This window comes from Lathyrus oleraceus, chromosome 4 (genome assembly GCF_024323335.1).
Source record: "Lathyrus oleraceus cultivar Zhongwan6 chromosome 4, CAAS_Psat_ZW6_1.0, whole genome shotgun sequence".
Lineage (NCBI taxonomy): Eukaryota > Viridiplantae > Streptophyta > Magnoliopsida > Fabales > Fabaceae > Lathyrus > Lathyrus oleraceus.
In genome coordinates, this window is record NC_066582.1 from 156,034,314 (window position 1) to 156,106,402 (window position 72,089).

The following is a 72,089-nucleotide window of genomic DNA, read 5'->3' on the forward strand; positions in this document are numbered from 1 at the left end:
AACCCTGTAATGAGCAAGGTGGTGAAGAAGGAAGTCCTTAAATTACTAGAGGCTGGTATAATCTATCAGATCTCTGATAGTAAATGGGGAAGTCCTGTACATGTGGTACCCAAGAAGGGAGGCATCACAGTCGTGTAGAATGAGAAGGGAGAGCATGTCGCTAAACGCATACACTACGCCAAAAACTGGAATAGACAGCGCACCTTAGAGGGCGCTTTATTACAAAAGCGCACTCTAAAGTGAAGCGAAAAAATAAGGAGCGAACAACTGGAATAGACAGCGCACTTTAGAAGGCGCTTTTGTAATAAAGCGCCCTCTAAGGTGAAGCGAAAAAATAAGGAGGAGATAGAGGGACAACAATACAGGGCGCTTTTTAGAAAGCTCCCTCTAAGGTTACCCTTAGAGGGCGCTTTTAAAAAAGCGCTCTATAAGTCAATGTGCATTTCCAGTTTATAAAGCGCTTTTGGAAAGCCTTAGAGAGCGCTTTCATAAGCGCCCTCTTAGGCCCCCTTTAGAGGGCACTTTTTTTCCACAAGCGCCCTCTAAGGTCCCCTTTAGTAAACATTAAAATTATAACATACTGTGTGTTTTGTTATTTCACTTTGTTATTTTCGTTCTTTTTCACGTTAGGGTTCTCACTGCTACGACTTTCGCTACTTCTAAGGCGTTCTCCTTCCACCTCTGTTAGATCTACGACGTTTCCTCCTTCTATTAATTCGTTGTTAGCTATTCGATTTTGACACCATAGGTATTTTTCTAATCTTCATATTACTTGGTTTCTCTTCTGACGTTCGCTATTGTTCATTTTTGGTTTCATTTTTCTTGGTTCATACATTTATTGAGTATTCTCAACAATAATTATTGTGTTGCAATGCTAGCAATGGAGACTAGGCATTATGGGTTAAATTTCACCAACTGTTCCATTTGTTTCTCGATGTAGAAAAAGGAGGCAGCAATATCTAAAACACCTTCTACCAATCAAAGGTACACTATGCAGCTTGTGAGTGTATTTATTCTAGCATACATAGCGTAGCTAGTAACATAAGAAGTTTAGGTATGGATGTTATTTGATAGAGTAAATTAGAGTCGACTAGTCTTCTGTTAGCTTTCAGTTAGACCATTATACAATTTTACATATATATTTTCTAGTCAATGTTTATCTTTTGTAAAAACTATATGATGATATATAACTATGCTACAAATTAGTGCATACCACTAATGCTTAATGCATGGTTCATACATTCTCATGCTATTGAAGTCAGAGATATCTGAAAATGTTGAGAAACTAACTCAATAAACCAAAATTGTTTTGGTTTTGGGTTGTTGTTGGAGACATGAATGCCCTGCACAGAGACTAACTCAATAAAGCGAAATTGTTTTGTCTCATCCCATTTTTGGTTTCTCTTCTGAAATTGTTTTTTGTTTATTCTAATTAGTAATGGATAATACATGGATGTCTTCCAATCGATTGTCGAGAGAGTACGAGAATGGGGTATCAGAATTCGTTAAGTTTGCCGTTGCGCACGCCGAAGACCCCAGTAGAATGATATGTCCTTGCTTGGGTTGTTATTATGGGAAACGGGTTGACGCAGTTCAGTTGACATCGCATCTAATGAGGCATGGAATTGATCGAAGTTATACATGTTGGAATTTGCATGGTGAGAAAAGTAACGAGAATTGTTCTAAGTGAAGTTAAAGTTCCAGAAGGGTACTCTTCAGATATTAGAAGACTTGTGTCTATGAAAGACCTCAAGTTAAAGAGTTTAAAGACCCATGATTGCCATGTTATAATGGAACATTTTCTCCTAATAGGTATACGTTCTATTCTTCCAGAAAAAGTAAGAAGCTCTATAACTAAGTTGTGTTCTTTCTTCAAGTCAATTTGCAGTAAGGTGATCGATCCTGCGATCTTACCAATGTTGCAAAAAGAAATCGTTATTACTTTGTGTGAGCTTGAAATGTTTTTTCCTCCATCATTTTTTGACATAATGGTACATCTAGTTGTTCATCTTGTGAAAGAGACACAATTGTGTGGACCAGGTTATATGAGATGGATGTACCCTGTTGAACGTTATATGAAAATATTAAAAGGGTACGTGAAGAACCGAAGTCGACCAGAAGGTTGTATGGTTGAAAGATACATTGTTGAAGAAGCGATTGAGTTTTGTACTGAATATTTGTCTAATGTTCAGTCAATCGGACTCCTCAAGTCTCAGCTTCTCGAAAAGAAAGAAGGAAAAAATCTAATTGGAAATAAAATCGTGGCAGTATCAAGGGTCGAACGGGATCAAGTGCATTTGTATGTTCTACACAATGAGAATGAGGTTGAGCCGTATGTTGAAATTCACAAGGATGTTCTCCGAGGTTTAAATCCCAATAGAAATGAAAATTGGATAGTACGAGAGCACAATCGATGTTTTCTACCTTGGTTTAAGGATCATATTTATTCAAAGTATTATTCAGATCCCGCTTCAATAACAGAAAGGTTGAGATGCTTAGCATATGGTCCAAGTTTCCATGTTTTTTCTTATAGCGCATACGCAATTAATGGATACACATTTTATACCAAAGAACAAGATGATAAAAGTACTATGCAGAATAGTGGTGTCACCGTGGTAGCTGAAGCAATGCACATATCAAGTGTGAAGGACATAAACCCCAAATTTGCAAATCTGTCGTATTTTGGTGTTATCGAGCGCATTTGGGTGTTTGAATATGAGAAGTTTCAGATTCCTATATTTGGTTGCAAGTGGGTTGAAAATAATAACGGCATTCAAATGGATAAGTCAGGATTTTTGCAAGTGGATCTTAATAGGGTGGGATACAAAGATGAGTCTTTTATTCTAGCCTCTCAAGCTAGACAAGTGTTCTATGTCAATGATCCGAAAAGTACGAAATGGTCTATAGTTCTTTTTTCCAACAAAGTAATTGATGAAAACACTGGAGATCAAGGTGATATTGATGTTGAGATTGAATCGTTTACCAGAAATGATCAAGATGAGAATATTATATCAAATGATTCATATATTAGAAATGATCATAATGAGGGTATTTGGATCAATCCAACCGTCCGTGTTGTTAAGAGACATGTAGAACATATTCCAACCAAGAAAATAAAGAGAACTTAGTGAAAAAGGTACAGATCAAATGATTTTAATTGTTTTCTTTATTACAGGTAAAATGGCTTTTATTACAGCAAATCGAGTCAGTTGCATAAAAAAAAGGTATAAACACAATTATATGATATTTATGCATAGAAAATGTTAATTCTTGATCTTATACTTCACCTAACTAATTTTATGATATTTTAGGTTCATGCTATTGATATTGAACAAAAAGAGGTTGTTGCTAAGAAGACTGCGGCTAGCAAAAAAAACATACATCTCAGAGATGCTTTTGCTACTTAGTTTTATTTCTTTTTAAGTTATGAATTGGTTGTATATTTAGAATCTTTAGAAGTTAAACGATTATATATCAGTGGATTGTTGTATATGTATGGATTGTTGTATATAAGGCTTGTTGAATGCAATGTGTGAAAAAGGGCTTCAAATTATACAGTTTTAGGTGTACTGCTTCAATGTACAGGTTGTCTAAAACAAATAAAAAAATATAGCGCTTTTTAAAAAAAAAAAAATTTAAATAACCACCCACTTTAGAGGGCGCTTTCCAAAATAAGCGCCCTCTAAACCCTTTAAATTTCCACTTTAGAGGGCGCTTTCCAGTAAAAGCGCCCTCTAAACCCTTAAAAGTTCCACTTTAGAGGGCGTTTTCTTTAAAAAACGCCCTCTAAAGTGGCCCTTAAAGGGCTTAAAGAGCCACTTTAGAGAGCGCTTTCACCAGGAAAAAAAGCGCTGTCTTTACCTATGTCAGCGCCAGATTAAAGGGCGCTTTAAAGCGCTGTTATAGGCCAAAAAAAGCGCCATCTTTTCCCTTATTTGGCGTAGTGATAGAAGGCGGATGGGTATGTGCATAGATTATAGGAAGCTCAATAAGGCAACTAGGAAAGACCATTTCCCCCTTCTATTCATAGATCAAATGTTGGAGCGTCTTGCCGGACACTCTTACTTTTGTTATCTTGATGGATATTCTGGATTTTTCCAAATACCCATACACCCCGAGGATCAAGAGAAAAACAACCTTTACCTGCCCTTACGGAACATTTGCTTACAGACGAATGCCGTTTGGATATTATAATGCGCCAGCTACTTTCCAACGTTGTATGATGTCAATCTTCGCAGATTATCTCAACAGAATCATGGAAGTATTCATGGACGACTTCTCGGTGTGTGGATTAGACTTTGAAGACTTCCTTATTAACCTTGAGAAAATCCTAAAGAGATGCGTAGAAGTTAACCTTGTGTTAAACTGGGAGAAGTGCCACTTTATGGTTAAAGAAGGCATAGTGTTAGGACATATAATATCTGAAAGAGGCATTGAGGTCGATAAAGCAAAGATAGAAGTTATGGAAAACCTTAACCTCCTAAGATAGTCAGAGAAGTTCGTAGTTTCCTTGGACACACCGGTTTCTACCGACGCTTCATAAAAAACTTCTCTAAAATAACAAAACCCCTGACCGGCCTTCTGATGAAAGACATTAAATTCGTTTTCGATGAAAAATGCATCGAAGCCTTTAACCGTTTAAAACAAGCATTAATTTTCAGCACCCATTCTACAAACCCCGGATTGGACTAAACCCTTCGAAATAATGTGTGATGCTAGAGATTTCTCTATAGGAGCTGTTTTAGGGCAAAGAAAAGATAAGAAACTACACGTAATATATTACGCGAGTAAAACCCTAGATTCCGCTCAATTAAATTATACGGTTATAGAGAAGGAACTCGTAGCTATAGTTTTCGCAATCGATAAATTTAGGTCTTATCTTGTAGGATCTAAGATTATAGTCTATACAGACCATGCAACTATCTGTTACCTTCTGAGCAAGAAGGATGCAAAACCTAGATTACTCAGGTGGATCCTTTTGCTACAAGAATTCGATTTAGATATTAGAGATAAAAAAAGAACAGAAAACGTAGTTGCTGACCATCTTTCCATATTAGAGCATTTGAAGCCAGATCGTTTACCTATAAATGATGACTTCACCTATGACAGACTGATAGCTAAGATAGATATCGCTCCCCTTGAACTTGATAGAGACAACCTTGGGAAAATTTCAGAAATTAGCAGAGTACCATGGTATGCTGATTTTGTGAACTATCTAGCCGCTGATATCATACCACCTGACCTCAACTATCAACAGAAGAAGAAATTCTTTAAGGATATAAGACACTTCTATTGGGATGAACCACTCCTTTTCAAAAGAGGAACTGATAACATATTTCAACGTTGCATCCCGGAAGAAGAAGTCAGAAACATCATAGAGCATTGTCATTCTTCACCCTATAGTGGACATTCAAGCACATCCAAGACATACGCTAAGATCCTTCAAGCTGGTCTTAATTGGCCGACATTATGGCGTGATGTCCATGCCTATATTGTCCAATGTGACAGGTTCTACCGCGCTGGAAACATCTCAAGACGTGACAAGATGCCTTTGAAGAACATCCAAGAAGTAGAACTATTTGACATTTGGGGTATCGATTTCATGGGACCTTTTCCATCTTCGTTGGGAAACAAGTACATTTTAGTAGCCTTTGACTATGTGTCCAAGTGGATAGAAGCTATAGCCGCACCCACCAACGACACGAGAGTAGTCATTAAGATGTTCAAGAATAATATCTTTCCCAGGTTTGGAGTTCCACGACTTGTCATAAGTGATGGTGGATCACATTTTATATCCAGGATATTTAATAAACTCCTAAGGAAATATGGAGTGAAACATAGAGTAGCAACACCATATCACCCCCAGACTAATGGTCAAGTGGAAGTTTCTAACAGAGAGATTAAGCAGATCTTGGAGAAAATTGTATCAATATCTAGAAAAGATTGGTCTGAAAAGCTGACAGAAGCACTGTGGGCTTACAGAACTGCTTACAAAACCCCTATTGGAACTACACCATACTAGTTGGTCTACGGGAAGTCATGCCACTTACCTTTTAAACTCAAGCACAAGGCAAATTGGGCCATCAAGACCCTGAATTTGGATTACCTAGCGTCTGGCAATAAGCGAATCCTTGATATTCACAAATTGGAGGAACTCCGCCAGAACGCTTACGAGAATGTCGTTATATACAAAGAGAGAACCAAAGCTTGGCACGACAAAAGGATTGTAAAAAAGGAATTTAATATAGGCGACTTTGTTCTTCTCTTCCATTCGAGATTACGACTTTTTCCAGGTAAGCTGCGTTCGAGATGGACAGGCCCCTTTGAGGTTTCTAAATTCCTAAAATTTGGAGTAGTTGAAATCCGGAACAACTCCTGTAATCCGTTTGTGTTAAATGGAAAAAGACTGAAGCAATACCCAGGAAGTGATATCCCCACAGAATGTCATGACCAAACTCTGACCGACCCTCCCATTCCTACCTCTAATGTATAAAGTTCGAATCGTCAAGCTAACGACGTTGAACAAGCGCTGCATGGGAGGCAACCCATGATATTTTTTCCTTTACTTTTTACTATTTCAATTTACATTTTTATTTGTTTTATATATATGTATACCTATGTGGAGACTAACAGTTATAATATGTGCGATTTCAGGTGTCCTCTGTTTCTAATCTAACTTTTCAGGAATGAAGCATATCGACACCATGCCAGTAATCTTTCGTGACCCAGTTCAAGAGAAGCGTTGCGCCATGCTTTCATAACGCCCAATGTTGCCCACCAGATATCCCGACTCAAGTTGCATGGATGCATTAGGCATTGAGCCTAGTGTCATACACTTGTAAAATTAGTTATAGTGGGATGAATATACCGATGTTATGCACGTGACTTACAGAAACCTGACTTTGGAGTTCCTGAGCTCGCTTATCTACGAGCCTTATGTTGGTCACGCCAGTGATGGAGGATATATTAATTTCAGGTTGTTTGGAGTAGAATACACCTTCAACCACAAGCGTTTCAGCGACTTGCTTGGTTTTCATACGGCCTATGATGCTTCATCTGAGCTCCCCATAAGCTACTTTCTGAGCCGAGACGTCGAGAAGTTTTAGAGTGATATTACGTGTGGAGGTAGTCCTGACCCTTCCACCCAAATCTACAACAAGATTCACAACCCTGCTTTCCGATACTTCCAGATGATCATTGCCCACACCTTCCTGGCAAAGAGTGACCTGATACGCATGTGAGTGCTGAAGAGATCTTCTTCATGTACTGTACCACTCAGTCACGCCCAGTAGACTATGGAGCTTTCCTGATCGAGAGTCTATATCTTAATGCTCGCTTTGCTGTGAGCCCTATACATGTTGGAAGCACGTTGACTCATATAGCCTCAGCCCTTGGACTAGATAGAAGACTATCTCACCTAACGTCTTATTGCAGCTACACCTTGATGGATATTAATTTATGTCTGGACCGTGGCTCATGAGGAGATCTTCTTTCCAACCGAATCAATACAGGCTATTAATCGAGGGTGAGACCACTCACTACTTCACTTTACCTGATCCTCAAGTGACTTGTGTTATTGATCAGGCCAACTGGGCCTACGCCATAGAAGGGCAGGGAGAGATACTAGATGCACCGAAGATCGCACCTATCAAAATTAAAGTCCGCACCAACAATCTGAATCTCTAGAATCCGAGCATGCAATCTGAATTGGTTAAGCTTCGCATGGAGATAGTCGAGCTTTTCCAGGAGCATGCTGACGTTGCCTTGAACGTCGAAGTATCAGTTGCATAGTATGACACTGAGACTGATATACTGCATGATGAGATCGCCGACCTCCGACGCCAGATCACAGAGCTTCGAGGATATGAAGACGAAGAGCCTACCCCATACCCCGAGCATTGATGCCATCATGAACCGAGAAATACCGTTTTGAATTTCCCTATTTTCCCATTATTTATTATTTCATGCATATTTTTATTGTTTCATTTGACATTATGCTTGTTTTGCCTTTCCTAAGATCTCTGGACTCGTGAATTATTATTGACTCTTCATATATATATATATATATATATATATATATATATATATATATATATATATATATATATATATATATATATATATATATATATATATATATATATATATATATATATATATATATATATATATATATATATATATATATATATTATATATATATATATATATATATATATATATATATGTTTTTATGTCCATTTTGTTTCATTTTATTTTACTTCACTATGTTATTTTGTTTTATTTTATTTTATTTTATTTTATTTTATTTTGTTTTATTTTATTTTGTTTTATCTTATTTTTGTTTTATTTTATTTTGCTTTATTTTATTTCGTTTTATTTTATTTTATTTTTATCAAACTTAAATTAAAAAAAAAAACAGCATTCATAGCAACCTATGTGCACCCCCCATTATAAAAATGAAGACAAGAGGATTGAGACCCAAGTAGCAAACACCAAGCCAACCCAACCGAATTCGAAGACATGGTGGGTGCCATAGGCTTCATGGTGGGCGCCATGACGTAACAGACAGATTTCCCCTTTTCACCATTTATACCTTCTTCAACCTCTCCAAACCCATTTTCTTCTTCTACCAACTCCACCAAAGTTCATAAAAAAATCCCAAGCTTCTCATTTTTACTACAAGCCATTACCATTTCCCAACTTCACTTCTCCATTTCTCCACTAAAAACCCATTAAATTCCATTTTTTCATTTCTTTTCTATAAATACTCATTTTTCTCTACAATCACCATTAATGGCCGAAATAGAGTTTAACGATATCATTCTTTGTGGAGGAATGCCCGATCAGCAACAAAACAAGATTTTGCAAAAATTGCATACTCGGGAGATACTCGCTACCAGGTATGTCGACGAAGACTGTTTATACACTTTAGACACATACCATAGTGTTTTCCACATGCTTGATAATTTAGGATTATACAATATTTTTGCTAGTAAAGCACCCACCTACGATAGGCTCACAAGGGAATTTATAAGTTTCCTAATTTACACTATCCATCCTGGCACTGCTAGCACGGTAGGTACCGTTTATTTTAGAATGTTTAATGTGGAATACGAATACACTACCGATGCTTTAGCGGGTTTGCTAGGAATGCCTTATGGTGAGGGTGCTATCTGTGAGACGCCCTTGGATACTGAATGGGTAATTAAGGCATTTACTTTTTGGAATATATTATCTAATATGAATGTCACTTCCTTTGAAAGAATTTTGGCTTCTAATATCCATAACCCGACCATACGTATTTTTAGATACCTTTTGGCATGTACCATATTTGGTCAGGAAAACTCCAACAAAGTAAATGCCCGAGAATTGCTATTTTTACAGGGTTGCCTCACTAATCGCAGGAGCAATCCTGTTCCTTTCATGTTATCCCATATGTCTATCATCCTTAAGAAAGGAGGAACCATCTCTTTCGGTGGTTTGGTTACCTCCATTGCTAGAGCTTTGAATCTACACGCTGAGTTAGCCACCTTAGAACCACTCCCTCACCGCACCATTAACTTAAAGTATTTGAAAGATATGAAATTATGCAAGGTGCAGCGAGAATGTGGTTTTTACCTAATGATACATGGTGCCGCTGTACCCAGTGTTGTCCTACCTTGCTCTCAACGCACGGATGTGAGACATGCGAGGAACTGGACGTATGATCTAGACACTCCACCCTTTACCGGTCCTTTGCCACCTAACATTCCCATGGACGATGGGCAAGGGACCTATGATGAGTATGACCGGCGCGACCAGTCACTTGCTCATGATATTCCTGCTGTATCACTTACACACACTGCACCTTCTTCCTCTAACCCTTTTGTAGGTACCACTCCCGGCTTCTACATCATCGAGGAGATGTGGCGCGAGCACCTGGCTCGTGAGGAAAGGCGTGACACCCTCCTGAACACCATAAACCAACAATTGACAAACAACATGAGTTTTATGGTAGCTTCCCAGCAGCGTAGTGAGCAAGCCCATCGGACTGTCACTGAGTCCTTTCTTGCGAGGCCACCGAAGGATCTCTCCTAGGTCGCTCTCGGCAGCTGCAGGAAGGACTTAGTACTCGAACCAGACGTCGTTGACCTAGGCATCCTGACCAGGGCAGTGACGGTGACGGTACCGGTGCTCACCCCTAGTTCTCTCTCTCTCTCTGTCTCTCTCTCTCTCTCTCGTCCAGGTTACTCCTACCCTATCTCATCTCAAAACATTGAGGACAATGTTCGGTTTAAGTGTGGGAGGAGATTTTATCGCTTTTCATCTTTCCTTTAGTTTTATTGCTTTTTATCGCTTTCCTTTACTTTTATCGCTTTTTACCATTTTCCTTTAATTTTAGTATGTTTTGTTTATTTTAGTTGTTTGTTTTTCCTTTCAATAAAATAACATGTGTCTGACGAGTCATCTGTGTAGTGTATCCGTAATTTTTCCCATTTCCTTAACCTTACCAAAAAAAAATTAGCCAAGAAAACAGTACATCTTGAACATTCAGGCTATAAGACAGGTTTATAACAGGATGTAAAAGACCTGGGAAAACTTTTTCTAAAAATCGGTATTGTCTTAACACCTTAGGCTTCATGATTATAAGAGTCGATCCCGATACTCCATATGTTGTAGCCCCAATTTTTGCTCCAAATAAGTCCTTAAGTAGTTTATCATAGCAGTCAACTTCGGCTTTAGCATGCTCTACGTAGGGGACCGATGAAAATAAGTGAATGATCACAAAAGTTCCTGCTTTATTCTCAAGTCATATGAAAATCCGGGCAAGGTGACTCTCACATGGTCGTTTAACCCAGCAAAATAAAGACATATGCGAAACATGCAGAAGAAAAATAAAAATTATATACAAATAAACTTATTTGTTTGTTGGTTCAGAGGTATCTGGTGCTGAACTTAGTAGGATGGATTACGATCCAATCCCCCACAACTGCAAATTGGGTTAAATAAAGGGGTTACACCAACTTATGTACCGAAGCCCCATGCTTATAAAAATAAAATAATAAGCCTATATGTTTGTTGGTTCAGAGGTACCTGGTGCTGAACTCGGTAAGGTGGATTACGATCCAATCCCCCACAACTATAAACTGGGTTAAATAAAGGTGTTATACCAACTTATGTACCAGAGCCCCATGCTTAAGATTATAATCACTAACCGGTCACTTTACTATGAGTATGTACAGATAACGGGCTTAATATGATTGCACCTGAATGAAAAGGACTTTAAGAAAACGAAAAGAAGGCTTAGATATGGTGAGGTAATATGGACTGATTTGTATAGGAACGAAGCCTACGACCGCATTTGCGGGAAATGTCACTACAATATCCTTAGTTCGATTCATTAGTACCTATCGATACATCCTTTGAATGAACTTATAAGTATTTTGCCTTGAATTAACTCTAGTTGATACTATTCTTCTTGCATAAACTATAAAGAGTTTTGCTTGAGGAAAAGCAAAGGTTTAAGTGTGGAAGAATTTGATCACATTGTATTACACCGTGTTTTTTACACGGATTTCACATGTTTCTTAAGACTTTATTATCATTTTGTTTGTATTATGCTCTCTTTTATCTTGTTTTCAGATATTTAGCACTTTCGGACTCTTTTGGAAGAAACGAAGCAAAAAGACCTAAAATTAGGGTTTTTCGGCGAAATTACACACATGGCGTTGCACATGGCAGCCGCTATAGGAGAAACCATGAGTCACCAACCCTCAACCAGGAGGTAACCGCCATGTTCCCATTATCTTCCCCATTTACACACATGGCGGGCGCCATAAAGGAATGGCAGGCGCCACCTTTGGTAATCACGTTCCCACTAAGGAGAAGTTGGAGGGCACCATGGTCTTTGCAAGCTGCCGAAATCCTCTATAAATAGTTCGTTCCATTTCACTTTCAAATCATCCAACTTAGTTTTACAACACTAAGCATATATTTATCATTTGTAATAAAGGTAATCCGTCAGATCGGGGGCTTTCGCACCTTAGTGAGATTGAGTTGGGTCACTTCGAGTTGCTGTCGTCTTTAGATTCAGGAGTCGGAGGTTTATTTTTATACCAGAATCGAAGCCTCCGTTTGGAGAAGGTTCTTATTTATCGCTTTATTTATTTATTTCCCGCATCACTTTTACTTTATTTATTTTCCACACTCGCTTTTACTTTATTTATTTTCCGCACTCGCTTTTACTTTATTTATTTTCCGCACTCGCTTTTACTTTATTTATTTCCCGCACTCACTTTACTTTATTTATTTCCCCCACTCGCTTTACTTTATTTATTTCCCGCACTCGCTTTAATTTATTTATTTTCCGCACTCGCTTTACTTTATTTATTTTACGCACTTTACTCGCTCTTAACGCCTCACATTCTAAAACGAACTTTTCATCATGATTAATACCGTTGTGTTTGTTTGTGTTACCATGTCTGGCTAAATCTTTTAAAGGTTAGAATGTAAGGATCGCGGTTAAAGTAATGTTTAACATATTGAATCTGTAGAAATACTTTAAGGGTTGTTTTGATTTTTAACTTAAGTTTTCTAAAACAAACTTGGTTAGTTTTAATTATTCGAGGAGTGCGAAAGCACCCTGGCCTAGTAACTAGGAATTTTTATCACTTTAAGGAAAAACTATTTTTGAAACTGTTTTCGGACGCGTCAATAGATTTAAAAGCAGGAAATTCCTTGGGTAAACTTTCCAAGTCAAAATCACTTTTCAAATAAGTTTACGAGTCTCATTTCTTAAAAATAAGTTTACTACTTTAGCGTTCTGCACACCTTTTATAAGTGACAATAAAATGCCTTAATTTAAGGGTAAACTCGATTGTGAATACGCGAAAGCGACTGTTCCTGTTAAATGGATTCTTTTCAAGAGTAGAAAATATTGCCTCATAAGTAGTTCTATTTAGACAATCGAAACATCACTTAACTGACGTGAAATACATTCAACCTGTCTTTACCTGCATTTATTATTTACTATTGTTTTGCAAACCCAATATCTCTTTTATACCGTCTTAGATAAACACCGTAACGATAGTAATCGATAGATTGACGATTGGTCTTTGTGGGATCGTAATTCTTTTATATTACTTTGACGTAATTCGTGCACTTGCGAATCAAGCGATTACATCTCCTCCTCATTTCTTTAATTTCAAAATCTCTCCCCCCTTTTTAAAAATCTTCTTTGATTAAACTAGTCCCGTTCTAAATGTTGACCACTTTGCAAAAGATTAAAACTTTCGGGCCTTTGTGCCTTTCAAACTTAATTTTGTTAAAAGCAATGCATCCACTTTGAAATTTGTATCACGAACTACGAGGTTTTGATCCCTCATTTTTATGTTGGTACGTAGGCACAAGTCCGAAGGTCTTGTCAAACACAAAAATATAATTAATAAATTCTTTTCTCATCCCCTCACTCTATTTGTTTGCAAACATCATTTAGTAGAAAATATACATGCACACAAAAAAGGGCTCCCTAGGAGTACCTAGGACACTTTGGGTGTTAACACCTTCCCTCTGTGTAACCAACCCCCTTACCTATAATCTCTGGCATTTTATTAGTTTTGCTTTGAAAACTTCTCACTTTTGGGTTTTGTTCGTACTTTTCCTTTTTCCCTTGGAAACAATAAAAGCGCGGTGGCGACTCTTGTTATTTGATGTCTAGCTTATCCATAGCTTGATGATCATGAATTTACCGCTACAGGAGACACTTACAACTCACTTACTAGAATGTTAGGCCTTTTATGTCAAAATTTAGCGCTATGTTAAGCAATCGTAGATGGACTTATGTAGAAGTCACAACTATCTGAGGTCGAGAAATATAAATTTTAGTGTTAATGCATGTTATAGATATGGTATTATGAACCATACTCCTAAAACATACCACACTTAAAAGAAAATGGCAAATGGGTGGACCTAATGTCATCCATACTTATGTTGATTTTGCAATCAACTAGCCTTAGGATATAGAGATATCATTGTTCAATGAAATGGATGGGGATAGAATGGGATTAATATGAAGAGGCAGGGGAAATGAAATCAACACAAATTGGTCAATGGAGGACTTTTATCAAATCAAAATCATTCATTCATTTTGGGAGATGAAATGTATATTTCATCAATCCCCTAAATCCAATTATTTTAATCCAACAAAGTCAAATCAACCTTGACCAAGATCCGACAACAAAAGTCAAACTCAGCGAGTCCATAAAAATAGCTCAACACAATTTATTTGCAATTAATCAATTAAAAATCAATTAAAAAAGGCATTAAATTAAATTATGGTTGGTCAAAATCCTATAACCTCATCAAAACACCAAATAAATGGCCATGACATTTATCATAGGTCAAACAAGGTCAGAGGACCTTGGAGAAAAAATTTCATTATTTTTGGAAACTTAAAAGTATTTTTAAACAATTAAAAATATACACAAAAACAATTAAATCATGAAAAATAATAATATTGATCCAAAAAATAATTTTAATTTAGAAAATGAAAGAGAAAAATATTTTAGAATTTTTGGTGAAAGTCCCATATTTTTTGGATCAATATTAAAATTAATATGAATTAACGAAAATAAGTCAATTAAAATGAAAATCAGAAAATGCTAAAAAACGTGGACCACTTGATCTCCCTCATTAATTGAGGAGGCAGATCAAGTGGATCAGAGTGTGCGTTCCATGATGTTCCCTAGTCAATGTGACACATGCGTGGTAATCAATTTGTGTAAGACCCCAATTTTGACCCTAAGATCCCTCATGATATCTCATCATATGCATTGGCATTGGGTTCACATCTTGGCATCCCCTCACCCTTCATTCATTGGGTTTTCATTAGGAGAGATCACCAAGCAAATTTGATTGTATCATACTTCATTTTTCTTTGTTTACTAACCAGAATACCAAAAATATGTCTTTGTATACTCTAACTCTTTTGTAGGTAGGGCACATGCTCATCTTTGTTCTATGAAGCTCATATCTAGGGTTTAAGACCCTCAATGCAAGGAGTTCAATCAAGAATTGGGTTACTATGGATCTAAGTATCATATATTGATCCCCATGATCTTCACATGTTATTTTAATCAAGAAATCATTAAGAGTTTGGAGTTTGTTTGCCTTGGAAACCCTAATTCATCTGGGTATCTTGTGTAACTTCTTCAACAAGATTATTCAATCATCGATCAAATATTTCAAGGTATACTTCATATTTCATCATATTATTCATATATGATCCTCCATGATCCCCAAAAGTCAAGAGAATAGCAAGCTAACAAGTTGGTTCATGGTGGTTAACCAGAGGAATTCAACTAATCAAAATTGGGGTTCCCTAGACCCTATCTCCTACAATATTTATCATACGAAAATGATTCCAAGCTAAACGTTACTCTGAATAACATTCCAAACAACTTTCATTTTGAGGTCTAGAGCTAGTTTTGCTTGGAAAGTCATTTTTTATGGTGAAAGATTATAGGTCATTTTGTCTAAACCCTAATTTGAAAGTCAACTTCCCAAGACCATAACTTGCTCAATTTTTATGATATGAAATCCATTCAAGTTGCATGATCAAATCCAAGACATCTAATTCAACTTTGATGTTTTGAGGAAGAGCAAATTCAACTTTTAAATGCATGTGATATGAGGAGACATTATAGGTCATTTTGGACCAATGCCATTGAACAAGTGATTTTCGTCAACTTCTAAAATGCATAACTCCTTCATGCTAAATCTAAATGAGTTCAAATTTTTAACAAATTTTAAGTACATTGAAAGAGATACAACTTTGATGAAGGAACTTTTCTCATTTGAAGCCCATAGAAAAAGTTACTTAAGGTGGAAGAAGTGAACATATGGCTCAACACTTAGAATTTTTTTTGATATGTTTGATTTTCCAAACTTCCACCTCAAACTTCATCATGATCCATGCTTCAAATGAAAAAGTGTTCAACATGAAAGTTGTTCTTCTTGATCTAACCTTTCCAAAATGTCCGATTTCATCCCATTTGGACGAAGTATGAGTGACTTGCTCATGGCTTAAAGTTTGATCACCATTTGGCATAATTGAACTTGCATCTTCCATACACAAATGCATGGGTTTCTAACATGACTTCAACAATGTTTGTACACAATTTTGGACCTGATTGAATGATTACATGGGCCTATCACATGCCCATGCATCCATGCAAAGGCAATTGTTATTTTTGGAGTTTTTAAACAAGTATGAAAATATCAAATGCTTAAGCTATAAATAGAACCCGCCATGATCAGAAATGAGGAGAATTATGCACCAGCTTTGAATCCCCAACCCTAAACCCTCGTATTCAAAGGATAACCTTGAGGATTTCCATTGCAATTCGAGTTTGAATCTCCACTGTTTTGAGATTCAAATCTCCAAGAGTCACGCTTCCTTTTTTATTCAATTCTACTCTATCAAGCATCCATAGCAAGGCTAAGTGAAGTTGGAAGCAAGATCGTGTCCATCTAAACCTATAGTGTAGGTGATTTTCTCATTTTTTTCATTTCTTCGATTCTCACTCAATTCTCCATAGTTCTTCTTGATTTTTGGTTATCTGAAGTCCTACCAATGTAGGAAACAAGATTGGGTTGCTTTGAGGTCAAATAGAAGCAACTCAAATCATGATCCTCAAAATTCAACTCCCTGGATCTTTCAATATACCTGAAGTTAGATGAAATTGACGCCAGATTTGAGGTCCTGATCATTTTTACTTTAAATTCATGTCCTCCTTTTTCATTTTGGTGATGGTTAAAGGTGGACAATTTCGGTGAGGTCCATCGAAGAAGAAAAATCGGAGTTGTAGCTCTGGCGGTGCGTTGGCATGTCTAAGACCATAGGATCCTCTCATTTTGTTTTAATCTCACGCGTTGGTTCTAATTACCATCCCTACAGCGTATTGACTTAGGTCTATTATGGAAAGTGCGATGGGATCCACTTGATCTGCCACCTCAATTAATGAGGGAGATCAAGTGGTCCACGTATTTTAGCAATTTTTTTATTTTTAGTTTAATTGCTTTATTTTCATTAATTCATATTAATTTTAATATTGATCCAAAAAATATGAGACTTTCACCCAAAAAAAATTAATAAATTCCTATTTCATTTTCTGAATTAAAATTATTTTTTGGATCATTATTAATATTTTTCATGATTTAATTGTTTTTGTGGATATTTTGAATTGTTTAAAAATAGTTTTAAGTTTCCAAAATTGATGAAATTTTTTCTCCTAGGTCCTTTGATCTTGTTTGACCTATGATACATCTCATGGTCATTTATTTGGTGTTTTGATGATATTTTAGGATTTTGACCAACCATAGTTTAATTTAATGCATTTTTTAATTGATATTAATTGTTTAATTGCAAATAAATTGTGTTGACTTGTTGAGTTTGACTTGTCTTGTTGGGCTTTGGTCAAGATTGATTTGACTATGTTGAGTTAAAATCATTGGATTTAGGGGATTGATGAAATGTATATTTCATCTCCCAAAATGAATGAGTGATTTGAATTTGATAAAAATCCTCCTTTGACCAATTTGTGTTGATTCCATTTCCCCACCCTCTTCATCTCAATCCCATTCTATTCTCATTCATTTCATGGAACTATTATATCTCTATATCCTAAGGCTAGTTGATTGCAAAATCAACATAAGTATGGATGAGATTAGGTCCACCCCCTTTGCATTTTCTTTAAAGTGTGGTATGTTTTAGGAGTATGGTTCATAATATCATATCTCTAATATGCATTAACACTAAAACTTATATTGTCCGACCTCAAATAGTTGTGACTTCTACATAAGTCCAATTATGATTGCTTAACATAGCGATAACTTTTGACACAAAAAGGCACAACATCCTAGTAAGTGAGATTGTAAGTCTCCCATCTTTCATGGTATTGTATGGAAACTTGGCCTTTTTTCCTTCGCTTGGAAGATGTCTTGGTTGAAGGATCCATGCTTGTGAGTAGTGGGTTGAGTGTTCTCCAAAGAATAACTTAAACAAAACAAAAGAAAAAGCAATACTAACTTCTAATCAACTAAATACTAACATTTAATTTCAAGCCATTTACTTTTATGCACTTTAAATTCAAGTATTTATTCATTTGACATTATTCATACCATTTAACTTGTTTATTTTAATATCATTTTCACTTTGCTCATTTGAGCTTTACTTTGTGATTATATTATGATTGTATATACTTGTTTGTGTTTGTGGTCCTTTGACCTTAATGTACATAATAACAACTAAAACCCTAAAAGACATTTATGTGGACTGTTGGATTTGATCTGAGACATTGGACTTAGAATTAGGCAACATTCCCTATGCAAAAGGACTTGGCCAATGCCAACTTTCATGAAACCAAGTGCTTGTGAAGTGAACTTTCATCTGATGTAAGTATTGAGATCCCTTTTGATATCATCTCCTACATGGTCCTGATGTAAATGTTACTTTAAACCTGTGTCTAATGCCTTATTCCGACCCATTCAAGGAGTATGTCGTCTGATATATGGGAAAGATTATGAAGAAGATCATGAAGTTGCTAAGCTTGGATGTGGATATCTTTATTTGATGCCTTGCTCTTCATCTTGCTATTTGTGTGTTAACATTGCTTGATTCAAAAGTCCCAGGGAAATTTGGGTTTCTATATGACATTCTTGTCTATTGGATTGCAGCCCATTGGTCAAATCTTTTCAACTCTTAACTTTTAAATTTTTGCTTAGGATTAGTCTCTTCATCTTCTTCCCACTTCTTTAATTTCAAATCTCTCCCCACTTTTCAAAAATCTTCTTTGCTTGTGATTTCTAAATTTAGACTTTATTGCAAATTAGAAACTTTGGCCTTATTCCATTGCATTTTCAAACTCTTTTCTTAATCAACTAGTAAATGAATCTAATCATATTGGCTTAAAATTTCAGAATCCAAAAAGAACTAACACTCATTCAAACCTTTTAGGCCCCTTTGTGCCTCTTTCAAACTTAAAATCTTGTTAAAAGCAATTCATTCACTTTGAAATTGATACCACGAACTACGAGGTTTTGATCCCTCATTTTTATGTTGGTACATAGGCACAAGTCCGAAGGTCTTATCAAACACAAAAATATAATTAATGAATTCTTTTCTCATCCCCCACACACTATTTATTGCAAACATCATTTTATACCAAAAGACATGTACATACAAAAAAGGCTCCCTAGGAGTACCTATGACACTTTGGGTGCTAACACCTTCCCTCTGTGTAACCAACCCCCTTACCTGTAATCTCAGACATTTTATTAGTTTTGATTTTAAAACTTCTTATCTTTGGGTTTTGTTTGTATGAGTACCTAGGAGTACCTATGATGGAAGTCAACCTCAGTAAAGAAAGTTGAAATCCTCCTCGCATAATCTCTGTATGGGATGAGGCCAGGTTGATTCGTCTCCCATTCATCCTTTATCTAATTAACAACAAGGGACGAATCACCATAAACATTAAGATGTTTGATCCTAAGATCAATAAATTCTTCTAAACCCATAATACAGGCCTCATACTCCGTCATATTATTCGTGCATTTGAAAGTTAGCCTTGCTGTAAAAGGAAAATGTGTGCCCTGAGGAGTAATAATCACTGCCCCAATACCATTTCCATATTGATTTACAGCGCCATTAAATACCATGCTCCATCGAGAACTAGGCTTTGGCCCTTCATCGAGTGTAGCCTCATCGCAATCTTTCATCTTCAAATACAGAATCTTCTCATCTAGGAAGTCGTACTGAACAGACTGATAATCCTCGATTGGTTGATGTGCCAAATGGTCAGCCAAGATACTACCTTTAATAGCCTTTTGAGCTCGATACTCAATATCATACTCAGACAACAACATCTGCCAACGGGAAATCCTCCCAGTTAAAGAAGGCTTCTCAAAGATATACTTGATTGGATCCATTTTGGATATCAACCAAGTCGTATGATTCAACATATACTGGCGTAAGCGCTTAGCAGCCCAAGCCAAAGCACAACATGTCTTCTCAAGCATCGAGTATCGGGACTCACAATCAGCGAACTTCTTACTCAGGTAGTAGATGGCATACTCTTTCTTCCCTGATTCATCTTGCTACCCCAATACACAACTCATAGAGTCTTCAAGAACAGTCAAGTACATAATCAAGGGTCTCCCTTCCACAGTCGGAGACAGAATCGGAGGCTCGGACAGATACTCTTTGATACTATTAAAGGCCTCCTAGAAATCCTCGGTCCAATCATGACGCTGATCCTTCTGGAGGAGCTTGAATATTGGCGCACATGTGGCAGTCATGTGGGATATAAATCTGGAAATATAATTCAAGCGGCCAAGAAAACCTCGGACTTGGTTCTCAGTTTTGGGCGCAGACATCTCTTGTATTGCTTTGACCTTGGCAGGATCAACTTCAATGCCTCTTTCACTGACAATAAAGCCCAATAACTTGCCGAAACGGACTCCAAATGTACACTTGTTCGGATTCAGACGAAGTTTGTACTTCCTCAAACGCTGAAAAAGCTTCAAGAAATGCTCTACATGTTCAATTTCCATTCTCGACTTTGCAATCATATCATCAACATATACCTCGGTCTCCTTGTGCATCATGTCATGAAACAAGGTAGTCATAGCTCGTTGATATGTAGCTCCGGCGTTCTTCAAACCGAAGGGCATCACTCGATAACAAAATGTTTTTCAAGGTGTGATGAATGTTGTCTTCTCCATATCCTCGGGTTCCATTTTGATCTGATTATATCCGGAAAATCTGTCCATAATGAGAAGATATTGAATTTAGTTGTATTATCTACCAACATATTAATATGTGGTAGAGGAAAATCATCTTTCGGACTAGTTTTATTCAAGTCTCTATAGTCCACACACATTCAGACTTTTCCATCTTTCTTAGGCACGGGGACAATATTGGCCACCCATTGAGTATATGTAGAAGTCACCAGAAACCCCGCATCAATTTGCTTTTGAACTTCTTCTTTAATCTTCACTGCCATATCAGGATGAGTTCTTCTGAGCTTCTGCTTCACAGACACACACTCAGGCTTCAAAGGCAGGAAATGTTGCACGATATCAGTATCTAGACCAGGCATGCCTTTATACGACCAGGAAAAGACGTCGACATATTCTCGTAGGAACTCAATCAACCCCTTCTTTACAGACTCTTCTAGGAGTGCTCCTAATCTTCACTTCACGAACACAATCTTCAGACCCCAAGTTGACTGTTTCCAGATTCTCAAGATGTGGCTGAATGATCTTCTCCTCGTGCTCAAGTAGACGGGTAATCTCATCAGGAATCTCTTCAACATCATCTTCTTCGGCCTCAAATACAGGGAACTCAAAATTGGGAGATAGTGTTGGATCATTATGTTCAATGGGTTTGATCAACCTGCATAATGATTTTGGATATAAAAGAGATTTTAGAATTCAAGCAAAGAAAATCATTATGCAGATGAAAAGATTGATTTTATTCTCTTTTTAGGGTTTTATGTGATCACCAATTTCATGCAAAAAAAGAAAAAAGTGAAAATAATTTGGAAATAAAACATTTAACATGTAATTTTTGAATGAATATCATTGTATTTATGTGCCAACAATATCATCATTTCTCCTTTTGGCATGGGAGAAGGGTTTTTAAACAAAAAATGAACATTACGTGGACTTATGGACAAATGTTGGAACATCAACAGCGACCCAATTATTGCAGACTCCTCCAGGGATGACAAAGTTTCCAGAATCTTCCTCTGCATCCTCTTCCACTATAGCAGTTGCCTCCTGGTCTTCGACCGCATGGATGAAACCTCCACTATGGAACAGGCCGTGCTTGTTGCAAGTGCCTGAAGAATACCTTATGCCAGCCCGGGATTTATTGTCTTCAAGCTTAATCATTTTTCCTAAACCAGTAGTTGCGCCATGCTCAATGGCCAACTTCGCTTCATTGTAGGACGCAAATGAAGAAGTTCCTTTCTTAGAAGGCTCAACAATAGACAAGGCTTGGAACGGTGTTCCAACCTCATCCTCAGCATCAATATAAGAAAAGGAAGACAAATGGCTTACCAAGAGAGCCTTCTCCCCCCCTACCACCACCAACTTCTTGTTCTTCACGAACTTTAACTTTTGGTGTAAGGTGGATGTCATGGCGCCTGCCTCGTGAATCCATGGCCTGCCTAACAAACAACTATATGATGGGTAGATATCCATGACCTGGAAAGTGATCTGGAAATCACTAGGTCTTACCTTGATTGGGAGCTCAACCTCACCAATCACAGTCTTTCTGGATCCATCAAAAGCCTTGACGACCACTCCACTCTGCCTCATGGGAGGCCCCTGATAATAAAAGTTTAGCCCAAATGGATTTTGGCAACACATTCAGCGATGATCCCGTGTCTACCAACACATTATATAGGGCATCATCCTTGCACTTCATAGAGATGTGTAGTGCCAAATTGTGGTCTTTTCCCTCCTCAGGAAGATCAGCATCGCAAAAGCTCAAGTTGCTACAAGCAGTAATGTTTGCAACAATGCTATCAAACTGTTCTATGGTGACATCGTGATCCACGTGTGCCATGTCCAACATCCTCTACAAAGCTTCGTGGTGTGGCTCGGAGTTCATCAACAAAGACAACACAGAGATCTTTGATGGAGTTTGAAGCAGCTGATCTACAACATTATATTCGCTCCTCTTGAAGAGCTTCAACATCTCATCACAGTCCTCTTTCAACATGCCATTCTGGCTAACATGGACAGGAGCTCTAGCAACAGCGGCAGGTTTGTCAACAACAAGTGTCGGATTCGGAAGAGTAGAAGAAGTCCCCACAAGACGGACGACACTATCAGCTACATCAATTCTTCTGGTGTCAACCTGAGGTTTCGGCGGCGCCGAGAATACACGACCATTACGGGTCAAACCACTAACATCAGAAATACTCGTCACAAAAGTGGAGGGTAAAGGAACCTCCTTCCCATCTTCTAATGCAACCGCATTATATCGATAGGGAACAACCTTGTCTGAAGAGTATGGAATAGGGCCAGCTGGCTTGATGATAAGAGAGGGAGAAGCTTTCTGCTTGCTGCCATCGTATCTGACAATAACAGGCTCAGGTATTCTGAATACAGGAGATATAACATTAACTTTATCCTCATCAGGATTCTGAAGTATCTCGATCACACCCTGATCCAACATTTCTTGGATGTCTTTCCTAACTTGACGACACCCCCTCTCATTGACAGTGCATACACGACAACTGTCATGGTCATGCTCATAATGATTGTATCCATATAATAGTCTGTGCATCTCGACCAAAGACTGTCTGATATGGTTGACATATTTGACCTTGTACTTGCCAGGGCAACCCTGAACCATATTAACAGCAGATTTCCCATGCTCGCGCAATGGGTTCTTCTTCACATTAGGACCTACATCCTTAAAAAACAAAATACCGCTTCTAACAAGGTCTTGAACCTTAGTCTTGAGAGGGTAACAGTTCTCCACATCATGTCCGGGAGCACCGGAATGATAAACACAGTGAAGGTCGGGCTTGTACCACCACTTAGGGTTGGTCGGTACAGCGCGTGGGTCACGTGGAGTAATCAGCTTCCTTTCAATCAGTGAAGGATATAATTCAGCGTAGGTCATTGGAATAGGATAAAAAGTGACCCTCTTCCTATCATAGTTAGTGTTGGTTTGATTGTTGTTTCGAGGCTGGTAGGCCTGCTGTTTCGGACGATGTTGTAGATGTTGATACTGTTGATGTTGTTGTTGCTGGTTCTGTGCTGATAATGTTGATTTTCCCTGAAGGCATGTGCTATATGAGCCACCTGGTGCTGGGTACTGGCCGGGCGCACAGTCTTCCTCTTCACAGAGGGTCTTCTTTGTTTGACATTGGAGGATACAACATGTGCCTCTCCATCTTTCTTCTTGGCAAACGCCCCATAACATTTGGCAGAAGAGCCTTCTTCTCTGGTCAGGCGTCCTTCCCTGACTCCCTCCTCTAATTGCATCCCCATGTTCACCATCTCGGTGAAATCAGAGGGAGTGCTAACAATCATCCGCTCATAGTAGAAAAAGCTTAAAGTCTTGAGAAAGATCTTCGTCATTTCTTTCTCTTCGAGCGGGGGCACAATCTGTGCAGCCAATTCACGCCACCTCTGGGCGTACTCCTTGAATGTTTCCTTCTCCTTCTGGGACATGGCCCTCAGTTGGTCCCTTTCGGGAGCCATATCAACGTTGTACTTGTACTGCTTGATGAAAGCTTCGCCAAGGTCGTTGAAGGAGCAGATGTTCGCACTATCCAGACCCATATACCATCTCAATGCGGCACCAGACAGGATGTCCTAGAAGCAGTGGATCAGGAGTTGATCGTTGTCGGTTTGAGTCGATATCTTGCGTGTGCACCTCACAAGATGGCTGAGCGGGCAAGTGTTTCCTTTGTACTTTTCAAGGTCAGGCACTTTGAATTTGATAGGAATCTTGACATTAGTAATATGGTTAGCGGGTCCTGTCCCGTATGCATCCGATAAAGTTGTCCCGTACCAGTATAATGCAACTATGTTAGAGAATGTTCAAGAGGTTCCATTAACTACAACCAGTTTTATTGTGAGTATTGTTGATGTTATGAAGGTGACCCGTAATGGTCGTGTTTTTGGGCTTGTGTTACCGAAGAAGGTAAAAGATGTATTTGTCGGTAAGAAGGTGGATGTGCCTGTAGTAGATCCGGTTAGTGCTCCAAGATGTCATCTGGTGAATCCAGCGGTTTGAAGCCTAATGATGATGCTGAGGTACTCCAGTTAATCAAGAAGAGTGAATTTAATGTGGTGGAGCAGTTGCTCCAAACTCCCTCCAAGATTTCAGTGATGTCTCTGCGTATGAACTCTGAATAGCACAGAGGAGCATTGCAAATAGTATTGGAGCAAGCATATGTAGAGCACGATGTTACGGTGGATCAGTTTGATGATATTGTGGCTAACATCACTTCTTGCAATAATTTGACCTTTTGTGACGATGAACTTCCTAAGGAAGGCAAAAATCACAACTTGGCATTGCACATATCAATGAACTGCAAGGAGGATGCTCTGTCAAGTGTATTTGTTGACACCGACTCTTCATTGAATGTACTCCCAAAATTAACTCTTTCCAGATTGTCGTGTCAAGAAGCTTCAATGAGATATAGTGGTGTGATCGTCAAAGCTTTTGATGGTTCTCGCAAGATCGTGATTGGTGAGGTGGACTTTCTTGTGAAGATAGGTCCGAGTGATTTCCGAATTACTTTCAAGTAATGGATATCCACCCGTCCTATTGTTGCTTGTTAGGAAGGCCATGGATACATGAGGCAGGAGTTGTCACGTCAACGCTGTAGCGGGAAAATCATGATCATCAAGCTATTGACAAGCTAGAGATCAAATAACAAGAGTCTCCATCGCGCTTTTATTGTTTCCAAGGGAAAAGGGAAAAATTACGAACAAAACCCAAAAAGTAAAAAATTTTCAAATAAAAAATAATAAAAGTCAGAGATCACACGCAAAGGGGTTGGTTACACAGAGGGAAGGTGTTAGCATCCAAAGTGTCCTAAGTACTCCTAGGGAGCCCTTTTTGTGTGCATATGTATTTTGTACAAAGTGATGTTTACAAACAATTAGAATGGGGGGATGAGAAAAGAATTCATTAATTATATTTTTGTGTTTGACAAGACCTTCGGTCTTATGCATGCGTACCAACATAAAATTGAGGGATCAAAACCTCGTAGTTCGTGATACAAATTTCAAAATGTATGTATTGATTTTAAGAAAATTTAAGTTTGAAAGGCACAAAGGCCTAAAATGGTTTGAATGAGTTAGTTCTTTTTGGCTTTTTGAAAGTTTAAGTCAAGTATAGTTAAGTTTATTTACAAGTTTGATTTAAGAAAATAGGTTTGAAAAGGCAATGGCATAAGGCCAAAGTTTCTATCCTTTTGCAAAAAAAATGGTCAAAGTTTAGAACAAAAGTAGTTCACACAAAGATTTTGAAATGGAGGGAGAGATTTTGAAATTAAAGAAATGGGGAGAAGATGAAGACATTTACAAAAATTTAAAAGTTTAGAGTTGAACAGATCTAACCAAATGGGTAGCAATCTAATAGACAAAAATGTCAATAGAAACCCAAAATTCCCATGGACTTTTACAATCAAGCAACACACAAATGCACAATTATATTATCTTGAAGAGCAAGGCATCGAATAAAGATGGCCTCATCCAAGCTTATCCCTTCCACGATCTTCTTCAAAAAAAAGCCCATGTAACAGATGAATTCCATAAGTCACGGATTCAAAATAACAGCTTCACAATGATCATGTTGCAGATGAATCTTAGAGAGATCTTCAAAGATGAAGTTCAAATTGCAAGCACTTGGTTCTTCAGCAAGTTAGCATTGGCCAAGTCCATTAGCATAGGAAGGTTGCCTAGATTCTAAGTCCATTTGTCGAAGATCAAGCCAACAGTCCACACAAACATTTTTTAGGGTTTTTGTTATTATTATGTATATTAATGGTCAAAGACCACACAAACAAACAAAGTACACACAAACAAAATATATCACACAATATGGTCCAAATGGACAAAGTGAAAATTACATTAACATAAACAATTAGAATGATATGAACAATGGCAAATGAAATAAAGTGCTAAAAGTAAATTGCATTAAAGTAAAAGCTTGAAATTAAAAGTTAGTAGTTAGTAGGTTAGAGGTTTGTTTTGTTTTTCTTTGGCTTTTACTTTTCAAGACATTCTTTGGAGAACACTCAACCCACTTATCACAAGCATGGATCCTTGAACCAAAACATCTTCCAAAGGAAGGAAAGAAGGCCAAGTTTCCACACAATACCATGAAAGAGGGGAGACTTACAATCTCACTAACTTGAATGCTTATACCTTTCATGTCACAAATTTAACGCTATGTTAAGCAATCGTAATTGGACTTATGTAGAAGTCACAATTATTTGAGGTCGGGCAATAGAATTTTGGTGTTAATGCATGTTAGAGACATAGTGTACTGGACTATGCTCAAAAAACATACCATACACAAAAAAGAATATGCAAAAGGTGTGGCCTAATCTCATCCATACTCATGTCAATTTTTTAATCAACTAGCATTAGGACCTTGAGATGTCATAGGCCAAATGGAATGAATGAATTAAGGAGAGGAATGAGATGAAGTGGAAAGGGGATGAATGAGATCACAAATTGGTCAAAGGAGGACTTTTACCAAATTAATATCATTCATTCATTTTGGGAGATGGAATGTACATTCCATCAATACCCTAAATCCAATGATATTAACTTGACAAAGTCAAATCAACCTTGACCAAGGCCTAACAACAATAAGCAAACGCATACCAGTCAATGCGAATGTCAACAAAATTTAATTGGAATTTATTCAATTAAAAATAATAAAATAGTGTGTTTAAATCAAATATGTTTTGTCCAATTCCTAAAATCTCATTAAAACACCAAAGAAATGGCCATGAGATTTATCATCGGTCAAACAAGGTCAAAGGACCTTGGAGAAAAAATTTCATAGTTTTTGGATATTTAAAAATATTTTTAAACAAATAAAAACAAATGCAAAATCAATTAATTCATGAAAAATATTAATAATGATCCAAAAAATAATTTTAATTCAGAATATGAAAGAGAAAATATTTGAAATTTTTTGGTGAAAGTCCCATATTTTTTGGATCAATATTGAATGTAATATGAATTATTGAAAATAATGCAATTAAAATAAAAATTCAGATAATCAAAAATACGTGGACCACTTGATCTCCCTCATTAATTGAGGTGGCAGATCAAGTGGCCAAGAGCGCGCTATCTACCATAGACCTTAGTCAGCGGGTGGCAACTTTGGTAATCAAAACCAACGCTCAGGATTAGAACAAAACACATGGATCCTGTGGTTCAGATGCTAGCCAACTCATCGCCGGAGCAAGAGCTCCGGTCATCTTCTCCGGTGGACCTCACCGGACTGGGCCACCATGAACCATCACCAAAATGAAAAACAAGGACATGTTCTTAAAGAAAAAATGACACTGAGCTCGAATCTGACCTCCATTTACTCCAACTCCAAGTATATTGAGAGATACATGGAGTTGAAATTTGAGGTACATGAATTGAGTTGCTTTGATTTGACCTCAAAGAAACTCTAACTTCTTGCCTATATTTGGAGGACTTATGACAACCAAAGAATCAATAGAATTGAGCAAAAATTTGAGAGAATTGAAGAGTTCAAGATTTCTAAAAACTACCTTCAATGGAGGTCTTGATCTTGCTTGTGTTTGATCTCGCTCCACTTGCTTGCAGGAGAAGGGTTGAATGGTTTAAAAGTTATGGATTCCTGGAGAATTGAATTCCAAAACAATGGAGATTCAAGCTCAAATTCAAGAGAATTTTTCAGGCTTATCCTTTGAGAAGTGAGGGTTTGAAATGGGGGATCAAAGCTGGCGCGATTGTGTCCTCATTTCTGAGCAGTTGAAGCTCTATTTATAGCTGAAATGGTTAATAATTGCACACTCTAATTCACTTTCCAATTTTGGCAAATGGTGATGCAATGGTCTATGGGTGCGCATAGGCTCATGAAATAATTGTTTGAGGTCCACAAATGAATATCAGATGCTCTGAACTAAGCTTGGATTGCAAGGCAAATGCACATTGATGTTTGAAGTTTCATTCTTGCTAAGTGATGTAACCCTGTTTAAGCCATGTGCAGCCTATGCGTTTCTTATCCAAAATGAATGAATTTGAGCTCTTTGGAAAGGTGAGGTCAAGAGGAACAACTTTCATTCAAAACTTTTTCATTTGGAGCTTGGAACTTGGAGAAATTTGAGGTGGAAGTTTGGAAATTTTTGACATATCAAATTTTTCTAAGTGTCAAGCCATATGTCTCAATATTCCATCATGCTTCACTTTTTATAGGAGCTTGAAATGAGACATGTGTCTTCAACAAAGTTGTAGCTCTCTCAAAGGCCTTAAAAATGGTCACCAATTTCATGTCATTTGGATTTGAAATGATAGTGTTATGCATTTTTGAAGTTTGCAAAAATCACTTGAGCAATGGCATAGGTCAAAAGTGACCTATAATGTAACCTCATATCACATGCTTAAAAAAGTTTAATTATCTCCCACTCCAAACATCAAAGTTGAATTATACACATTGAATTTGATTGTGCGACTTGGAAATCTTTCATCTCATAAAAATTGAGCAAGTTATGGCCTTGGGAAGTTAACTTTCAAATTAGGGTTTAGACAAAATGACCTATGATATTTCAACATAGAAAATGATTTTCCAAGCAAAATTAGCTATAGGTCTCAACATGAAAGTTGTTTGGAATGTCATTTAGAGAAAGTTTTTTCTTGGAATCATTTTCATATGGTGAAAATTGTAGGAGATAGGGTCTAGGGAAACCCAGTTTTGATTAGATGAATTCATCTGGCAAACCATCATAAACCAACTTGCTAATTTCTAATTCTATTGACTTTATTGGCTCATGGTAGATCATATATGCATAAGATGATGAATTTTTAAGTGTCCCTTGAGAAATTTGATCAATTGGTGAGATAGCTTGTTGGAGAAGTTACTCAAGATACCCAGTCAAACTAGGGTTTCCAAGGCAACTCACCCTCAAACTCTTGAAGAAAACTTGATCAATATAACATGTAGAGAATGTTGGGATTCATATATGATGTTCATAACCATTCTTGAAGAAATTCTTGGTTGTTCTCTTTGTTCATGAGGGTCTCAAACCCTAGATGTGAACTTGATGGATCAATGAGATCATGCCCTTCCTACAAAAGAGTTAGGCAAATGCAAAGACATATTTTTGGTATTTTAGTTAGCAAAATGATAATATATAAGTATGATATTAATCACAAAGTGCTTGGTGATCTCTCCCGTAACAAACCCAATGAGAAAGGGGTAAGGAGGATGCCAAGACATGATCCCAATGCTAATGCTTATGATGTAATTGCATGAGGGATCTTGGGGTCAAAATTAGGGTCTTACAGCTGCCCCTATTTAAGGACATTTTAACTGAGGAGGTGAAGGTTAAAATCATCGGCTCAACTCAGTAGAATGGGCTAAAATAAAACATAGAGAAACAAATTTTGGTCCCTAAGAGACCTCATGAGGCATATGATGTGAATGGAAAAGCTAATGCTCTGTGGGGAAGTATTGCCACAAAGGAAAAAGAAATCAGAGACAGAGACTCTAGGGGATAAAAAAAAGAAGTTATGCGTAGGCCAGGCTACGACTTAAAACTAATGGGGGACTAGAGGGATTCCATAAAAAATGGAAAGACTCAGCCCGGGAAACAACAACATTTGTAGGGAATGCGAGTGAGTCAGGATAAAACTGAAGTACTTGACTCATACAGGGGAACAACGATTTCACTAAGGAAATGTGCACTCAAGTCAACTAGGGAAGAAATAAACTTCAACACAGGAGGAACATAAATCTATTATCTACTACCTGTTACTAGGTAAGGAGATAATAAAGATCTGACAGGGAGACCATCCGTCATCGGTTAGGATGAACATATCAAGGATGACTCGCTGAGGATTCTAGGAGGGGGAATTCATTACCGATTATAGTGGGAAATTCATGATCATCAAGCTATTGATAAGCTAGGGATCAATTAAAAAGAGTCGCCACCGCACTTTTATTGTTTCTAAGGGAAAAGAGAAAAAGTATGAACAAAACCAAAATAGTAAGAAGTTTGCAAATAAAAACTAATAAAAGTCAGAGATCACAGGTTAGGGGGTTGGTTACACAGAGGGAAGGTGTTAACACCCAAAGTGTCCTTGGTACTCCTAGGGAGCCCTTTTTGTGTGCATATGTATTTTGTACAAAGTGATGTTTACAAACAAATAGAATGGGGGGATGAGAAAAGAATTCATTGATTATTTTTTTGTGCTTGAAAAGACCTTCGGTCTTGTGCCTACGTACCAACATAAAAATGAGGGATCAAAACCTCGTAGTTCGTGCTATAAATTTCAAAATGAGTGTGTTGGTTTTTTAACAAAATTAGTTTTGAAAGGCACAAAGGCCAAAAATGTTTTTTAATCGGTTAGTTCTTTTTTGTCTTTTTGAAAGTTTAAGTCAAGTATAGTTAAGTTTATTTACATGTTTGATTTAAGAAAAGAAGTTTGAAAATGCAATGGCATAAGGCCAAAGTTTCTATCTTTTTGAAAATGGTCAAAGTTTAGAACAAAAGGAGTTCACACAAAGAAGGTTTTAAAAATGGAGGGAGAGATTTTGAAATTAAAGAAATGGGGAGAAGATGAAGAGACTACCCTATGTATAAAATTTAAAAGTTTAAAGTTGAAAAGATCTGACCAAATGGGTAGCAATCCAATAGACAAGTATGTCAATAGAAACCCATAATTCCCTTGGACTTTTTAGAATCAAGCAACACAAAAATGCACAATTATATCAATCTTGAAGAAAAAAGGCATCAAATAAAGATGGCCTAATCCAAGCTTATCCACTTCAGTGATCTTCTTCGAAATAGCCCATGCAACAGATGAATTCCACAAGTCACAACTTCAACATAACAGCTTCACAAATGATCAATGTGGCAGATGAATCTTAGAGAACTTGAATGATGTATCAGACGAATTCAAATTGCAAGCACTTGGTTCTTCACAAATTGGCATTGGCCAAGTCCACTAGTAAAGGAATGTTGCCTAAGTTCTATGTCCAATTGAGCCAAATCAAACCAGCAGTCCACTCAAAAGTCTTTTAGGGTTTTTGTTATTATTATGTACATTAATGGTCAAGGACCAAACAAGCAAACAAAGTAACACAAAACAAAATATATCACACAATATGGTCCAAATGGACAAAGTGAAAATTACATTAGCATAAACAATTAGAATGATATGTATAATGGAAAATGATAATAGAATACTAAAAGTAAATTGCATTAAAGTAAAAGCTTGAAATTGAAAGTTAGTAGTTAGTAGGTTAGAGGTTAGTTTTGTTTTTCTTTGGCTTTTACTTTTCAAGACATTTTTTGGAGAACACTCAACCCACTTATCACAAGCAGGGATCCTTGAACCAAAACATCTTCCAGAGAAAGGAAAGAAGGCCAAGTTTCCACATAATACCATGGAAGAGGGGAGACTTATAATCTTACTAACTAGAATGCTTATGCCTTTTATGTCACAAATTTAGCGCTATGTTAAGCAATCGTAATTGGACTTATGTAGAAGTCACAACTATTTGAGGTCGGGCAATAAACTTTTGGTGTTAATGCATGTTGGAGACATATTATTATGAACTATGCTCATTAAACATACCACACACAAAAATATGCAAAAAGGTGTGGCCTAATCTCATCCATACTCATGTTAATCTTTCAATCAACTAGCATTAGGACTTTGAGATGTCATTGGCCAAAAATGGAAATGAAGAAGGGGAATTAGATGAAGGGGAAGGGGATGAATGAGATCACAAATTGGTCAAATTAGGACTTTTACCAAATTAATATCATTCTTTTAATTTGGAAGATGGAATGTACATTCCATCAATCCCCTAAATCCAATGATATTAACTTAACAAAGTCAAATCAACCTTGACTAAGGCTCGACAACAAACAATCAAAGTCAATACAAATGGCCAACACAATTAAAATGGCATTGATTCAATTAAAAATAATAAAACAATGCATTAAATTCAAATATGTTTTGTCCAAATCCTAAAATCTCATCAAAACACGAAAGAAATGGCCATGAGATTTATCATAGGTCAAACAAGGTCAAAGGACCTTGGAGAAAAATTTTCAAAATTTTTGGACACCTAAAAATATTTTTAAACAATTAAAAACAAATTCAAAATCAATTAATCCGTCTACCAAATTTTCCATAGATTTTCCAAAGTTGAAAATGGTAATTTTCATGGAAAAGGTTACATTGAATACAACTGATCCTTAATCCGTCTACCAAATTTTGATATCCACTGTGCTCTTGACCGCTGCTGGGATGTTGAACTGATGTCAACCTTGGTGCTCAAACAAGTCTTCAAAATCACTGAAGATCAGCAGAATGCAGTTACTTGCCATAATCCCTAATTTTTGTATAAGTTTCCCCAGGGTGGGTACTCAACTTATCGGGATTTTTGTTTGTTTTTATGTCTCTAATTTTTTTCCTGGACCGCCCTTTCGGGTTTTCAATCCACCGAGACGCTCATTTTTGCCTAAGCCGCCCTTTCGGGTTTTCAACTTAGCGAGTTGTTCTTTTCTTTTTAGGCGAAGTATTTCTTGATTGCATTTGCGTTCACGGGACGAGTGAACTCTTCACCATCCATAGTCGTAAGAATCAATGCACCACCTAAAAAGGCTTTCTTAACAACATATGAGCCTTCCTAATTAGGAGTCCATTTTCCTCTGGAATCTGGTTTGAACGATAAAATCTTCTTGAGCACAAGGTCTCCTACTCTAAACACTCGAGGTTTGACCTTCTTATCAAAAGCTTTCTTCATTCTTTGTTGATATAACTGGCCATGACACATGACAGTCAATCTCTTCTCTTCAATCAAATTCAACTGGCCAAACATGGTCTGACAGCATTCATCTTCAGTCAACTTGGCTTCCATGAGCACACATAATGAAGGAATCTCAACCTCTATAGGGAGCATTGCTTCCATACAATACACAAGAGAGAAAGGGGTTGCCCCTGTTGAAGTGCGGACAAATGTACGATACCCATGTAAAGAAAATGGGAGCATCTCATGCCAATCCTTATACGTGACAACCATCTTCTGAATAATCTTCTTGATGTTCTTGTTTGCCGCTTCAACAACCCCATTCATCTTGGGTTTGTAGGGAGAAGAATTATGGTGTGCAATCTTGAGGTCTTTGCAAAGAGCTTCCACCATCTTGTTATTCAAGTTCGATCCATTATCAGTAATGATCTTACTTGGCACACCATAACGGCATATGATTTGATTCTTGATAAACCTTATAATAACATGCTTGGTTACATTTGAATACGATGCCGCTTCAACCCATTTTGTGAAGTAATCAATTGCCACCAAAATGAAACGATGTCCATTCTAAGCTTTAGGCTCAATCATCCCAATCATATCAATTCCCCACATGGAGAAGGGCTATGGGGACGAGATAACATTTAATAGTGTCGGAGGAACATGAATCTTATCAGCATAAATTTGACACTCGTGGCACTTCTTCACAAACGTGCAACAATCAGATTCCATTGTCAGCCAATAGTAACCTGCTCGCAACATCTTCTTCGCCATTGCATGTCCATTGGAATGAGTACCAAAGGAACCTTCATGCACTTCGGTCATCAACAAGTCTGCTTCGTGTCTATCCACGCATCTGAGCAAAACAATGTCGAAGTTTCTCTTGTACAGTACATCACCATTCAAGTAGAAATTACCGGCCAATCTTCTCAAAGTCTTTTTATCTTTCAAAGATGCTCCGGGTGGGTAAATCTGACTTTGGAGGAAACATTTGATGTCGTAATACCACGGCTTCTCGTCTTTGATTTCTTTAACAGCAAACACATGAGCTGGCCTATCAAGACGCATCATAGATAAATTACGAACTTCAGTCCAAAACTTCACTACAATCATTGATGCCAACGTTGCAAGAGCATCTGCCATTCGGTTCTCATCTCGAGGGATATGATGAAACTCAACCTTTGTAAAGAAAGTTGAAATCCTCCTCGCATAATCTCTATATGGTATTAAACCGGGTTGATTCCTCTCCCATTCTCCTTTGATTTGATTCAGAACCAAAGCCGAATCACCGAAGACATATGGTATTAAACCGGGTTGATTATGAGATTCATGGTCTCTTCAAGCCCCATAATGCAAGTTTCATATTCTGCCTTGTTGTTTGTACATTTGAAAGTTAATCTAGCTATAAATGGTAGATTCGTGCTTTGAGGAGTAATAATCACTGCCCCAATGCCATTTCCATATTGATTAACAGCTCCATCAAATACCATGCCCCAACGGGAACCAGGTTCTGGCCCTTCTTCAAGCAATGGTTCATCACAATCTTTCATTTTCAAGTACAAAATCTCTTCATCAGGAAAATCAAACTGCACTGACTGATAATCTTCAATTGGTTGGTGAGCCAAATGGTCAGCCAAGATACTACCTTTGATTTCTTTCTAAGATCGGTATTCTATATCATACTTTGATAACAACATCTGCCAACGGGCTATTCTCCCAATTAAAGCATGCTTCTAAAATATATACTTGATTGGATCCATTTTGGATATCAACCAAGTGGTATGATTCAACATATACTAAAGCAGACGCTTAGCAGCCCAAGCCAATGCGCAACAAGTCTTCTCAAGCATTGAATACTGAGTCTCACAGTCGATGAACTTCTTACTGAGGTAGTAAATTGCAAATTCCTTCTTCGCAGTCTCATCTTGCTGACCAAGAACACAACCCATACTATCTTCTAGCACAGTCAAATACATGATCAACAGACTTCCTTTAACAGGTGGAGACAAAATTAGAGGTGCAAGCAAATATTCCTTGATACTATCAAATGCTTTCTGGAAATCTTCGGTCTAATTACAAGACTGATCTTTCCGAAGAAGCTTGAATATAGGCGCACATGTGGCAGTCATGTGGGAAATTAATCTGGAAATATAATTCAAGCGGCCGAGAAAACCTCTAACTTGCTTCTAAGTTTTGGGCGCAGGCATCTCTTGTATTGCTTTGACCTTGGCAGGATCAACTTCAATACCCTTCTCGCTGATAATAAAGCCCAACAACTTACCAGAACGAACACCAAAAGTACACTTATTGGGATTCAAGCGGAGTTTAGCAAATGCTAGAAAAGCTTCAATAAATGCTCAACATGTCCCTCTTCATCAATCGATTTAGAAATCATGTCATCGACATACGCTTCAATCTCTTTGTGCATCATATCATGAAAAAGAGTAGTCATTACTCTCTGGTAAGTCGCACCAGCATTCTTTAGACCGAAAGGCATCACTCTATAACAGAATCTTCCCCAGGGTGTAATGAATATGGTCTTCTCCATATCCTCGGGTGCCATCTTGATTTGATTGTATCCGGAAAACCCATCCATAAATGAAAAGACTTTGAATTTGGCAGTATTGTCTACCAACATACCAATGTGTGGCATAGGGAAATCATCTTTCGGACTGGCTTTATTCAAATCTCTATAGTCGACACACATGCGAACTTTTCCATCTTCCTTCGGTACAGGCACAATATTGGCCACCAATTACGGATACTCAGCAGTCACAAGGAGGCCAACATCAATCTGCTTCTGAACTTCCTCTTTGATCTTCACAGCCATATCAGGATGCGTTCTTCTCAACTTCTGCTTGATTGGCGAGCATTCTGGCTTTAACGGCAATCTATGCTCCACAATCTCAGAATCCAACCCAGGCATGTCTTGATAGGACCAAGCAAACACATCTGAATACTCTCGAAGAAGATCAATCAACCACTTCTTAGCATCTGGACACAGTCGAGACCCAATCTTGATTTGCTTCACATCATCTTCGGAACCCAAGTTGACTAGCTCAATCTGCTCTTCAAACGGCTGAATAATCTTTTCTTCTTGCTCGAGAAGACGAGACAATTCCTCACTCACCTCTATATCACTTTCCTCCCCGGCCTCAAACACAGGAACTCAAAATTTAGAGAAGGAGAAGGATCATTGTATTCAATGGGGTTAGGAACCAACCTGCATAATGATTTGTTATTTTGATTTTAGAGAAGTGAATTTGTAACCAAATATTATGCAGATGGACAATTATATTGTTTATTTATGTTTCTTGTGATTACCACTTTCAGAATAAAAGCAAAAAGTAAAATAAACATCAAAGATGTGGATGAATAGAAGTAATTTTATTGATGATCAATTTAAAAATGCCCAAACAATGTTCACTTCTCCCTTAGCCATAGAAGAAGGATTTTAAAATATAAAAGCAATTACTTAGATCGATGCAAAATAACAGGAATATCAACAGTAATCCAATTGTTGCATGTCTTTCCATGCGTCACAAAGTTGGTGCAGTCTTCCTCTTTGCTATCCTCTAGCACAACAACTGAGTGTTATTCATTGCCATGAATGAACCCTCCGCTACGGAAGTTGAGTTGCATCTCTTCAGATCTAACGGTTGACGAGCCCTTATGGAACCCCAAACTAGTTCTTCCTCTATTGTCGGAGACCTCTACCATGCGCCCCCATGAATCAACAATACCTTCTTCAATGATCTTCTGTGCATCTTTTAGAGAGGACATAGGTGCCCCAACTCTCTTCTCAGCAGCAATAGATAAGGCTTGGAATGGAGTTCCAACCTCATCCTCAGCTTCTACATAGGAGAAAGATGACAGATGGCTAACCAACAATGCTTTCTCTCCTCCAACAATCACTAGCTTTCCATTCTTGACAAATTTGAGCTTCTGATGCAGAATGGAAGTAACAACCCCTGCCTCATGAATCCATGGCCTTCCCAATAAACAACTGTATGCCGGGTGAATATCCATTACCTAGAAAGTAATCTGAAAATCACTCGGACCTATCTTAACTGGAAGGTCCACTTCTCCAATAATGGTTTTGCGAGAGCCATCAAAGGCCTTAACAATTACTCCACTGTACCTCATGGGAGCTCCTTGATAAGATAGCTTTGCGAATGTTGACTTTGGAAGCACATTGAGTGAAGAAATGGTGTCAACAAGCACGTTTGGCAAAGCATATTCCTTGCAATTCATCGAAATATGCAAAGCCAGATAGTGATTTCTTCCCTCCTCTGGGAGTTCTTCATCGCAAAAGCTCAGATTATTGCATGAAGTGATATTAGCCACTATGTGGTCAAATTGATCCATAGTAACATCCTACTCCACATATGCCTATTCAAGAACTCTCTGGAGTGCTTCTCTGTGCGCTTCAGAATTCAGAAGCAGAGACAACAGGTAAATCTTTGAGGGGGTCTAGAGAAACTGCTCAACCATATTAAATTCGCTCCTTTTGATCAGTCGGAGCACCTCACCATCATCATTGGATTTCAAATTGCTGGATTCACCAGACTTATTCTTTGAAAAACCAATCGGATCTACATTAGGTATCTCTGCCTTCTTACCAACAATTGTTTCTTCTTTATTCTACGGGAACACCGGTCCAAAAACTCGACCACTACGGGTCACCTTCGTAACATCTGCAATGCTCACCACTGAATTGGTCGTAGGCAACGGGACCTCTTGACCATTCTCTGTCATCGTAGCATTTTATTGATACGGTACAACCTTATCAGATGCATACGGGACTAGGCCCGCTAACCATATTACCAACAGCGAAACTGATTTATTGCTGAGGTTCTTGTTACTGCTGCTATCTTACTGAACCACCAACCGCTCTGGTTGTTTGAAAATGGGTACTATGACATTAACATCGTCATCTTCATGACGGGATTGACAAATCTGAATCATGCCTTCATCCATCAGACGCTGGATGTCCCTTTTCACCATAACACACCCCCTTGGGTTCACGCTACAAATATCACAACCATTGTGATAATGTTCATAGTCACTCACCATACAAATATCCTTGTGTATCTGCACCAAGGATCCACGGATAAAACACACATCAAAAACTTTGTACTCCCCAGGACAACCGTCCACCATATTAACTAAAGAGTTCCCATAAGCGGGAAAAGGGTTAGCTTTCACATTAGGCGCGCGGTCTTCAAAAGACACCATGCCACTCTTCATAAGCTTTTGCACCTCATACTTCAACGGATAACAATTTTCAATATCATGCCCAGGTGCACACTGATGAAAAGCATAACGAAGCTCGGGTTTATACCACCAAGGAAGTGGTTCTGGGATCTGCGGTGGGTTCCTCGGTTGAATCAAGTTTTTGAGGACCAGTGATGGGTACAGTTCTGCGTATGACATAGGAATAGGGTCAAAAGAGACCTTTTTTCTTTCAAAATTCTGCTGTTGGTGATGATTGTGGTTGGAATTGTTGTTGTGTGTAGGTGTTTGTTCTTTGTTGCGGTTGTTTTTGACGTTGATTTTGATATTGATGTTGTTGTTGTTGAATTGGTATTGTTTGCTGATTAGAGAATACTGGAATGACGGAAGACACTTGATGATGATGATGTTGACGGGGTGGTGTATTTCTTCTTGCTTGAGGCCTCCTTTGCCTCCCACTGGAAATTGAATTCGTTTCAATATCCTTCCTCTTGCTGAAACTACTCCCATACTTCTTACTGGTTGACACCTCCTCTTTTGACAATCGTCCTTCACAGACCGCCTCTTCAAGTCTCATCCCCATGTTTACCATTTCGGTAAAATCACTGGGGGCACTGGCGATCATGCGTTCATAGTAAAATAAACTCAGGGTTTTCAGAAAGATTTTTTTCATTTCTTTCTCCTCCAAAGGAAAAATGATCTGGCCAGCCAACTCTCTCCATCGCTGCGCATACTCCTTGAATGTCTCCTTATCTTTCTGAGACATGGACCTCAGCTGGTCCTTATCTGGCGCCATACCCAAGTTGTACTTGTATTGCTTCATAAAAGCCTCACCTAGATCATTCAAAGTGCGGATGCTTTCACTATCTAGCCCCATATACCAATGGAGTGCAGCACCTGTCAGGCTATCCTGGAAGTAATGAATCAGCAAATGCTCATTATCTATTTGAGTTGACATCTTGCAGGCATACATCAAAAGATAACTAACTGGACAAGAATTCCCTTTATACTTCTCAAAGTCAGGCACTTTGAATTTTACTGGGATTTTCACATTGGGCACTAAGCACAGTTCACCATCACTCTTCCCAAACAGATCTTTGCCTCTCAGCGTTCTCAGTGCCTTGTGCAACTCAAGGAATTGGTCTTTCATCTCGTCCATCTTCTCATAGACGTCCGGGCCCTCAGATGGCTAAGAATAATAGATGGTGTCCTCTACACGAGGCAAAGTATGCGCAACGGGAGGTGGCACAGACATGACCAGGCTAGATGCCGGCATGGAAGCAAAAGTAGGAGTGAAACCCTCTAGAACAAAGTTGGGCAGCATTCCCCACGGGAATCCGGCAGGCAGGTTTCGTGCGAAGTGGGCGGTAGCAGCAGGCACGGTACAGGTAACCACTTCTGAAGTAACGGTCCTCACGGGAGGAGTTGCAGGCGTTGGAGAAGCTTGGCTTTGAGCAGCAAGAACTGACTCCATCATGGCAATCAGTCGGGTGATCTCGTCCTTCAGCTCTTTGTTGTCTTGCTCTAGATGCTCCATAATTCTCAGATGATTGGCTCTGATATTGTACTGGTGAGTCAGCTTGGCTTCAATACAGAAGAAACACCAATCAGACACTGGCAAAAACCTGTTTATGCAAATGATGCATGAAATGCAATGCTTGCTTATTTTTTTTTCAAGGAACTTACTATATCATTTGCAAATATATATATATATATATCTAAATGGCAATTGCAACAATTTGATATGACCAAAAATCTCCTTTTATTTATATAAATTGGAAGGATTACACTGAGTACAATTTCAGAAACCAAAATTAAAAGATACAAGAGAAAAGGAGACTAGTCATCTTAAGGATCCCTGACAACAATGTCGGAAGATCTGGCTGAAGGCGTGTACTTCCTTCGAATGTGACGTATCTCGGTCTCAAAAGAAGCCTTCATCTGAGTCTTCTCGAGGACAAGCTGGTCAACAATCTTCTTCCAAGCAACGGAAGCCCGAGGTATGCTAGAAGATGAAACCTTTGGCTCTCTCTGTTTCTTCGTCACTCGGTCTTCAAGTAGCTCGATAAATGCATCTTTGTCCTTAGACTCCAACTGCAACTCTTCATGCTTCTTGCACAAAGCGTGGAAACGCTCTTTCCACATATCCTTCTCTTGCTTCATCTTGACGAGTGCGTCTTCCAACTCCTCTACATCTTGGTTAGGGAGAGTTAATGGTTCAACCACAACCATAGACATAGGTCTTTCACAAGGATAAGGCATCTTCAAATCCAAAGGTCTCTTCTTTACCCAAAGAGTGTAAGCTTCCAAAGCTACACAATTGCACGGACCAAGCTCGGATCTTCCTTTCCTATGCACATTATGCCAAGCATGCACAATCTTCTGCTTCAAATGTTGGGGATCTTTACCCTCTTGATAGAAAAGACCTTCTAACAACATGTTATTAGGTTTGTCTCTCAAGGGGAACCCAAGTTGACGACGAGCAGAAGCAGGGTTGTAGCTAATTCCTCCTTGTGTACCAATGAGAGGCATATTAGAGAATTCACCACAACTATCAATAATCTCCAAACTGCTCAAAGATGGGTCATACCAAACTATATCATCATTAGTGAGAGACATAAGTCTCTGAGACCATCTTACACATTGTTTGTTCTCCACAAAAGCAGGGGTCTGAGGCATGTGCGAAATAAACCACTTGTACAGAAGAGGAATGCAACAGACAATCGTTCCACCACCTTTAGAATTCCTTAGATGCAAAGAGAAATACATATCACCCAACAAAGTAGGCACAGGATTCCCAACCAAGAAAAGTCTAATGGCGTTAACATCAACAAAATTGTCAATGTTAGGGAACAAAGCTAATCCATAGATGAGCGACACAAATATAGCTTCAAAAGCGTCCACACTACCAGCTTGAGCAAAGTTAGTGGCTTCCTTGATGAGGAAAACTGATGGCAACCCAAATAACCCTTCTTTCTTCACCCAATGGGCCTCTATCTCTTACTTCTTCAAGTGAAGAGCTTCAGCAATAATACTAGATTGGGAAATCTCCTCCAATCCACTAAAAGGCACTCTACTAGAAACAGGTATCCCCAAGAGATGAGAATACTCCTCCAAGGTAGGCACAAGCTGAAAATCTGGGAAAGTGAAACAATGGTAGATAGGATCATAGAAGCTTCCCATGACGTTGTTTGAAGTCCAAGGGATCTAATACAAAAGATGCTAGCTTCCTTAACTCTTTCAATTCGGGACATCTGAAACTGTACTTCTTAGTGTTCCTTCGTCCACATTCCATGGTCTAAAAATATTTGGAAATGATACCTTAGTTCCTTGAAAATTTTGTGTGATGAATGTTATGATGTGCATGAATGCAACAATCACAAATAAGGGATCACACATAAGGAAAACAAAGGTCAAGGGATGAATCAAGTCATTGTCAAGATCAATCATCCATTTTGGTGGATTATGGTTTACACCTTATCAACACCCAAGTTCCATTGATATTGACAAGACTTGATTGGATCAACCAAGAATCAAGGGTTTGTTGCAAGTCACGAGCATGGAGTCTGGGTATGAACCATCCCAAAGGAGTGAACTAAGGATAAAAACCTGTAGATCATGTTCTAGAAAGTTCCCAGAGTCTTAATTCCCTCTATCGGATATTACATGTTAAGATGACTGACTCATCGACCCATAATATTCTCAAGAGAAACTCGTCTGAGTGTAGTATCGGGTAACAACTTCTATCAAGTCTACACTTGAACAGTTTCCGCACTATGTCCGAAATAGGCCAAGATGGGTTAAATGTTCTAAGGTCCTCAGCTTCTCAGACCCAATTAGAGATAGTAATGTCTAACCACAAATACTTGTGTGACAATCCCAAATCCAAAGGAGTCTCCACTGAGCAGATGGATCTCAAGCCAACTTGTTAAGGACTACTCCATACAAGTCGAACATGACTATACCATCCTTCTATCTTAATTACACTCAAGTTCGGGTTAGAACTTATCTCACCACTCAGAGATCACCAAGCACAACAAGTATTTTATATCACACATACATATATACAAACATCACACATATACAAATATATTCACACAAAAAGTAGGCTAAACCCACTGGACACTACTCCCCAGCAGAGTCGCCACTTAATTTCTATAGCGGGAAAATCATGATCATCAAGCAATTGACAAACTAGAGATCAAATAACAAGAGTCGCCACCGCGCTTTTATTGTTTGCAAGGGAAAAGGGAAAAAGTACGAAGAAAACCCAAAAAGTAAGAAGTTTTCAAATAAAAACTAATAAAAGTCAAAGATCACAGGTAAGGGGGTTCGTTACACAAAGGGAAGGTGTTAGCACCCAAAGTGTCCTATGTACTCCTAGGGAGCCTTTTTTGTGTGCATATGTATTTTGTACAAAGTGATGTTTACAAACAATAGAATGGGGGGACGAGAAAAGAATTCATTAATTATATTTTAGTGTTTGACAAGACCTTCGGTCTTGTGCCTACGTACCAACATAAAAATGAGGGATCAAAACCTCGTAGTTCGTGATACAAAATTCAAAATGGATGTATTGATTTTAACAAAATTTAAGTTTGAAAGGCACAAAGGCCTAAAATGGTTCGAATGAGTTAGTTCTTTTTGGCTTTTTGAAAGTTTAAGTCAAGTATAGTTAAGTTTATTTACAAGTTTGATTTAAGAAAATAAGTTTGAAAAGGCAATGGCATAAGGCCAAAGTTTCTATCTTTTTGCAAAAAAAGAGGTCAAAGTTTAGAACAAAAGTAGTTCACACAAAGAAGATTTTGAAATGGAGGGAGAGATTTTGAAATTAAATAAACGGGGAGAAGATGAAGAGATTATCCTATGTACAAAAATTTAAAAGTTTAGAGTTGAACAGATCTGACCAAATGGGTAGCAATCCAATAGACAAAAATGTCAATAGAAACCCAGAATTCCCTTGGACTTTTATAATCAAGCAACACACAAATACACAATTATATTATCTTGAAGAGCAAGGCATCAAATAAAGATGGCCTCAGCCAAGCTTATCCCTTTAATGATCTTCTTCAAAAAAAAGCCCATGTAATAGACGAATTCCACAAGTCACACGTTCAAAATAACAGCTTTGTAATGATCATGTTGCAGATGAATCTTAGAGAGATCTTCAAAGATGAAGTTCAAATTGCAAGCACTTGGTTCTTCAACAAGTTGGCATTGGCCAAGTCCATTAGCATAAGAAGGTTGCCTAGATTCTAAGTCCATTTGTCCAAGATCAAGCAAACAGTCCACACAAATGTTTTTTACGGTTTTTGTTATTATTATGTACATTAATGGTCAAAGACCACACAAACAAACAAAGTACACACATACAAAATATATCACACAATATGGCCCAAATGAACAAAGTGAAAATTACATTAACATAAACAATTAGAATGATATGAACAATGGCAAATGAAATAAAATGCTAAAAGTAAATTGCATTAAAGTAAAAGCATGAAATCAAAAGATAATAGTTAGTAGGTTAGAGGTTAGTTTTGTTTTGCTTTGGCTTTTACTTTTCAAGACATTTTTTGGAGAACCCTCCACCCACTTATCACAAGCATGGATCCTTAAACCAAAACATATTCCAAAGGAAGGAAAGAAGGCCAAGTTTCCACACAATACCATGAAAGAGGGGAGACTTACAATCTCACTAACTAGAATGCTTATGCCTTTTATGTCACAAATTTAGAGCTATGTTAAGCAATCGTAATTGGACTTCTGTAGAAGTCACAACTATTTGAGGCCGAGCAATATAATTTTGGTGTTAATGCGTGTTAGAGACATAGTATAATGGAATATACTCATAAAACATATCACACACAAAAAAGAATATGCAAAAGGTGTGGCCTAATCTCATCCATACTCATGTCAATTTTTTAATCAACTAGCATTAGGACCTTGAGATGTCATAGGCCAAATGGAATAAATGAATTAAGAAGAGGAATGAGATGAAGTGGAAAGGGGATGAATGAGATCACAAAGTGGTCAATTGAGGACTTTTACCAAATTAATATCATTCATTCATTTTGGGAGATGGAACGTGCATTCTATCAATCCCCTAAATCCAATGATATTAACTTGACAAAGTCAAATCAACCTTGACCAAGGCCCAACAATAATAAGCAAACTCATACCAGTCGATGCAAATGGTCAACAAAATTTAATTGGAATTTATTCAATTAAAAATAATAAAATAGTGTATTTGAATCAAATGCAAAATCAAATGGCCATGAGATTTATCAAAGGACCTTGGAGAAAAAATTTCATAATTTTTAGACATTTAAAAATATTTTTAAACAATTAAAAATAAATGCAAAATCAATTAATTCATGAAAAATATTAATAATGATCCAAAAAATAATTTTAATTCAGAATATGAAAGAGAAAAATATTTGAAATTTTTTATTGAAAGTCCCATATTTTTTGGATTAATATTGAATTTAATATGAATTATTGAAAATAATGCAATTAAAATAAAAATTCAGATAATCAAAAATACGTGGACCACGTGATCTCCCTCATTAATTGGGGTGATAGATCAAGTGGCCAAGAGTGCGCTATCCACCATAGACCTTAGTCACCGCGTGGCAACTTTGGTAATCAAAACCAACACTCAGGTTTAGAACAAAACACATGGATCCTGTGGTTCAGATGCTAGCCAACTCATCGTCGGAGCCAAAGCTCCGGTCATCTTCTCCGGTGGACCTCACCGGACTGGTCAACCATGAACCATCACCAAAATGAAAAAAAAGGACATGTTCTTAAAGAAAAAATGACACTGAGCTCGAATCTGACCTCCATTTACTCCAACTCCAAGTATATTGAGAGATACATGGAGTTGAAATTTGAGGTACATGAACTGAGTTGCTTCGCTTTGACCTCAAAGCTTCTCACATTTATTGCCTACATTAGTAGGACTTCATACAACCAAAGAATCAATAAAATTGAGCAAGAATTTGAGAGGATCGAAGAGTTCAAAATTTCTGAAAAATACCGTCAATGGAGGTCTGGATTCATTTGATCTTACTCCACTTGCTTGCAGGAGAAGGACTGAATGGTTTAGAAGCTATAGATTCCTGGAGAATTGAACTCCAAAACAGTGGAGATTCAAGCTCAAATTCAAGAGAATTTTTCAGGCTTATCCTTTGAGAAGTGAGGATTTGAAATGGGGGATCAAAGCTGGCGCGATTGTGTTCTCATTTCTGAGCAAATAAAGCTCTATTTATAGCTGAAATGGTTGATAATTGCACACTCTAATTCACTTTCCAGTTTTGGCAAATGGTGATGCAATGGTGCATGGGCGTGCATAGGCCCATGAAATGATTGTGTGAGGTCCATAAATGAATATCAGATGCTCTGAACTAAGCTTAGATTGTAAGCCAAATGCACATTGATGTTTGAAGTTTGATTCTTGCTAAGTGATGTCACCCTGTTTAAGCCATGCGCAGCCTATGCATTTCTCATACAAAATGAATGAATTTGTGCTATTTGGGAAGGTGATATCAAGAGGAACAAATTTCATGTTCAACACTTTTTCATTTTGAGCTTGGAACTTGGAGAAATTTGAGGCGGAAGTTTGGAAATTTTTGACATATCAAAATGTTTCTATGTGTCAAGCCATATGTCTCATTATTCCACATTGCTCAACTTTTTATAGGAGCTTCAAATGAGAAAAGTGTCTTCATCAAAGTTGTATATCTCTCAAAGACCTTCAAAGTGGGAACCAATGTCATGTCATTTGGATTTGAAATGATAGAGTTATGCATTTTTGAGGTTTGGAAAAATCACTTGATCAATGGCATAGGTCAAAAGTGACCTATAATGTAACCTCATATCACATGCTCAAAAAAGTTGAATTAGCTCCCACTCCAAACATCAAAGTTGAAGTAGACACATTTAATTTGATTGTGAAACTTGGAAATCTTTCATCTCATAAAAATTGAGTAAGTTATGGCCTTGAGAAGTTGACTTTTAAATTAGGGTTTAGACAAAATAACCTATAATGTTTCAACAAAGAAAATGATTTTCCAAGCAAAATTATCTCTAGGTATCAACATGAAAGTTATTTGCAATGTCATTTGGAGAAAGGATTCTCTTGGAATCATTTTCATATGGTGAATATTGTAGGAGATAGGGTCTAGGGAGACCCAGTTTTGATCAGATGAATTCATCTGGCCAACCACCATCAACCAACCTGCTAATTTCCAATTCTCTTGACTTTCTTGGCTCATGGTAGATCATATATGCATAATATGATGAATTTTGAAGTGTCCCTTGATAAATTTGATCAATTGGTGAGATAGCTTGTTGGAGAAGTTACTCAAGATACCTAGTCAAACTAGGGTTTCCAAGGCAACTCACCCTCAAACTCTTGAAGAAAACTTTATCAATATAAGATGTAGAGAACATTGGGACTCATATATGATGTTCATAACCATTTTTGAATCAATTCTTGGTTGTGCTTTTTATTCGTGAGGGTCCCAAACCCTAGATGTGAACTTGATGAATCAATGAGATCATGCCCTTCCTACAAAAGAGTTAAGCAAATGCAAAGATATATTTTTGGTATTTTAATTAGTATAATGATAATATACAAGTATGATATTAATCATAAAGTGCTTGGTGATCTCTCCCAAAACAAACCCAATGAGAGAGGGGTAAGGAGGATGCCTAGACACGATCCCAATGCTAATGCTTATGATGTAATTGCATGAGGGATCTTGGGGTCAAAATTTGGGTCTTACAAACGCTACATCAGAAGTGGAGGTTTGTGAAGAATGGTAAGCTTGTTATCATCGGTGGGGAGAATGCTTTGTTGGTAAGCCACATGTCGTCTTTCTCTTATGTAGAAGCTGAGGATGAGGTTGGAACTCCGTTCTAAGCTCTATCTATTGCAAAAGAAAAGAGAGTTAGGGCAACCATGTCCTCCTTCAAAGACGCGCAGAAAATTGTTGAAGACGGTGATTCTGAACAGTGGGGCAGGATGGTAGAGGTCGCTAAGAACAAGAGCAGAGCCGGTTTGGGTTTCCAACGAGGACCGTCTGTGATTAAGGCTGCAAATGTGCAATTTCCGTAGCGGAGGGTTCATTCAAGGTAATGAACAACACTTAGCTGTAGTGATCGAGGATGATGAAGATGAAGACTGCACCAATTTTGTGACGCGTGGAAGAGCTTGCAACAATTGGACTGCTATTGTTGTTCCTATTATTGTTCATCATTCTAAGTAACTTCTTTTATTGTCTTTTAAAATCCTTCTCCTATAATTCTATTCATCCACATCTATGATGTTTTATTTTTACTTTTTGCTTTTGTGAAAATGGTAATCACAAAAAACATGAATAAATAAATATAATTGTCCATCTGCATAATATTTGGTTACAAATCACTTGTCTAAAGTCGAAATATCAAATTATTATGCAGGTTGGTATCTAAACCCATTGAATACAATGATCCTAATCCTTCTCCAAACTTTGAATTCCCTGTGTTTGAGGCCGAGGAAGGAAGTGATGAAGAGGTGTTTGATGAATTGTGTCGTCTACTTGAGCATGAGGAAAAATCCGTTCAACCGTTCGAAGAGCAGATTGAGTTAGTCAACTTGGGTTCTGAATATGATGTGAAGGAAGTCAAGATTGGGTCTCGATTGTGTCCTGAAGTCAAGAAGGGGTTGATTGATCATCTCCGAGAGTATTCAGATGTGTTTGCTTGGTCCTATCAAGTTATTCCTGGTTTGGATTCTGAGATTGTGGAGCATATATTGTCGTTGACGCCAGAATGCCCGCCAATCAAGCAGAAATTGAGAGGGACTCATCCTGATATGGCAGTAAAGATCAAAGAAGAAGTGTAAAAGTAGATTGATGTCAGTTTCCTTGTTACTGCTGAATATCTGTAGTGGGTGGCCAATATTTTGCCTGTTCCGAAGAAGGATGGAAAAGTTTGTATGTGCATTGGTTATAGAGATTTGAATAAAGCCAGTTCGAAAGAGGATTTCACTCTACCACACATTGATATGTTGGTAGATAATACAACTAAATTTAAAGTATTTTCATTTATGGATGGATTTTCTGGATATAATCAGATCAAGATGGCACCCAGAGATATGGAGAAGACCACATTCATTACACCTTAGGGAACATTCTGTTATAGAGTGATGCCTTTCGGTCTAAAGAATGCTGGTGCAACTTACCAAAGAGCAATGACTACTCTTTTTCATGATATGATGCATAAAGAGATTGAAGTCTATGTTGATGATATGATTGTTAAATCCATTGATGAAGCAGAAATGTTGTGCACTTGTTAAAGCTATTCCAACGTTTGAGAAAGTACAAACTCCACTGAAATCCCAATAAATGTACATTTGGTGTTCGTTCTGGTAAGTTATTGGGCTTTGTTGTCAGTGAGAAGGGTATTGAAGTTGATCCTGCCAAGGTCAAAGCAATACAAGAAATGCATGCGCCCAGAAAGCTTTTGACAGTATCAAAGAGTATACTTATGCCTCTGATTATGTCTCCGCCTGTTGAAGGAAGACCATTGATCATATATTTAACTGTGCTTGAAGAGAGTATGGGTTGTGTTTGTGGAGACATGACTGCTCAGATATTTTGATAACGACAAACCTTGCTTCATAGCTCAAGTCGGATTAACAGAAAGATTGATCAAGGTTTAAAGCTCGCGTATGAAGTTTCGATCAAATGATCAAGTCTCGGTAAATCACATGAAGATTCGGCTTTCACATGGATTAAGGTAACACTTGAACTCTATATAGTTATACAAGTGTTCACAATATGTTGCATTCATATCATAATCATTAAAAATAGTTGTATGCATCATCAAACCACCACACTTCATTTTTAAAGGTATTTTTCAAAACTGTGTTAGAGTAACTGGTTATCAATAAGTGAGTAACCGATTACTCTGTGTATTTTTCAAATCCTTTTTAATCGTTGGAACCATGTAACCGGTTATCCTATTTGAAGTAACCGGTTACCTCAAGCAAAATTCAAATTATTTTGTAACGTTGAATGCATGTAACCGGTTACCCTATTTAAGGTAACCGATTACCACTGATCCACAATGAAAAATACTTGCATCTTTTCATGAAAACTCCTATGGTCTCTTCATCATGAAACATGGCATCTTTTGGATTAATGCATTCATCTGAGGAGGTGTTTTAGACATTATGTAAACATAATTTTTCAGATTTCAAAATTACCTCCTTGCAAAATTTTAAATCATTTTACACACATTTTCTCAAACTTTCCAAGTGTTCATCCAAACTTTCTTAAAAGTGAAACCTTGCATAAACCATCATTTTCTGCATTATAGTTTCATTTCATACCAAGAACACTTGTATAATTATTGTGAGATTTGAGTGTTACACAGGTGAAGATCAATTATTTAATTGATATACTTCAATTCTCATCTATTTCATCTTATACAAATTATTAAGAATTACATTCTTTGATTACAACTTATTCTTAGGATTGTTAACGTTAAGTTTGTGAGGTTTATCCTTGTTATCCGGTGTGTGGATACAAGAGATCCATTTGTGAGAAATTGAGTCTCGTTTGGACTTTAAACAGTGTAAATCCAAGAGGATTGTTCTTGGTGTGTTAGAATAGATAGAAAGACCTTAAGGTGTCTTGTCTAGGAATCTAACATTTTAGTGAAATTCTCTTTCGGGTTGAAAGGGGAGTGGAGTACTCTCAATCTGTGAGGGGAACCACTATAAATCTCTGTGTCATTTACTTTCCGCACTTTACCGCTTTTACATTACTTAAGCAACTCAGAAAGTAAAAGTCATAAACTGTCAAAAATCCGGAAAATACTCTAAGTGCCTCATTCACCCCCCATCCCCCCTCTAAGGCACTCCTTAAACTTACAATTGGCATCAGAGTAGGTTATAGGTAACCTGTTCCTAAAAGATCTGCATGGCTTCCGCAAGCACGAATCCGATATTTAAAGACGGTGGAAGTATTAATAAACCACCACTATTCTCTCGAGAATATTTTGTTTTCGGAAGATCCGTATGAAGGCACATCTAGAAGCCCAAGGAGAAGGCATATGGGAAGCCGTTGAAAATGGTCCACATAATCCTACGAGTGTGATCAATGGCGTTGGTACTCCAAAGATAAAGAGTTCGTACGATGAAGATGATAAGAAAAAAATCTTAAATGAAAAGAAAGCAATAAACATTCTTCAAAGTGCTTTGAGCATGGATGAGTTCTTCCGCATATCTCAATGCAAGTCGGCAAAAGAAATATGGGACACCTTAGTGGAGACACATGAAGGCACGGCTGAAGTAAAGAGATCAAGGTTGAATACATTAAGTCAAGAATATGAGATGTTTAGAATGCTGCCCGGAGAATCCATCGTGGCGCTACAAAAGAGATTTGTTCACTTGACAAACCACTTGATTGCTCTCGGAAAAACATTTACAAATGACGATCTCAATCTGAAAGTACTAAGATCATTGACTCGAGAATGGCAACCAAAAGTGACGGCTATCTCCGAAAAGAAAAGTCTCTCAACAATGACGTCCGCATCTCTCTTTGGCAAACTTCAAGAACATGAGTTAGAACTTGGTAGGCTTGAGAAACATGAAAGCCAAGAAAAGAAATCTAAAGGGATTGCCTTGAAGGTAGAATCAAAAGAAGATAAAGATGATGACGCATTGAAGGAAGATGAGAATTCCATGCTCCTTGTTAAAAGGCATGGTATTTGATGGAGCTGTTAATCAGTATGGTAATGGTATTGGGGCAGTGATTATTACTCCTCAAGGCACGCATTTTCCATTTACAGCTAGATTGACTTTCAACTGTACAAAATTATGGCTGAGTATGAAGCTTGCATTATGGGACTTAAAGAGGCCATTGATCTCATATTCAATTATCTTGACGTCTATGGAGATTCAGCTTTGGTTGTGAATCAGATCAAAGGTGAATGGGAGACGAATCAACCTGGTTTGATACCATATAGAGATTATGTGAGGAGGATTTCGACTTTCTTCACAAAGGTTGAATTTCATCATATCCCTCGAGATGAAAACCGGATGGCAGATGCTCTTACAACTTTGGCTTCAATGATTGTGGTGAAGTATTTGAATGAAGTTCTCAATCTGATTGTGATGCGTTTTGATAGGCCAGCTCATGTGTTTTCTCTTGAAGAGGTCAAAGATGAGTAGTCGTGGTATTTTGATATCAAATGTTTCCTCAAAGTCAGATTTACCCGTCTAGGGCTTCTTTGAAAGATAAGAAGACTTTGAGGAGATTAGCTGACAATTTTTACCTGAATGGTGATGTGTTATACAAGAAAAACTTTGATATTGTTCTTCTCAGATGCGTGGATAGACACGAAGCAGACTTATTGATGATTGAAGTCCATGAAGGTTCCTTTGGTACTCATTCCAATGGACATGCTATGGCGAAGAAAATGTTGCGAGCAAATTACTATTGGCTGACAATGGAATCTGATTGTTGCAAGTTTGTGAAGAAATGCCACAAGTGTCAAATTTATGCAGATAAGATTCATGTTCCTCCGACACTGTTGAACATCATTTCCTCTCCATGATTGAGCCCAAAGCTTTGAACGAACATCGTTTCATTCTGGTGGCTATCGACTACTTCACAAAGTGGTTTGAAGCGGCATCATATGCAAATGTGACCAAGCAAGTTGTTGTATGGTTTATCAAGAATAAGATTATAGGTCGTTATGGTGTGCCAGGTAAGATCATTATTGATAATGGGTCGAACTTGAATAATAATATGGTAGAAGCTTTTTGAAAAGACTTCAAGATTGCATATTATAATTCTTCTCCCTACAAACCTAAGATGAATGGGGATGTTTAAGCTGCAAACAAGAACATCAAGAAGATCATCCAGAAGATGGATGTGACGTACAAAGATTGGCATGAGATGCTCCCATTTGCTTTGCACGGGTATCGTACATGCATCCACACTTCAACAGGGGAAACCCCTTTCTCACTTGTTTATGGCATGGAAGTTGTGCTCCCGGTAGAGGTTGAGATCCCATCATTGTGTGTCTTGATGGAAGCCAATTTGACTGAGGCTGAATGGTGTCAAACCAGGTATGACAGCTAAATTCGATCAAAGAGAAGAGGTTGACTGTCATGTGTCATGGTCAGTTATATCAACAAAGGATGAAAAAAGCATTTGATAAGAAGGTCATGCCTCGTGTATTCAGAGAAGGTGATCTTGTGCTCAAGAAGATTCTGTCTTTCAAGCCAGATTGTAGGGGAAATGGACTCCTAATTATGAAGACCCATATGTTGTTAAGAGAGCATTTTCAAGCGGTGCTTGGATTCTTACAAACTATGGATGGTGAAGTGTTCACTCGTCCTATGAATGCAAATGCAGTCAAGAAATACTTCGCCTAAAAAAGAAAAGAACAGCTCGCTAAGTTGAAAACCCGAAAGGGAGGCTTAGGCAAAAATATGCGTCTAGGTGGATTGAAAACCCGAAGGGCAATCCAAGCAAAAGTTAGAGACATAAAACAGAGAAATAATCCCGATAAATTGAATACCCCATATTGGGGAAATTTATGCAAAAATAAGGAATTATGGCAAGTAGCTGCATCCTGCTGATCTTCAGTTTTGAAGACATTCTCGAGCAAGTCGGTTAATTATGTTATATCATCCCCGTGGGGACGCCAAGAGCACAGCGGATATCAAAAGTTGGTAGAACGATTAGTGATCATTGTATTCAATGTCTCCCTTTTCCATATAAATTACCATTTTTCAATTTTTGTAAAGATCTATGGAGTCTTGTCATTTACAGACTATTATCCTATTAAATAAAGTTGAGTTTTTATCCAATTGTTTATACTCTTATTTATTATTCAGCCAAATAGATTTAAATTATATTATGATCATGTTTGAAATTAAATTTTAAATCAAAATCATGTTTTCTTAAATATATAAAAGCAATTACTTTAAGCATTCAATATCATTTAAAGGAATATCAACAGCGGTTTGAAAAACGGCGAGCCTTCAATGTGGAGCATTGTTGGTTCTCCCCCAATAGTGGGCGTGATCCCTATTTCATCCCCCGAAGCTTTTCAGCAAACGAGTTTTATTTGTTTCCCCAACCGAGTTTGTTGGCCTCCCTTGAGTTGTAGGCGCGTTATTCTGGCAGTTTGCATGGTTTTGGCAGGAGTTTGATTCCCCGCAAGTCATCATCAGATTCATACCTAATCTTTGTTAACCATATTTCAGAGAAGTTATTGTGGTTTTCCCCTGCAGGGTTGTCTCCCATTTGATATGGTGTTGACCTAAAATTCTCTGCAGAGTTGATAGTAGTTTCCTCAGTAAATCCTCTCCTTGTGCTTTCCCCAACCAGGATTGAGCCTTCGAGACACTTGATTCTCTCCAGCAGTTGTTTCCCTCCTGTGGGGATTGGCTAGGAGTTGTATCAATGATTCAAACCCGTGACATTTGTATCCTTTGCGATCGTTTTGTCGGCATAATCATCATATATACATATACATATACACTCATATAATTTCATTATTACGTTATTACACATGGGGATGCATTGTTTATTTTGATCCTCTACTATGGTGGTATAGCTTTCCCCACGCAAATTTGGTCTATCTGTCCTCTTTCAATTGTAGAGTGTTATCCCATTAAGCAGAAAGACTTTAACCTTTCTCTTTCCCCACTGAGTTATCTCCTCGTGGATGATCATTATTTCAGTTTCCTCCCTAGTTGATTATGGGGATGGAACCACTACCCTTGAGTTATGTCCATATTTGGTTGAGTCTTTTATTGACCGTTTCTTTATAAATATTACCTATATAGACACCCTTTGGTCCCCTGAGAGTCTATTACCCAGTAACTGGTAATATTCTTCTTAGTTTGCAAGTATGTCACTTTTGCTCAATACCCGTCAAGAGCAACCTTGTTTCACCAGCGGATTCATTTTTCACGTTTCCCCAGGAAGTATATCCTTGATATGTTAATCCTAATCGATGACATATATTCTCTTCCCTTGCTTTGAGTTTATCCTTGATATGTTCATCTTAATCGATGAAGGATATTCTCTTGGTGGTATTCTACCCAGTAAAAAGGTAGTTGTAATCCCTTTTATTCCCCAGAGAGTTAATCCTTGATATGTTCATCCTAACCGGTGACATGTTTCCTTATCTTTGCGGTCTTCTGCCCAGTAACCGGTAGTTGTAAATCCTGCTTTTTCCCCTTTTGCAGAGTCTATCCTTGATATGTTCATCCTAACCGATGACAAATATTCTCTTGTTGGTATTTTATCCTGTATCTGATAGATGTAATTCCTACTTTTTCAGGATGTTTATCCTTGATACCTTCATACTAGCCGATGATGGATATCCTCCCTAATGTCCCCAGTAAAGTCCATCCTTGATATGTTAATCCTAACCAATGATATATTTTCTTTCCTCTGAATCTATCCTTGATATGTTCACTTTAACTAGCGACATGTATTCTCTCTTTGGTCTTCTGCATAGTAACCAGTAGTTGTAAATCCTATTTTGGATTTTCCCCAGTAGGTCATTCTCGCCCAGTAACCGGTAATGAATACACCTCCTGGTTGTCCTCAACGAGCCATCCTTGGTATGTTTACCCTAACCGGTAACGGATGTCCTATCCGTCAGAATTTGTTATCCCCTTACCCAGTAACCAGTAGCGGATAATACAATTATGTTCCTACTGTGTTGAAGATCATTTCTTCCCCAGTTGAGCTTGTGTGTGTATTTCTTCAATGAAATCACCTTTCCCTGCTTGGTTCGAGTATTTTACCTTTGTTCTGATCTACCCGTTTCCCTTGCAAATGTTCCTTTTATTCCCCGACTGAGTCCTTCCATTGATTTATTTTCATGGAGTTCATCAAGTCCCTCAACAGTTTTAAAAGTCGTAACATGGCCTACGCACGACCCCTTTTATCCCCCTAGAGTGTCTGTCTCCCCAGTGACTTTCCCTATGGAATGCGTTATGCTCCTGCGGACTTTCAGTCTCTCCAGATTCTTTTCCTTTGTGGTAACATTTTCCCCATAAATATTATTTGTAACATTCATATCATATGCATCATGAGGTCTCTTAGTGACCAAAATTTTCTTCTATATGTTGTTATTTAAGTCCATTCTACTGAGCCAATGCGAATATTTTAACCTTCATCTCCTCATCTAGAACGTCCTTAAATAGGGGCAGCTGTAAGACCCCAATTTTGACCCTAAGATCCCTCATGATATCTCATCATATACATTGGCATTGGGATCATATCTTGGCATCCTCCTCACCCTTCATTCATTGGGTTTGCATTAGGAGAGATCACCAACCACATTAGATTGTATCATACTTCATTTTTCTTTGTTTACTAACCAAAAAACAAAATAGATGTCTTTGTATACTCTAACTCTTTTATACGTAGGGCACATGTTCATTTTTGTTCTATCAAGCTCATATCTAGGGTTTAAGACACTCAATGCAAGGAGTTCAATCAAGAATTGGTTTACTATGGCTCTAAGTATTATATATGGATCCACATGATCTTCACATGTTATTTTGATCAAGAAATCATCAAGAGTTTGGAGTTTGTTTGCCTTGGAAACCCTAATTCATTTAGGTATCTTTTGTAACTTCTTCAACAAGCTTCTTCAACCATTGTCAAATATTTCAAGGGATACATCATATTTCATCATCTTATGCATATATGATCCTCCATGATCCCCAAAAGTCAAGAGAATAGCAAGCTAGCAAGTTGGTTCATGGTGGTTGACCAGAGGAATTCAACTAATCAAAACTGGGGTTCCCTAGACCCTATCTCCTACAATTTTTATCATATGAAAATTATTCCCAGAGAAGAGTTACTCTAAATCCAAAATCCTTTGCATGGATGCATGGGTGTCTGATAGTCCAATATAATGATGCATTCAGGTCCCAAAATTAGTGTAAGCAATGCTGAAGTCATATGGAAAGGCCATGCAATCGTGTGTGGAAAGTGGAACTTCCAATCTTCCAAATGGTCCTTCAACTTTAAGCCATGCGCAAGTCATTCATTCTTTTTCCAAATGAGATGAATTTGGCCTTTTGGGAAATGTTAGATCAAGGGGAACAACTTTCATGTTGAACACTTTTTCATTTGAATCTCGGATCATGACTAACTTTGAGGTGGAAGTTTGGAAAATCAAACATATCAAAAAAAATTCTAAGTATCAAGCCATATGTTCACTTCTTCCACCTTGAATAACATTTTCTATGGACTTCAAATGAGAAATGTTCCTTCATCAAAGTTGTAGCTCTCTCAAATTATTTCAAATTGGTCACAAATTTGACCTTATTTGGATTTAGAATAAAGGAGTTATGCATTTTAGAAGTCGAGGAATATCACTTGTTCAATGGTATTGGCCCAAAATGACCTATAATGTTTCCTAATATCACATGCATTTTAAAGTTGAATTTGCACTTCCTCCATACATAAAAGTTGAAGTAGACATATTGAATTTGATTGTACAACTTGAATGGATTTCATCTTATAAAAATTGAGCAAGTTATGGTCTTGAGAAGTTTACGTCCAAATTAGGGTTTAGACAAAATGACGTATAATCTTTCACCATAAAAAATGACTTTCCAAGAAGAACTAGATCTAGACCTAAACATGAAAGTTGTTTGGAGTGTCATTTAGAGTAACTTTTATCTTGGAAGAATTTTCATATGACAAATATTGTAGGCGATAGGGTCTAGGGAACCCGAGTTTTGATCAGTTGACTTTCTCTAGTCAAGCACCATGAACCATCTTCCTAGCTTGATATTCTTTTGACTTTTGGGACTCATGGAGGATCATATATGTATAATATGATGTAATGTGAAGTATCACTTGAAACATTTGATCAAATGTTGAAGAAACTTGTTGAAGAAGTCACACAAGATACCCAGATGAATTAGGGTTTCCAAGGCAAACCAACTCCAAACTCTTGATGATTTCTTGATCAAAATAACATGTGAAGATCATGGGGATTCATATATGATACTTAGAGCCAGAGTAAACCAAATCTTGATTGAGCTCATTGCAATGAGGGTCTTAAACCCTAGATATGAACTTGATAGAGCATAGGTGAGCATGTGCACTACCTACAAAAGAGTTGAACTATACAATGACATATTTTTGGTATTTTGGTTAGTAAATAAAGAAAAATGAAGTATGATGCAATCAAATGATGCTTGGTGATCTCTCCCAATGCAAACCCAATGAAAGAGGGGTATGGAGGATGCCAAGGTGTGATCCTAATGCTAATGTATATGATGAGAAGAGCATGAGGGATTTTAGGGTCAAAATTGGGGTCTTACAGCTGCCCCTATTTAAAGACATTCTAGCTGAGGAGGTGAAGGTTAAAATCTTCGTATCGACTCAGTAGAATCGACTTAAATAACAACATATAGATACAAATTTTGATCCCTTAGAGACCTCATGATGCATATGATATGAATGTTAAAATAATCTTTGTGGGGAGAATATTTCCACAAAGGAAAATAATCCGAAGAAACTAAAAGTCCGCAGGAGTATGGTGTATTCCGTAAGGAAAACTCACTGGGGAGACAGAGACTCTGGGGGGAATAAATAGGTTGTGCGTTGGCCAGGCTACGACTTAAAATTGCTGGGGGACACAAGGGATTCCATGAAAATAAATCAAATGGAAAGACTTAGTCGGGGAATAAAAGGAATATCTGCAGGGGAAACGGGTAGATCAGCATAAAACTGAAATACTCGACCCAAGCAGGGAATGGAGATTTCATTGAGGAAATACGCACTCAAACTCAATTGGGGAAGAAATGATCTTCTCACAGGAGGAACAAAATTATATTATCCGCTACCAGTTACTTGGTAAGGGGATAACACATTTTGATAGAGAGGACATCCGTTACCGATTAGGGTAAACATATCAAGGATGACTCGCTGGGGGCAACATAAGGTGTATTCATTACCAGTTACTGGGTAAGAATAACCTGCCGAGGAAAGCTAAATAAGATTTACACCTATCGGTTACTGGGCAGAAGACCACAAAGAAAGAGAATATATATTACTGGTTAAAGTGAACATATCAAGGATAGACTCAAAGGGGGAGAAAATCTGTCATCGGTTAGGATGAACATATCAAGGATAGGATATCTATCACCGATTAAGATGAAATATCAAGGATAAATTTCCTGAAAAAGTAGGAGTTATATCTATTGGATACTAGATAGAATACCAAAAGAGAATATCCGTCATCGGTTAGGATGAGCATATCAAGGATAAATTTTGCGGGGGAAAGTTATTTGGAATGTCATTTAGAGTAACTTTTCTCTTGGAATCATTTTCATATTACAAAATTTTTAGGAGATAGGGTGTAGGGAACCCCAGTTTTGATCAATTGAATTCCTCTGGTCAACCACCATGAACCAACTTGCTAGCTTGAAATTCTCTTAACTTTTTGAAATTCTGGTATCAGATATGAGATGTCGAAGGTAATGTCATGACACTAATATCTGAACAATATAAACAGGATAAAAGATAAAGAATAGTAATAAAAGTGACACAAGCAATTGTTAACCCAATTCGGTGCAAACTCACCTACGTTTGGGGGCTACTAAGCCAGGAAGGAAATCCACTAAACAGAATTAGTTCAAAGACTTTCAGTAAACAACTTCAAGTTACAGTCCTTTCACCTAATCTCTACCCGTGTGACTTCTATCTAAGAACTCTTAGATATGAGATCCTACTCACTCCCCCTCAATCACAACAGTGATGTAAAAACAAATATTACAATGAAAGAAGACACTCTTCAAGAACACATACTTGATCTTGCTTAAAAGCTTCAACCAAGTAAACACACACTCATGCTTCAAAGCTTAGAGTGGACAAAATACAACTCAAAAGTCAGTCCAATTCAATCATCTATGGATGAATGAATGGCTCACAATACACACGACCACACAAAACTAAAACCCTTATTCTCTCTCAATATTTCATTCTTTAATTCTTGTGTGTTAAAACCAGGTTTTGCATGCCCTTTTTATAGAGGTGTTTGGCTGGGCTTGGACATCATAAAACCCTAAAACTATTTTCCATTTGTATCTTCTTATGACAGTTGATTATATCTTGTTGGAAAATAAGTCAATCTGGTTTTAATTACTGATTGAATGGTGCGTTCAATCATCTCAGCAATCACACATAGATTAGCATAAAAAGCGCAATCACACAATACATAACATTCAGATTGAATGTTCTGTATACAGATGTCTTGACTTCGGGTTTGACATCTTAGCAAAATCCTGCACATCTACATTTTAAACACCCTGCAGGAACCTGTTATCTTATGTCAAGACAACACTTGTGACGACTTGTGAACACTCTAGGTTTTACCAAAATTGATGCCAACACATAGAACCAACAAACTCCCCCTTTGCAAAATTTTGGCTAACACATACATCAGACCATTTGTTCACAAGAGAATAATCACATCATCAGTTTAGTAGCAGAAGTAATAAAATACATATTACTAGCTAAAATAGCAACTAGTAACCACATATTAAACACACATGCGCTTGTGCTCCTCCTCTCCCTCAATCTGCTCAACACAGGCATCACCTTCAACATCCCCTGTAACATACACCTCCCCATCTAACATCTCCTTTAACAACACCTGTACTAAACAGATTATCTCCAACATACATCATCTTCAACATCATCTGTCATCTGTTTATAAAATAGCATAGCTACTTAGCTATTTCTCCCCCTTTTTAGCCAAAAGAGACCAAACAGACAAAATAAATGTCTATTAGTCAAATAGAATGTCACACAGAATGTCAAAGCATATTGTTAAGTGTTACAGATCCCAGAACACACACAGGTATACAAGCTGAGATAAAAATCCAGAAAAACCAAAAAGAACCCAAAAAAAGATACATCAAGTCATCAGAAGATGACTGTCAAAAGAACCACCAGAACATCTATCACAACACACCATCAGAAAAGTGTGGGACAACTTCAACAAAACTAGTCAGAGGAGCTTGCATCTTCATCAGCATCAGAACCAGAACTGCCACTTGTTTCATCTTTAGATTTAGACCTCTCACTAGAGGTATGGGCTTCTGTTTCCTTGGCATGTCCCACAATATCTCTATTAGCTTTCTCCAAGCTTTCAATTAGAGCCTCCAAAGCTTCCTTCCTGGCTTTAGCTACCCTTATCCTTGTATCCAATTCTCTACCAGTTTCTTTCAATTCAGCAATAAGACCACCTTTTGAGGTTGGATTCATCGCAGAAGATGTCATGACAATGTCTTCGACATGACTGCCTTCAAACAACTTGTAATGAATTGATAGAGGAGGTTTTCTTCTACTAGGAAGATCATTTGTGCTCAGAATTCCAGGTTGCTGGCTCAGGATAATCCCACAAATCATTGAGGGAAAAGCTATGGGCAGCTTAACTGCATTTGTAGAAGCATGTTTGACAATTTGTTCAAACATAAATCTACCATAATCAAATTTTAGCCTGGTTCCAACAGCAAATATGAACCTTCCAAGGGCATTGGAAATTGTAGAGATATGATTGGTTGACACCCAATTTGCTGACCCTATCTTGTGCAGAATAGCATATTTCACAGTAAGCTTCCCAGAAGGGAGATGCTCCTTACTAGGCCACTCCTTGACCTGTCTTGTAGTTATTTCCCTACAGACCTCATTGACTGTGGCTTCCAGTTCACATGCACCTTCTGTTCCCATTCCTAGAAACTTATTAATCACAGTTGGAGAAAAAGTGATACACTTCCCTCTTACAAACACTTTACAAAACTCCTTGTTGTTTTTATCAACAATGTCTTCAGGGATGTTGACCACAAATTCTTTCACCAGTCTTTCATAACACTGAGATAACCCAACAACAGTTTTCATTAATCCAGCAGTTTTAATAAGGTCCATGACCTCTTTGACCTCCACAACATCCTTGCCCAATTCTCTCTCCACCGCCACCCTTCTTTGGATTACAAACTTCCATTTTGCTGCTCCATCTTCAAGGTGGAAAGAAATATTGTCCAGGCGTACAACAATAACTTTTGTAGGGGATTTCCTAACAGTTGTCCTCTTGACAGGGGAGATGTCAGGGACATCTTCTTCAACATCTTCATCTGAGTCAGAAATTTCTCTCACTTTCCCCTTATTTACCTCAACTTTGCTCCAAGACTTTGAGGGGCCTACACCAGTAGCCTTCTTAGCAGTTTTGGCTGACATCATTTCAGCCATAGACCTACCCTTTCTAGTCTTTATTCTCTTAACTATACTAGGTTTCAAGTGATGAAGCAAGCTATCATCTTGATCATCCGAACTATCAACTTCTAAGTCAATCACCTTCTTTGCAGAATCATGCTTCTTAGACTGTGAAGCATTGGCAGTAGGTGATGCCACAGATTTCTTACCAGACAAAGTTTGCCCTAAAGAGCACAAACCTTCAGCAGGTATATCTTTTTCAGACCTAGAGGAGTCATCATCCTTCTCATCGTGAGGTCCAACCTCAGGAGAGGGTCCCCTCTTGATAGAGGAGTAGAAACTCCCTTTACAGAGTGTCCTTCATTGAGAATTCTAGTGACTAGGTTTCTTATGACACGATCAGTGTGATGCATGTCGTCCTTAGAACTAGGAGTATAAGTAGAGCTAGAGGGGATATTAGAATTGTTACCTTGAGTAGGCCATGCAGTGGCGGATGAGCCAGGAGCTTCGCCTGGAATGACAGACAGGGGAATCACGTCCAAAATATCTTCATCAAGAAAGTCCATAGAAGGCGTTCTATCTTTGTGAGCAGGTTTGGTAGTTTTAGAACCAGATGGTGAAGGATGTTGTGACATCTTGTTATTCTTGTGGAAAGGTTTATGTTGCCCTATTAGAGAAGGTTGATGAAGTCGAAGGAAGGTGCAAATGTTTGAGTAGAGGTTGCATGTAAAAAGGCAATAGATGGAAGTTCCAATACTAGGTAATGATTTACCATAAATGAGGCACTTTGTTTTAAGTGGGCAAACAATATTTTTATTACCTTTTCCACTCCAAATTAATTGCTTCAAATTCTCATAGATACAAATCCCTAATTTCCCTCTTAGACATTCAAATTGATTAGCATCCAAAGCCTTTGTAAATATATTAGCTAACTGTATTTCAGTAGTAACATGCTCCAGGGCTATGATTTCATCTTCCACTAGTTCTCTAATAAAATGATGACGAATATCAATATGTTTTGTCCTGTTGTGCTGAATAGGATTCTTAGAAATATTTATAGCACTCAGGTTGTCACAGTACAATGTCATGACATCTTGCGTGACATTGTATTCAGTCAGCATTTGTTTCATCCAAACCAGTTGAGAATAACTACTTCCAGCTGCTATATATTCAGCTGGAAGTAGTGGACAGAGACAGACAATTTTATTTCTTACTAAACCATGATATTAAGTTGTTCCCCAAGAAGAAACATCCTCCTGATGTGCTTTTCCTATCATCAGCACTTCCAACCCAGTCAAAATCACAGTATCCAGTCAGCATAGATCCAGATCCATGAGTGTTCAGCATCCTATAGTCACTGGTGCTATTGACATATTTGAGTATCCTTTTCACTTGGTTTATGTGACTGACTTTTGGTTCAGCTTGATATCTAGCACAAACACCTACAACAAAAGCAATGTCAGGTTTGTTTGGTGTGAGATATAGAAGACTCCATATTATGCTTCTGTAGAGACTTTGATCTACACTAACACCATTTTTATCTTTAGAGACTTTCAGATGAGTAGGAGCAGGTGTCCTTTTATGACTTGCATTCTTAATGCTGAACTTCTTAACAACGTGTTTGGCATATTTGTTTTGAGATAGAAAGATAGAATCTTCCATCTGCTTGACTTGTAGCCCAAGAAAATGGGTCAGCTCTCCAACAAGGCTCATTTCAAATTCAGACTGCATTTGTTTAACAAAATGTTCGACCATCTTATCTGACATCCCACCAAACACAATATCATCCACATATATTTGAGCCACCATGAGTTTTCCTCCTTCATTCTTAACAAATAAGGTCTTATCAATGCCTCCCTTCCTGTATCCATTGTCAATGAGAAAAACTGTGAGTCTATCATACCAAGCCCTAGGAGCTTGTTTCAAACCATATAGGGCTTTCCTCAACTTATACATATGCTTTGGAAGATTTGGATCTGTAAACCCTTTAGGTTGTTCAACATACACTTCCTCATTTAAGTAACCATTCAAGAAGGCACTTTTTACATCCATTTGGAACAATTTAAACTTCAGAATACATGCCACTCAAAGCAATAGTCTAATGGACTCAAGGCGAGCTACAGGGGCAAATGTTTCATCAAAGTCAACTCCTTCAACTTGAGTGTATCTTTGTGCTACTAATCTTGCTTTATTTTTAGTAACCACCCCTTGTTCATCAGATTTATTCTTGTAAACCCACTTTGTTCCAATAACATTTATTCCTTCAGGTCTTGGAACCAGTTCCCATACTTCATTTCTCTTGAATTGGCCTAATTTTTCCTACATGGCATTGATTCAGAATTCACCAGTTAAGGCTTCCTTGAAATTCCTAGGCTCAACCTTGGACACAAAATAGCCATCTGAGATCACTTCCCTTGATCTACTTGTGACCCCTTTATTTGGGTCTCCTATAATGAGATCTTTAGGATGATCCTTCTGAATTCTGATAGAGGGTCCCTTATTAATTTTGTCAGCTTCAGGTTCAGCTTGAGTGAGTTCACTCTCATTACTTTTGTCTGGGAAATCAGCTGGGGCATCATTTAGAGATGTCTAAACATCGCCTGTGACATCAGTCTGTTGATCATCAACCACAACATTGATAGATTCCATCATTACTTTTGTTCTGGAATTAAAGACTCTAAATCCTCTATTGTTTGTTGAGTAGCCCAGAAATATTCCTTCATCACTCTTGGGATCCATCTCCCATCTTTGTTCACGATTAGTCAAGATATAACATTTACTACCAAACACATGGAAGTATTTGACAGTAGGTCTTCTTCCTCTCCAGACTTCATATAAAGTAGTAGGAGTCCCTTTCTTCAAGGTTACTCTGTTGTGAACATAGTAGGTTGTGTTTATAGCTTCATCCCAGAAGTGGTAGGGCAATTTCATAGCATGAGTCATAGCTCTGGCAGATTCTTGGAGAGTTCTATTTTTCCTTTCTACCACACCATTTTGTTGAGGGGTAATGGGAGAGGAGAACTCATGACTAATTCCTTCAGATGCACAGAATCCAGCAAATTTGTTGTTCTCAAATTCTTTCCCATGATCACTTCTGATTCTGATAACCTGACTTTCTTTTTCTCTTTGAAGTCTTAGGCAAAGATCTTTGAATACTTCAAATACATCAGATTTTTCCCTTATAAAATTGACCCAGGTGTATCTGAAGAAGTCATCCACCATCACAGAAGCATACTTTTTCCCACCAAGACTTTCCACCTGCATAGGTCTTATCAAGTCCAAGTGGAGAAGTTCCAGCACTCTGGAAGTGGTGTCATGTCTGAGCTTCTGATGTGACATTTTTGTCTGTTTTCCAATCTAACACTCCCCGCAAACTCTTCCTTCATCAATCTTTAAGTTTGGAATTCCTCTGACAACTTCAACAGATATAATCCTCTTCATTCCTTTAAGATGCAGATGGCCCAGTTTTTGATGCCATATCTTCACTTCTTCTTCTTTGGCTAGAGTACCCATTGATGAATAACCAGTTTCTTGAGAACTCCACATATAGAAGTTGTCCTTAGACTTGACTCCTTTCATGATCACTTCATTTTCTTTATTAGTAATCAGACATTCAGTTTTTGTGAAGTTTACATTTAGACCTTGGTCACATAGTTGACTGATGCTGATTAGGTTTGCAGTCAGTCCTTTAACAAGTGGCACATTGTCAAGGTTAGGGACTCCAGGGCAGTTTAGCTTTACAATCCCCTTGATATCACCCTTTGCTCCATCACCAAAGGTTACATAGCTGGTGGCATGAGGATGAAGGTCAATTAGCAGGTTTTTGCTTCCAGCATGTGTTTGGAGCATCCATTGTCAAAATACTAGTCTTCTTTGGCTGAAACTCTGAAGGAAGTGTGAGCTATCAGGTTAGTAGCACCAGTCCTAGGAACCCATTATTTTCTGTTGACAGGGATGTGGTGTTTGGGTCTAGGTTGATGATGAGAAGGACTAGGATAGCCATACAACTTAAAGCAGAATGGTTTTATATGGCCAAACTTTCCACAATAATGACATCTCCATCTTTTGTGTTTTCCTTTATATTGTCTTTCCTTATGATATTGTGACACATGATGTTATATCTTTGGTTTGTTACTAATGTGACCACAATCCGGTTTGGATTCATTGAACCCAAGTCCAGACTTGTCTCCTTCCATTTTGCCAGTCTGGAGAATTTTGTCTAAGGTGTCAGATCCATTGTTTAGCATTCTGACATACTTTGTCATCTCATCCAGTTTGGAGTTCAAGAACACTGCTTCAGTCTTCAACTTAGAGATGGTTTCCAAGTGTTCTGTCTTCTCATCCTCTAGTTGTGTTATCAATTTCTTCTGACTTTCCACTTGTTGACACACTTCTTCACTTATGTGACACAACTTTCTGTAGGTAGTGGCTAAATCATCAAAGGTTACTTCATCATCACTTGAGTCTTCATCAGAACCCCATCTTCCAATCAAGGCAGTTACAAGATTTGCAGACTCTCCTTCTGTTTCACTTTCATCAGATCAAGTAGCAGCAAGACTCTTCTTCTGTTTCTTGAGGTAGGTCCCACATTTAGCTCTAATGTGTCCATACCCATCACATTCATGGCACTGAACTCCTTTTCCATGTTTGGACTTTTCATCAAATCTTGTTCTTCTTCCAGCATCATTGGACCTAATGATATCAGATGAGATGTTCTTGACATTAGACTTAGACCTTACATCCATCTTTTTCAGAAGTTTGTTGAACTGTCTCCCCAGTAATGCTACATCTTTTCCAGATCTTCATTAGTATTTTGACCTCTTTCTTCCTCTTTCTCTTCAATGTTTGACATGAAGGCTGTGCTTTTGACTTTCTTTTCAGATCCATCACACATTCCCAACTCAAATGTTTGGAGGGATCCAATTAGCTCATCCACTCTCATATTACAAATGTCTTGAGATTCTTCTATGGCTATCACTTTCATGGTAAATCTCTTGGGAAGTGACCTGAGTATTTTCCTCACTAGTTTTTCATCTGACATCTTCTCACCCAGGGATCCTGAGGCATTAGCAATTTCAAGGATATTCATATGAAAGTCATGAATATTTTCATCTTCTTTCATCCTCAAATGTTCAAACTTGGTAGTGAGCAGCTGCAATCTAGACATCTTCACTCTAGAGGTGCCTTCATGAGTGGTTTTGAGAATATTCCAAGCATCTTTAGCCACTTCACAGTTGTTCACCAGTCTGAAGATGTACTTATCAACCCCATTGAATATAGCATTCAATGCTTTAGAGTTTCCAAGGGCTAGTTCATCCTCCTCCTTGGTCCATTGTTCCTCAGCCTTCTTATCAGTTGTAACTTCTTCTTCCTTAGTAATAACTGGATGTTCCCAGCCTATTAGAACAACCTTCCAAGCCTTATTATCCAAAGATTTCAGGAAGACTACCATTTGAGGTTTCTAGTAGTCATACTTAGATCCATCCAGAATTGGTGGTCTGTGAACAGATCCTCCGTCTCTATCCATAGTACTAGAAAGTAACGTCCCTAGACCTCACCCAGAACCAGAGCAGGATGCCAGCTCTGATACCAACTGAAATTCTGGTATCAGATATGAGATGTCGAAGGTAATGTCACGACACTAATATCTAAACAATATAAACAGGATAAAAGATAAAGAATAGTAATATAGGTGACACACGCAATTATTAACCCAGTTCGGTGCAAACTCATCTACATCTGGGGGCTACCAAGCCAGGAAGAAAATCCACTAAACATAATTAGTTCAAAGACTCTCAGTAAACAACTTCAAGTTACAGTCTTTTCACCTAATCTTTACCCGTGTGACTTCTATCTAAGAACTCTTTGATATGAGATCCTACTCACTCCCCCTCAATCACAGTAGTGATGTAAAAACAAATATTACAATGAAAGAAGACATTCTTCTAGAACACATACTTGATCTTGCTTAAAAGTTTCAACCAAGTAAACACACACTCATGCTTCAAAGCTTAGAGTGGACAAAATACAACTCAAAAGTCAGTCCAATTCAATCATCTATGGATGAATGAATGGCTCACAATACACACGACCACACAAGACTAAAACCTTTATTCTCTCTCAATATTTCATTCGTTATTTCTTGTGTGTTAAAACCAGGTTTTCCATGCCCTTTTTATAGAAGCGTTTGGTTGGGCTTGGACATCATAAAACCCTAAAACTATTTTCCATTCGTATCTTCTTATGACAGCTGATTATATCTTGTTGGAAAATTAGTCAATCTGGTTTTAATTACTGATTGAATGACGCGTTCAATCATCTCATCAATCACACATAGATTAGCATAAAAAGCGCAATCACACAATACATAACAATCAGACTGAACGTTTTGTATACGGATGTCTTGACATCTGGTCTGACATCTCAGCAAAATCTTGCACATCCACATTTTAAACACCCTGCAGGAACTTGTTATCTTATGTCAAGACAACACTTGTGACTAATTGTGAACATTCTAGGTTTTACCAAAATTGATGTCAACACATAGAACCAACTCTTTTGGGACTCATGGAGGATCATATATGCATAAGATGATGAAATGTGAATGATCCCTTAAAATATTTGATCAATTGGTGAAGAAGCTTGTTGAAGAAGTTACACAAGATACCTATATGAGTTAGGGTTTCCAAGGCAAACCAACTCCAAACTCTTGATGATTTCTTGCTCAAAACGACATGTGAAGATCATGGGGATTCATATATGATACTTAGAGCCATAGTAAACCACTTCTTGATTGAGCTCCTTGCAATGAGGGTCTTAATCCCTAGAAATGAACTTAATAGAGCATAGGTGAGCATGTGCATTACCTACAAAAGAGTTAAACTATACAATGACATATTTTTGGTATTTGGGTTAGTAAAATAAAAATAAATTAAGTATGAGACAATCAAATGTGCTTGGTGATCTCTCCCAATGATAACCTAGTGAATGAGGGGTAAGGAGGATTCCAAGGTATGATCCAATACTAATGCATATGATGAGAATAACATAAGGGATTTTAGGGACAAAATTGGGGTCTTACAAAGAGTAGATTGAGTTAGTCAACTTGGGTTCCAAGGATGATGTAAAGGAAGTTAAGATTGGATCTCGACTGTGTCCAGAGGTTAAGAAGGGGTTGATCGATCTTCTTCGAGAGTATTCAGATGTGTTTGCTTGGTCCTATCAAGACATGCCTAGTTTAGATTTTGAGATTGTGGAGCATAGATTGCCATTGAAGCCAGAATGCCCTCTAGTTAAGTAGAAGTTGAGGAGGACTCGTCTTGATATGGCAGTGAAGATCAAAGAAGAAGTGCAAAAGCAAATTGATGTTGGTTTCCTTGTTGTTGCTGAGTATCCACAGTGGGTGGCCAATATTGTGCCTGTTTCTAAGAAGGATGGAAAAGTCCGTATGTGCGTTGATTATAGAGATTTAAACAAAGCTAGTCCGAAATATGATTTCCCTCTGCCACACATTTATATGTTGGTAGACAATCCAGCTCAATTCAAAGTCTTTTCATTTATGGACGGATTTTCCGGTTATAATCAGATTAAAATGGCACCCGAAGATATGGAGAAGACCACATTCATTACACCCTGGGGAACATTCTGTTATAGAGTGATGCCTTTCGGTTTAAAGAATGTTGGTGCAACTTACCAGAGAGAAATGACCATTCTTTTTCATGATATGATGCATAAAGAGATCAAAGTCTACGTTGCTGATATGATTGCTAAATCCAGCGATGAAGAAGAACATGTTGAGCATTTGTTGAAGCTATTCCAGCGTTTGAGGAAGTACAAAATCCACTTGAATCCCAATAAGTGTACTTTTGGTGTTTGTTCTGGTAAGTTATTGGGTTTTATCGTCAGCGAGAAGGGTATTAAAGTTGATCATGCCAAGGTCAAAGCAATACAAGAGATGCTTGCGCCCAAAACTGAGAAGCAAGTTAGAGGTTTTCTCGTCGGCTTGAATTATATCTCTAGATTCATATCGCATACGACTGCCATGTATGCCCCTATATTCAAGCTTCTTCAAAAAGATCAATCCTGTGATTGGAACGAAGATTTCCAAAAAGCTTTTGATAGTATCAAAGAGTATATGCTTGAACCTTCGATTTTGTCCCCGCCTGTTGAAGGAAGACCATTGATCATGTATTTGATTGTGCTTGAAGAAAGTATAGGTTGTGTTATTGGTCAACAAGATGAAACTAGAAAGAAAGAATATGCTATATACTACCTTAGTAAGAAGTTCACCGATTGTGAGACTCAGTATTCTATGCTTGAGAAGACTTGTTGCGCATTGGCTTGGGCTGCTAAGTGTGTGCGTCAATATATGTTGAGTCATACCACTTGGTTGATATCCAAAATGGATTCAGTCAAGTATATTTTTTAGAAGCCTGCTTTAACTAGGAGGATTGCTTGTTGGTAGATTTTGTTATCCGAGTATGATATTGAATACCGATATCAAAAAGCAATCAAAGCTAGTGTCTTGGTTGACCATTTGGCTCACCAACCAATTGAAGATTACCAGTCCGTGCAGTATGACTTCCCTGATGAAGAGATTTTGTACTTGAAAATGAAAGATTGTGATGAACCATAGCTTGAAGAAGAGCCAGAACCTGGTTCCCGCTGGGGCATGGTATTTAATGGAGCTGTTAATCAGTATGGTAATGGCATTGGGGCAGTGATTATAACTACTCAAGGCACTCATTTCCCGTTTACAGCTAGATTGACTTTCAAGTGTACAAATAATATGGCTGAGTATGAAGCTTGTATTATGGGGCTTTAAGAAGCCATTGATCTCAGAATCAAGTATTTGGATGTCTATGGAGAGTCAGCTTTGGTTGTGAATCAGATGAAAGGTGAATGGGAGATGAATCAACCCAGTTTGATACCATATAGAGACTATGCGAGGAGGATTTCAACTTTCTTTACAAAGGTTGAATTTCATCATATCCCTCGAAATGAAAACCGGATGACAAATGCTCTTGCATCATTAACGTCAATGATTGTGGTGAAGTATTGGAATGAAGTTCTCAATTTAATTGTGATGCATCTTGATAGGTCAACTCATGTATTTGTTGTTGAAGAGATCAAAGATGAGAAGTCGTGGTATTTTGATATCAAGTGTTTCCTCTAAAGTCAGATTTACCCGCCTAGGGCATCTTTGAAAGATAAGAAGACTTTGAGGAGATTAGCCAGCAACTTCTACTTGAATGGTGATGTGCTGTATAATAGAAACTTTAATATGGTTCTGCTCAGATGCGTGGATAGACACGAAGCAGACTTATTGATGACTGAAGTCCACAAAGGTTCCTTTGGTACTCACTCCAATGGACATGAAATGGCCAAGAAGATGTTGAGAGCAAGTTACAATTGGCTGACAATGGAATCTGACTATAGCAAGTTTGTGAAGAAATGGCACAAGTGTCAAATTTATGCAGATAAGATTCATGTTCCTCCGACACTGTTAAACGTCATTTCCTCCCCATGGCCCTTTTCCATGTTGGGAATCGATATGATTGGTATGATTGAGCCCAAAGCGTCAAACGGACATCGTTTCTTTTTGGTGGCTATTGACTACTTCACAAAGTGGGTTGAAGCGGAATCATATGCGGATGTAACCAAGCAAGTTGTTGTAAGGTTTATTAAGAATCAGATTATATGTCGGTATGGTGTGCCAAGTAAGATCATTACTGATAATGGATCAAACTTGAATAACAATGTGATGGAAGCTCTTAGCAAAGACTTCAAGATTGAACATCATAATTCTTCTCCTTACAGACCTAAGATGAATGGGGTTGTTGAAGCTGCGAACAAGAACATCAAGAAGATCATTCAGAAGATGGTTATGATGTACAAGGATTGGCATGAGGTGCTCCCATTTTCTTTGCATGGGTACCGTACATCCATCCTCACTTCAACAGGGGAAACCCCTTTCTATCTTGTTTATGGCATGGAAGTTATGCTCCCAGTGGAGGTTGAGATCC